General features: G+C 46.7%; 3 protein-coding genes and 1 pseudogene across 4 annotated transcripts; 3 read left to right on the top strand and 1 right to left on the bottom strand.

The window, feature by feature from the left end:
• Positions 1-3,189: 3,189 nt before the first annotated feature.
• LOC308436588 (glutathione S-transferase theta-4) lies at positions 3,190-9,901 on the top strand (the record flags this gene model as incomplete). The annotated part of the gene is made up of 5 exons (XM_080937561.1): positions 3,190-3,301; positions 4,658-4,745; positions 6,923-7,073; positions 7,905-8,081; positions 9,707-9,901. The coding sequence occupies 5 exons, from the start codon at positions 3,190-3,192 to the stop codon at positions 9,899-9,901; spliced, it is 723 nt and encodes a 240-aa protein (XP_080793687.1).
• Positions 9,902-24,367: 14,466 nt separating this feature from the next.
• Positions 24,368-49,635, top strand: LOC308436781 (uncharacterized protein). The gene is made up of 11 exons (XM_080937749.1): positions 24,368-24,659; positions 25,218-25,250; positions 25,802-25,889; positions 30,922-31,072; positions 38,223-38,306; positions 41,308-41,498; positions 43,239-43,537; positions 45,852-45,939; positions 47,052-47,202; positions 47,902-48,078; positions 48,700-49,635. The coding sequence occupies exons 1-11, from the start codon at positions 24,380-24,382 to the stop codon at positions 48,895-48,897; spliced, it is 1,740 nt and encodes a 579-aa protein (XP_080793875.1). The 5' UTR covers positions 24,368-24,379; the 3' UTR covers positions 48,898-49,635.
• LOC308436589 (large ribosomal subunit protein eL36-like) lies at positions 27,514-27,814 on the bottom strand (annotated as a pseudogene). The gene has a single exon. The product of its transcript is annotated as a large ribosomal subunit protein eL36-like (transcript).
• Positions 49,636-50,370: 735 nt separating the features above from the next.
• DDT (D-dopachrome tautomerase) lies at positions 50,371-52,665 on the top strand. The gene is made up of 3 exons (XM_080937922.1): positions 50,371-50,554; positions 50,869-51,044; positions 52,409-52,665. Exons 1-3 carry the CDS (start codon positions 50,447-50,449, stop codon positions 52,479-52,481), a joined length of 357 nt encoding a protein of 118 aa, XP_080794048.1. The 5' UTR covers positions 50,371-50,446; the 3' UTR covers positions 52,482-52,665.
• The last annotated feature ends 336 nt before the right edge of the window (positions 52,666-53,001 follow it).

Consider the following 53,001-nt stretch of genomic DNA (forward strand, 5'->3'; position numbering starts at 1 on the left):
ACCTCAGTTGACTGTTAGACCCATGGACAGATCATTCTGGATGCTGAAGTAGTCCAGGAGGTCTACAAGTTCATACCACAGCCACAGAGAAGCCATAAGGCCTGGCGGGACCCTCCACTGGTCTAGAAGCTAGTACAGCAGCTTCAGGAGAAGTTCATTTAAGAAGTAGCTTGCTTTCTGCCATGCATAGTTCTGTCTGTTACAAACACGCTCTGAACTCTCTCCTGATCCACATGTCCTGGGGAAGTGAGGCTTAGAAAGACAGGACATCTGTCTTAGTTAGGGTTTTACTAAGGGTTACTAATGTGAACAGACACCATGACCAAGGCAACTCTTAAAAGAACAAGTTTTTTTTGTTTTTTGTTTTTTTAAGATTTATTTATTGATGTCTTAAGCACACCAGGAGAGGGCATCGGATCCCATGATTGATGGTTGTGTGCCACCATATTGTTTCTGGGAATTGAACTCAGGACCTCTGGAAGAGCAGCCAGTGCTCTTAACTACTGAGCCATCTCTCCAACCCAAGGATAACATTTAATTGGGGCTGGCTTACAGGTTCAAAGTCAAAGGTTCAATCCATTATCATCAAGGCAGAAACATGGCAACATCCAGGCAGGCATGATGCAGGAGGAGCTGAGAGTTCTACATCTTCATCTGAAAGCTGCTTGCAGAATATTGGCTTCCAGGCAGCTAGGATGAGGGTCTTAAAGCCCACATTCACAGTGACATACCTATTCCAACACGGCCACACCTTTTAATAGCGCCACTTCCTAAGCCAAGCATAAACAAACCATCACAGCATCTTCCAAGATCGTTGTCCTTGTTAACTTGACAAGATCTAGAGTTAACTAGGGGACAGGTCTCAGGCCATGCCTGTGAGGGTTATCTTGCTTGAGTTCACTGAAATAGGAAAACCCACTTGAAAGTGGGTAGCATCATGCTTCGGGTTTGGGTCCTGGACTGGATGTATATGAGTTGGCAGTAGCATTTACAACTCTCTTGTTTTTGACCCAGAGGCAATATCACCAGCTGCTTCAAGACACTGCCCACCCCCTACATTTCCATGGGATATGAGACTAAATAAACCTTTTTATTTTCCCTACCTTGTTTGGCCAAGTATTTTATTGCAACAAAGAGGAAATTAACTAATATAAGCATATAGTCTAAAGCCATATGGTGGCTTCATTGTAGATCTCTATTTGTCTTCTTCCACAGCTGCCAAGGTGCACAGTGTGATCTATGTTTCTCTAATTGAGGCCAGGAAATTTCTGGGTTTATGCATGGTACAGTCTGGTGAGCCACACTCTGAGTACCCTTGATATTGCCCCTTTGTTTCCTGAACTCCTCCAGTATTTTAGCCATAACTGTAACTAAATACCATAGATAGTTAACTTATAAAGAAGAAAGAGGAACTGGAGAGATGGCTCAACACTTGGCAGTGTGTATTGCTTTTGCAGGGGAGCAGAGTTTAGTTCCTGTTGGCTACCTTACAACCACCTGTAACTCCATCTCTAGGGGGTCCTACACTAGGTATCTTCATCCCTAGGTATCTTCACTCATCTGTTGAGGTTTGGTCTGTTGCTATATATTGTAATGTTAAATTCTATACCCACAGTCTAGACCTATGAGTGACTTCTCATGTTTAAAGCTTTTGTGGTGCAAACCTTGTTCCTTGACTTAAAAACCATTGGTTAAATAAAATTGTCTACACCCAATTACTGAAGAATTTAGAGGTAGGTGGGTTTGAAGTGACCTGGTTAGAGGAGAGAAACCAAGGGGGAAGAATGAAGAAAAAGCAGAAGGATGCTACTATGCGGGGAGATGGACGATGAGCCCAAGAGCAGGGGAAACAGCATGTATCTGAGAATACACCAGGCTGGCATTTAGAAGATTAAATTAGAGGTTAGTGTCCTCCCCCTTGTAATTGTCAAATCCAAATAAAATGATTGTAGTCTGAGTCTCATTTATTTGTAAGATAGTTGGTGTTAAAATGGTTCTACTATACCTATGCATGCACTCTTCCATATATTCATAACTTCAAATAAAAATAAATGTTTAAATAAAAGAAAGTATAGGTGTTTTGCCTACACGTTTATCTATGTGTCCCATGAATGCCTGGTGACTACAGAGGCCAGAAGAGAGCATCATATATTCTAGGATTGGAGCTACAGATGGTTGCAAGACACCATGTAGTTGCTGGGGTTAGAACCAGGACCTCTGGAAGAGTAGGCAGTGCTTTTAACCATTGGGCTATCTCTCCAGCCCCTAAAATTATTAAAGAAAAAAAATATTATTTTAGCTTAAAAATTTAAAGGGCTAGAGTCATGCTTGGGTGAGTGGGTCCATTGCTTCCAAGCCTCTGGTGGCAGGGTTAGCAATGGTGGGAAGTATGTGTGGCAAAGAGAACTGTTGACCTCATGATCAGAAAGGAAAAAAAGAGAGAGACTACCATTCTGTAGTCCCTTTCAAAGAAATGTCTTCCATGAGCTAACACCTTCCACTCTGAGAAAATATCCTCAGTGTGCCAATGCCTTCGATCAAGCCTCACCTTTCTTTATTACCTTCAGTACTAAGGATGAAACCTGGGCTTTCTCTATGCTATAACATAAACATTCTACTACTGGGCTACAATGCCACCTTTCTAGGCTCCACCTTTTAAAGTCCTCACTCCCACCCCTGCTCCGGGGAACTATACCTTGAAGGCATGGCCTTCAGAGGACATTCAAAGTCCAAGATGTAGTGACTACCTCTTTCCAAACTTCCCCAATCATGAGTAGATTTACCCTTGGATACTCTGGTCTTTACTCCAGGTTATGCAAACTCAGAAAAATTTGTCTTTTTCTCATGCTGCACCCGCAAAGCTTCTCTTGTCCTGTTACGCAGAGAGGGGCTGGCCCATGGCTCAAGCATGGGCCCTTCTCAGACAGATGTCTGTGAGGCCAAGCCACCAGGCACACACATAATAGGAGCCTATACAAGCCCTGTTCCACCCCCAGCTTTCTTTAGAATCCTTGCTATTTTAAGAATTCCCTGTGACTTGCCTCATAAGAACATCAAGATAAGGAAGTTCCAGAATGCGGGGTCCTCAGCTCAGGCGGGAGAGAACCTAGAGCCAGGGGCTCAGGCTAGCCACAGGCTGGGTCTGTGGGACACCCGCTATAGTCGTGGCCCCCTCAAAAGCATTTCAACATGGGCCTGGAACTCTATATGGACTTGCTGTCAGCACCTTGCCGCGCTGTCTACATCTTTGCCAGGAAGAACGGTATCCCCTTTGACTTCCAGTTTGTGGATCTATTAAAAGGTCAGTTCCTAACACTGCCGAGAAGCCTGGTCCTGAGGCACTGCCAGGATACCCAGTGAAAGTGTTTCTGAGGGACAAAGATCAGAAAGGGAAGCAGAGGTGAAACAGATACCAAGGTGATCAGGCCTTGTCCCATCTACTCTATGTTTGCTAGTCACCAAGAATGAGTGTCTCCCTGTTAGAGTGAATAGGACCTTTGTGGGTACAGGCAGGAGGGAAGCTAGCAGAGACTAAGATTCTCAGGCCAGATCTCAGGCGGTCTCAAATCTTGCTATTTGTGGCACCCATCAACCAGGCTGGTGAAGGACACAATCCCTCTTCCATGCAACAGTCTGTGCCCACCCTCCCTCAGTCTGTTTCCGCCCTCCCTCAATCTTCCTACCCTCCCTCAGTCTGTGTCTGCCCTCCCTCAGTCTTCCCACCCTCCCTCAGTCTGTTTCCGCCCTCCCTCAGTCTTCCCACCCTCCCTCAGTCTGTGCCCACCCTCCCTCAGTCTGTGCCTACCCTCTTTTAGTCTGTTCTCACCCTCTCCCAGTGTTCAAACTTGCTCTGGGACTAGGATTGTGGCTTGATGATAAAGCACTTGCCTAGCACGCCACACACAAGATCCTGGGTTGGATGGCCAGCTCATGCATGTGAACATACACATGCACATGTAGAGATTTTTAAAAGAGAAGGAAACGGAGGAGAAAGGAGTATGAAAAGTTTATACTAAGGGTTGAGAGGATCAATGGATCAGAATCCAAGATATTGAGGAGTCTTTAAAATCTCAGCTCAGCTTTGTAGAGATACAGACTGTAGACTAAAAAGATCTGGGAACTGTAAAAATGGAAGAGATGTGGTGTCCCTCCCCCCAATAGAGTTTCCTCATGCAAACAGTTGGCCAGGAGCAGTTGATGTTTCTACCTGCTTTGGAGTCCTCTGTGGCTATCAAGGGATCTTGAATGTGTCTGCAGTGTTCCCCAAGTTACCAGATTCAGTTGACCAATCTCTAAGGAGAGGCATAGTGAGCCAGAGGAGATGAGATTAAAGGCAATACGTTGGTCCCCTAGGGCTGAGGTTGACACAACAGTTGTGGCTTCAGGCCTTGAGTAAAGACTGAACTTCTAGATTCTGGAAGCCAAGGGATTGTCCTGATCCCTGGGGAAGGGAAGTCATAAGGGCTGGGGTTTGTGAATCTGGGAGAAGGAGTCGTAATCCTGGACCCTGTGACACCTCTGCTTTCCCCTGAGACCTGGGGCAAGCCACGTAATACTTGAAGCCTAGGTTTCTCCCTTTTGTCTCAAGAAGCCCAAGTTCTCTCTCTCTCTCTTTTTCTGGGGTCTCCAAAGCCCCAGACCCTCCCTACCCCCATAGGTCACCACCATAGCAAGGAATACATCGAAATCAACCCCCTGAGGAAGGTTCCCAGCCTCAGAGATGGCAAGTTCATCTTATCTGAAAGGTATGGGTCCTGCCACCATTTTAACTCCTTCTGGGAGACTCACTGGGAGTATATTTATTTATTTGTATATTTCTTTATTTACTGAGATGAGGCGAGGTCTCTCTATCTAGTCCTGGTTGGCATGGAATTCTCTGTGTAGACAAAACTGACCTCAAACTCAAGAGATCCATCTGTCTCTATATCCTGAGTGCTAGGATTAAAGGTATGCAACATCAGGCCTAGCCTATTTTATTTATTTTTAAGCTATAGAAAAAATTATGTACACACACATAGCACATCCATATATGTACACATACACATACACACAACACACCATTTTATGTACACACACAGCACCTCTATTCACACACACACAGCACATCCATATATGTATACATACACACAGCACACCCATTTACACACACACACAGCAATCCATTCACACACACACACACACACACACACACACACACACACACACACACACACAGAGCACACTCATCTCCCATCTTCTGCAGCCAATCCACTTTATCCCGCTTCTACCTCTACACTTTGCTCTTCTTCCTTTCAAACACCCATCACTTTACCTATGAATGCTTATGAACACTCTATGAAGCAATGAAGACCCTAAAACACACATCACCCCGGGTACCATCATGGCAGCAAATAAACTTATCAGCCCTTTCCAGATTCCATCCCTAGTCACCCTAGTCAGCTCACATTCAAGTCTCTGACTGATTGCATCATATTTTCCCGGTCCATCCTCCCTCCCCCACATTTATTTTATGTGTGTGAGCATTTCTCCTGCATCCGTATCTATGTGCCCTGTGTGCATGCCTGGTACCTGGGATGTCAGTAGAGCTCATCAGATCTCCTGGAACTGGAGTTATGAATGGTTGTGAGCCACCATGTGGGTGCTGGGAACCATACCGGGGTCCTCTGTGAGAGCCACAAGTGCCCTTAACCACTGAGCAGCCACTCTGGTCCCTCTTAAATTGCTATGGTCCCTGTCTTTGTTGTGGGTCGCTTTGACTGAATATGGTGGTGTGGGTGACTGGAAAGAGCAGGAGGCTGACTTTAGCTCATGGTTCTAGAGGCTGCAAAGCCCAGGAGAATGGAACTGGTACGTGCTTAGCATCTACTGAGGGCCTTCCCTTTGGGTCCTAGCAACACAAGAGATTTCAACATGGTGAGCAGTCAAATGAGCCAGAGTGTGTTTGTTCTATAACAGCCTGTGACAAGCTGGTAACCTAATGATTATTTTAGCCACACATGAATCAATTTGCCCTTGTGATTCGATCACTCTTAGCTCTCCCACTACCTAAAACCTCCCAGTGGAAAATTAATGTCTATCTAAGGGGACATTCAAACCTCTAAACCCATTCTTTTTTTAAAATAATTTTTTAACTTATTCATTTTATATCCCACTCAGTACCCCCTTTCTGATCATCCCCTTCCCCAACCCTTCCTCCCTCAGCCCCCCCATCCAGCAAGCTTGGGCCATCCCCCTCTGAAGCCCCTCTCGTATCCCTCGCTCCCTATTGCCTCATCCCCCACACATCCCCGAGAGTCCAATGCCTCTTGCTAAGTTACTGCTCCAGGTACCAGCTCGGTGTCCCTGAGATTTATTCTACCTCTTCTAACTGGAGGAACAGATCCTCTCAGCCCTCATGATCCTAAAGATTAGGTTTAGGGGCTGGAGAGATGGCTCGGCAGCTAAGGGAACTGGTTGCTCCGCCTGGGGACCAAACTCCATCCTCCAGCCGGTATGGTCACAAAGTGATGTCCAGACATACACGTGGGGGAAAAATTCACACACAAAAACTAAAAGTTAAAAGAGAATTAAGTCTAAACTCATCCTGAAGCATCTCTGTCCGTCCTTCACCACGACCCACGAGCCAGATTGTCTCTCCAGCCACATGTCCCCACTCCTCCAGCTGTTGCTCGCTCCTGTTGGAACTGCCCATCCTTCAACCCCTGTGCCTGCTTTAGGTCTTCCTCCCTGTCTTGCTGATTATCGGGCTAATCTGACAGCTAGGGCCAGGCTTCTTAGAACCCTTTGGGTTCCTCCTTCCCCTGGTGGAATTTCCTATTGTCTGCCTATGGCTGAAGATCAGTTTGAATCAGGCCATGCTGCGTAGTGTCGGGGCTCTCAGAAGGTACAAACAGTGCCCCCCACTGACTTGCCCTTTTTCTAGTGTGGCTATCCTCTTCTACCTATGCCGAAAGTACAGCGCGCCTTCCCACTGGTACCCGCCAGACCTGCACATGCGTGCCCGTGTGGACGAGTTCATGGCTTGGCAGCACACCGCTATTCAGGTGCCTATGAGCAGGATACTGTGGATCAAGGTGAGCAGGGCCAAGCCTGAGGCTCAGGAACAGGGGGGAAATAGTTAGAAAACCTCAAGGCCAGTCCCGGTCCTGCGGAATAAGCCTCATCTCCCCTAATCCCATGCTCGCCTACCTTTCCGTGTTACTGAGAGTGCGGAATGAACTGTTAAGTAGGAGAAAAATACTATACCAAAGGAGAAGGGCAACTAGAAAGGGCCAGGACAGGACTCAGAAAACTTATCAGTCAATTCATAGGTGACAACAGCACACATATATCCCTAGTTTTCATTGTCTCCTTGTGCGCTTTTTTTTTTTAAAGCCCGTTTTTCATTGCTATAATAAGATGTGCCAGGCCGGGTAGCATATGAAGCAAAGAGGTTTATTTAGCTCATAGTAGTTTTGGAAACAGGAAGTCTAAACAGCATGGCATCGGCTCTAGAGAGAACCATCCTCTAGATGTCATTACAGTGGAAGCAAGCGCTAAGACGGGAAGCCAGAGCTGGGGCAGGGCACCAGTCTTGTTCTTTAATAATAGCTTGCTCTTCTGAGTATTACCCATGACCATCTTAATCCGTTCTGAAGGCAGCACCCCATGTTAGAATCCATGTTTTAAGGATTCTAGCCACCCTCAAATCACCGTGAAGACTTAAACCACAAGACTCGTTGTAATGCGGACCTCCATATCCTTTTGAACGCATGGCCCTTGGTAGCTGTCCTTGAGAATGGCCCAAATCACTTTACATCCTTGGAACTGCCCAAGCTCTATGTAGCAGGCAGGGGTACGGACGCCTCGCAGGGGGGTGGGGCAGAGTACTGCCTCTATATCTGTCCTCTTCCTTTCCTGACCAGCTGATAATCCCAATGATCACGGGTGAGGAGGTTCCCGCTGAGGCGGTAGACAAGGCACTGGATGAGGTGACGAAAAACCTACAGCAATTTGAGGATAAGTTTCTGCAGGACAAGCTGTTCATCACTGGGGACCATATCTCACTGGCTGACTTGGTGGCTCTGGTGGAGATGATGCAGGTATTTGGGTGGAGGAGGGGGCAAGCCTGGGAAGAGGGGGAATGTTTATGTGGAGAGAAGAGCGGCGTCTGAGGATAGACTGGGAGATCCTGGAAAGTTGTGGGAGCCAGGTCTGGGTGCCTGGGTCCACTGGGAAGTGACAGGGGAAAACAAAGGCTTTGGATCAGGGAAATATCATGATCATGGAGTTTAATAAGAATTCCATGGTGTGGGGAGGAGCCTGAGGGAGAGTCAGGGATGCAGAGGCAAATGCGGCACACTAGGTAAGATCCCAGATGCGCGCTCCTCCCTCTGGTCTCTCCAGGAAGGGTGCAGAGGCTTGTGGTGTGTAGTCCCCAGTTTTCTCTTTTCCGGAGCTCCAAAAACAGTATCATAAGACATCTCTCCCAACCCTGGGTCTGAGCCGAGGACGCCACTGTGCACTGGCTTCTTATAGGTTTTACAATGTGTGCTCAATTCTGAGCTGCCTGGTGTGTTCAGGAGAGACGACTTAGACACTTTTGAATGCTCTTTTCTTTTTAAAAAAGATTAAATACTCTCTCTCTATCTATCTATATATATATATATATAGATATAGATCTATATCTATATATACTGTAACTGTCTGACACACCAGAAGAGGGCATCAGATTTCATTAAGGATGGTTGTGAGCCACCCTGTGGTTGCTGAGAATTGAATTCAGGACCTCTGGAAGAGCAGTCAGTGCTCTTAACCACTTATCCATCTCCCCATGGATGCCCTTTTCTTAAGATAGGGTCTTCTGTATCCTAGGCTGGCCTCAAACTAGCTATTTAGCTGTAAATAACCTTCAGCTTTTGAAAGTCTTGATGTGCTGTATGAATGCTAGATAGGTACTCTACCTACTGAGCTTCATTCCCAGAACATTGGCCAGAGTCTTGAGGGGCTATCATAGTTTCTGGCCAGCATTCAAAGTAGCATCTTCAGTCCTTGACCAACGTGTAGCATAGAACAGCACAAGAAAAATCATTCTGGCCTGCACCAAGCACAGGGCCCTATGCTTTGACCTCTATGTTCTCCCCAATTTATTGACCTTATTCTTTGGTGGGGGCTTTGGAATGCTGTGGGTGCATTAAAAAAAAAAACCTATTATTTATTTATTTGCTTATTTGTATATTTATTTTATATGAGTACACTGTCGCTGTTTTCAGACACACCAGAAGAGGGCATCAGATGCCATTACAGATGGTTGTGAGCCACTATGTGGTTGCTGGGAGTTGAACTCGGGACCTCTGGAAGAGCAGTCTTCAGCACCAGGTGCATAGTTCTTATGAGGCAACTTAACTGATAAGCAAGCTTCATGAGGAGCCTCCTCCTTTCCCCATGGTGCCTGTTTACAGAAGAAGCAACCACAGTGTGTTGGGAAACTGAGCTCCATTCCTTTGGACATATGGGCCAGAAGGTCAGACACATACGGTAGTACGGTAGTACGGGCTATCTGGTCAGGAGTTCTTATCTTGGATCAGGATCTTCTATGTCTGCTTCACATAGACTACATAGCTTAGACAACTTGCCAAGGAGGGGGCAGCACGTGACTCTCTTTGCAGAGGCTGGTGGTGCTGCTGGTTCCTATGGTGACCACATCTTTTGTATTGTTTATCCACAGCCAATGGGGGGTAACCACAATGTCTTCAACAGCTCCAAGCTTGCAGAATGGCGAATGCGGGTGGAGTTAGCCATCGGTTCTGGCCTCTTCTGGGAGGCTCATGACAGACTGGTGAAGTTATCAAGTTGGGACTGTTCGACACTAGACCCTGCGATCAAGACAAGGATCTCCGAGTTTCTTCAGAAGTTGAAATGATGCCAGAGAGCGTTCATTCCACAGGGGCCAGCCGGATCCACCATTTGAGCCTCTTCCCCTAGGAAACACAATGTCCCTTTACCTAATGAAATAAAAAAGGACTGGAACAGCCACCATGGCCGTTATGGGGATAGTTGGTGTCAGCAAAGAGTGTGCTATGGAAGCAGGAGGTAGTCACAAGTCATCTTGGTTCCCAAAAGGAATATAAGGGGTCTCGGAGATGGCTCAGTGGACAAAGTACTTGCTGCCTGAGTTCAGACCTCTACTACCCACACACAAACCAGGACCAGTGGTGCAAGTACAATCCCCAGGGCTCACGAAACAGCTAGTGTAGCTGAAATGGGAGAAATCAGGATCATCAAAAAAAAAAAAAAAAAAAAAAAAAAAAAAAAATGCTAGCTCGAAAACAGGCTGAGAAAGTAAAACGACCAACATCAACTTCTGGGCTCTATATGTGCACACACACACACACACAGACACACACACACACACAACTTACACACTCTCATACATACACACACTCATACACACATATACACACTCTCACACATGCACATGCACATGTTCACACATGCACACACATACTCACACACTCATGCACACACCCATACAACAAAAGACTGTAAAAGTCCAAGAGTGTATATGATTACATTTTGCTAATAATGGTTGGCAAGTTCAATAGCTTCTTTCAGAAACAGAACAGAATAACTGGACAGAATGACAGAATGACTATAGAGAGGGTTATCCAGGAACAACAGTCTGATAAGCCAACTGAACCTACTATAGTGTGCAACCCCCACAAGAGTGGACTGAACGGTTTTCTCAGATTCACATGGACTATTCATCAGAGGACACCGTGTTTGGTTATAAATGGGAAGATTGAAATAATGAAATCTATATTCTCTAAATATGATATATTGAAACCTGACATCATTGGCAGGGCCAGTAAAATGACACAGCAGATAAAGGAGCCTGCGACCAAGCCCGGTGACCTGAATTTAATCCCTGAGATCCCTGGGGTTGAAGGAGAGAACCAATTTTCAAAAGTCGTCATCTGACCGTGCATAACTACGTGTACACATACATACACATATACACACAAACATACACACATGAAATAAACATGCACTAAAAAGCTTCAAAAGGGAATCAGCAACAGGAGGATGACTGGGTGTGGGGGTTCTAGGGAGATTGTTGTATAGACACAAGAACCCAGTTCAGGTCCCAGCATCCGAAGTAGAAGCTGAGTGTGTCCGTGCTGTGCAGTAGGCCAGAGGCAGGAGGATTGATGGCTCACAGGGCATCTGGTCTGTTTGAACTGACTAGCGTCAGGTTCAGAGAGAGGCCTGTCTCAAAAAAAAAAAAAAAAAAAAAAAAAAGCTGAAATGATTGAAAAAGACACCGATGTGGACTTTCACGTACAGGACATATACATGCACACATGAACACACACATGCATACACAAACATCACCTCACACACACACACACACACACACACAAGGGGAAGGGGAGAGAGAGAGGAAGTTTACAATTCTGTAGAATTTAAACATGTCTACACAGCAGACTGGCCAAAGAAAAATCACAGAAAAATTAGTATCTTGAAAAATAACATGAAAGAACACCCCAAAATTTATGAGACACAAAATAAGCATGATAAGCAGAAAATGTATACCCATAAATAAATAAATACATATATACACATACATATGTATGTATGAATATATATATGTGTATATAGCATGATCTAGGGGGCTGGAAGGATGGTTCAGAGGTTAAGAACATTGACTGCTCTTGCCAATGCCAATTCCCAACACCCACATGGCAGCTTCCAACTAATAACTTCAGTTCCCAGGGTATCTGATATTCTCACACAGATATACATACAGGCAAAAACCCCAATCAATAATATCAATAAATACAAGTATTTCTGTTTTTTATTTTTTGATTTTCTCAAGACAGGATTTCTCTGTATAGCCTTGGTTATCCTGGAACTAGCTTTGTAGACCAGGCTGGACTCAAACTCAGATCCCAAGTGCTGGGATTAAAGGCATGTGCCACCACCACCAGGTTCAATTATTTATAAGGAAGGCATGATCTGGGGCTTCGGAGATGGCTCTCATGAAATCAGTCAGTAATACTGCATGACTTCACTTGTATCTGAAATGATCAATATATTGATGGTTTGAGGAATGAAAAAAGTTAATTATTTTTAATTGCATGCCTCTTTATGTGAGAATGTGTGCGTGTCTTTTGTGGGTGATTTATGAAGTCCAGAAGAGATTCAGATCCCTAGGTAGCAACTGTGAGCCACTTGGTACGAGTGCTGGGAACTCAACTCCAGTCTCCCCAAAGAGCAATTCCTTTCCCTAACCACTGAGCCTTAGCTACAGCCTTGAGGGTCATTGTTTAGTGAGCGCAGAGTTTCCATTTTGTAGAATCAGGAAGTTGTAGAGAACTGCCACATAACATTGTTATACACCCAAACACCTTAATTTCATGCTAAGTGCTCTGGTCACAATAAAGCAAAATAAAGATCAACATATATAAAAGTTACAAATGAACCAGACATAGTGGCCAATGCTTTTACTCCCAGCACTTGGGAGGCAGAGGCAGGAGGATCTCGGTGAGTTTGAGGTCAGCCTAGTCTACAGAGCTCCAGAACAGAGCTACCTAGTGAGATCCTGTCTCAAAGACAACAAAGAAACGAAATGCTGTGAGTTACCCTTATTGGGAGAAGAGAAGCATGATGGTTGGTTTTCATTTCAATTAGCCACAAATGAGAATCGCCTGATAAGCCACAGCTGTCCTATTGTCTCAATAGGTATGGGAAGACCCTCCCTAATTGCACCTTCTGGAAGCAGCCCAGATAAAAAGGGCATGTTAGCATTCTCCCTCGATGCTGAGCTGATTTATCCCATTACTGATGGTGGTTGATGGTGATTCCTTTGATGGTGGTATTACAATCAGCATTTGCAGACTTCCTTTGCTGACTGGGGACCAACACCTCTCCAGGAACCCTTCATACTTCAGCTAACATATTGGGACAAGTGGACTGACCTGACCGAGCAGCTACTGGGTCAGCCTCTCTAGAGATAGAGAGCCACTGTGGGGCTGCTCTGGTTCCTAAGATATCCAGTCACGAGGCATGAAGCAACTATCAGGTTTTCAGCCTGTTGGATGTGAGCCAACTGTGGTTACTATTGCAACATGTCATCTTTTTATATATGCATATATTTGATCTGTTCTGTGCTTATAGAGAACCCAATTCTAGAGGAAAACATCCTTTGTTGCACCCTGGTCGGTTATGTATTGGGGCAGGCTGACCCAAGTCCATGGACTAGAATACATTGTAGCAGTCTAAGACTTTTGCACATCTTGGGCTTTGGGAGTGGCTGTTTTGTATCTGGTGATCTATTACCATTCAAGCTGACTGGCCACTTTAAGAGCAGCTGGGTTAGTGATTGACACAGAAATTAGCAGGAGGACTTTAGCTGTGACAAATGTCCTGGATACTCCAGGAGCAGACACACCAGAAGGAAACACGGAGGGTCTCTGGAGATTTCAGGGGCATGCTAAGCTCTCAGTCTTTGAGGTGAATTTGAACCAGCTGAGTCAGAGTTTTGTGACAATGCAGGCTCTGAATCAGTGGTATAGGGCTTGGGGTTTTGTTTTGTTCTTTTCTTTCCTTCCCTTTTCTCCTTTTGCACTTTTCTCCCCTCCCCCCCTAATGAATTTGCCCAACTTTTATTTCTGATGTGAAGGAGAGAAAATATCAACAAAGAGAACTTACAAAAATTATTTAATGCATGCCTACAAGACAGAATAGTAAAGCAGGGTTCTGACTTACCTTCTGTCATTGTGATGAAGAAGCATCTTGGGGAGGAAAGTCTTATTTTATCCTATAGGTAAATTTTTGATGGGAATAAAGGCAAATATTGGAGACAGGAACCTGGAGGTAGGAACCAAAGCAGAAAGCATGGAGGGGCACTGCTTATACTCAGTAGTGTCTTGTGTAGTCTAGGCTGACCTGCCTAGGGTGGTTCTGTCCACAGATGACTAGGCCCTCCTGTGTCAATTAGTTACTAACAAAGTGACCCATAGACATGGCCACCAGCCAGTCTGATTGAGGAAATCCTTCAGTTTGAGGGTTCCCTCCTCTCAGGTGACCCTATGCTTGTATCAGGTAAGTGGGTGAAGCTATGACAGTTCGAAAAACCATGGGATTTAAATGTATTTTAAAACAGAAAAACATGTTTAGATAGCACAGGGAAAGCAGATTGCAAAAATGTACCCTTGCCGCTTATACACACACACACACACACACACACACACACACGTGTTCAAATACACAAACACACACAACACACGCATACACACAGTACATACACATATATTCACACATACGAATACATACACAAATACATGCACACGAATATACACATACACACATGCACAAACATACATATTATACATACACACATACATGCATACATAAACACATACACACACCACATGCCTACACATATATGTAAATGTACACACACATACATGCCCACACACGAACACACATGCACATACATGTACACACATGTATACACACATATACACACTAATATGATAGACAACAAAAAATTACCTCTAAGTAATAGATTTAAAGCTGTTTTGTTTTTATTTTTTGTTCTGTGCAGTGGATGTTAAAAACTAGAGCTCTTGGGGGCTGGAGGGATGGCTCAGTGGTTAAGAGCACCTACTGCTCTCCCAGAGGTCCTGAGTTCAATTCTCAGCAACCTCATGGTGGCTCACAATCATCTGTAATGGTATCAGATGCCCTCTTCTGGTCTGTATGAAAATAGCTACAGTGTACTCACATAAAATAAATAAATAAATCTTAAAAAAAAAATACAGCTCTTGTCTTTACACAAATAAGAAAAAGTTTACTCTGGAGCCATTCTGAGTAAACATGGTCCAGAAATACAGATCTAGGTTACTCCAAATTCCATGTTCCGACATGAAAGCAGTTTCATAGTTTTACACAATAAAGCCATAAAAACCAAACAAGTTTAAAATATATTGGTGGGCACATCAGAGAGGAGGTCCCAACGAGATGGGGGAAACTTTTCCATGGGTTTGGTACACTGTCTGATGACTACCTTAGCTTTAAGATGGTGGAAGCTAGTGGTCTGCTAGATTAATGGATTTCAAAAAGTTTTTTATTTTTTATTTTTAAAAATCTATTAGATGCTAGTTCACACGCAGGGGTTGGCAAGAAATGGCTGTTCTGGAGGCTAAAACCAGCACAAGAGATTAGTCTAGGGACTGCAACATTCTGATCTCTCCATGGTGCTGAAATTCTAATCAGTCAATTGGTCTCTTTTCCTTCCAGAGGTGTTTTATATGCAACTGTGTGTGTGTGCGTGTGCATGTGTGTGTGTGCACGCATGCATTGGATTCCAGATCTTAACTTTCCAGGTTTCCACAGGTGTGGAACTTAATCTGGACTTCAGATGTCCCATACATAAAGAAATATGGTATCCAAGGATTCAGTCTTGCAAGGATGTTGGCTTGAATCTCTATCTCACTCACCTTTCTTTCTTTCTTTCTTTCTTAAGATTTATATATTTTATTCATATGAGTACATTGTAGTATCTTTGGACACACCAGAAGAGGGCATCAGATCCTGTTACAGATGGCTGTGTACCATGTGGTTGCTGGGAATTGAACTCAGGACCTCTGAAAGAGCAGTCAATGTTCTTAACCACTGAGACATTTCTTCAGCCCTCTTCCTTCCTTCCTCCTTTCCTTTCTTTCTAAGATGTATTTCTATGATCTGTCTGAGTGTGTCCCATGTGTATACAGGTGCCCACAGAAGCTTTCAGAGGTTTACTCCATTATCATCATGGCAGGGGTCACACAGTTTTTAGGCAGACATGGTGTTAGAGAGTTCTACATCCAGATCCACAGGCAACAGGGAGAGAGAGGCTTAGCCTGGCTTGATTGAGCTTTTGAAATCTCAAAGCAGTCCTTCAGGGACACACTTCCTCTGACAATGCCACACACTCCAAGTCCACACTTACCCTGACAAGGTCACACCCATTCTAACAAGGCCATACCTTCTAATCCTTCTCAGATAGTGCCACTAGTAACTAAGCATCAACTATATAAACCTATGGGGGGGTTGCCATTCTTATTCAAACTACCACAAGGACCTTTCCAGTGGTTACACCACTGAAGAAACATCTTTCCCATCAACCATTAACTGCTTATAAATCCTCAGGTGGGAGTGGGGACAGAAATGCCTTTTTCCCCCCTTAATAAACTTACTGTCTTTCTGTTTCTGTCTGAATTTTTATTCAAGGATACATAAACTGGGAAATCCCAACAGGTACCCATTGGGCCCCGTCTATAACAAAATCATTGAGAGGAAAGGGCTTTTAACACTGTTCATGGGTGGCAATGGTGGTTTGGATGAGAGTGGTCCCCATAGGCTCATATATTTGAATGTTTGGTCCCAGTTAATGGATTGTTTAGAAAGACTAGAACCTTACTGGGGGAAGAATGTTGGAATGATGCACTTGAGACCCTTACTGACACCCATACTAATTGATGGTCAATAATAAGGCAGGAAAGAAGAAAGAAGTGTTACTGGGAATCCCTGTTGGGGAGACATTATACAAACACTGGGAAGTCAGTTTCAACAATAAAGGAATGTAAACAAGTGCTCAGAGAGAAAGGACAGACTCAGATAGAAACTTCAGGACTGTTTATTAGAGTTTAAAAAGAAACCCCCAGAGATGGGCTTGCTCTAAGACTCACAGCTCACAGAAGAAATAAAAATGGAACAGAACAAATGCCCTGGTGCTTGAGATGAGGTGACCTGGAGGTCAGCCACTTAGCAGGGAGCCACAGGATGGGGAGGGGCGGGTCTAGAAAAAGACCCTGGAAGAGCCTAGAGTACAGGTTAGGGAGTTTAAAATCATTCTTAGACTTTAACTAACATTCAAAAGAAAAGAAGTGAAGGGAAGGAAAAGTGGGCAGACCCAGTCCCAGCCAAATCTCATGGTGGCTCAGTTGCAGTAGGGGATGGGAATTCTAGGGAGGAAAAGCAAATTTTCTTTGCTTTGAACCTGCCTTCTTAGGTGTGGGCCCTAGCCAGGGCCCTGACTTGCCCCATTGGAGTAACCGTTAAAGGAGATGCAAGAAATACGTCTCTTCCTAAGGGCAGATCCTATCTATATTGATAGATATATATGAATATCTATATTCATAACTGATGAGATATCACTAAAAGTATGAGGTGGCCTGAAATTGAGATTAGCTCTAACTCATTTTTACCATGAAAATCTAGAGATCTGGATCCAAAGTTGTTCACTAGAAGGGATTGATATTTGGATGGGAGTGAGGTATAGTGGTAGTTGTTGGGATGATGGTGGCGGTGGTGGTTGGGGTGGTTAGGGTGGTTGGGATGGTGGTGGTGGTAGTTGTTGGAATGGTGGTGGTAGTGGTGGTTGGGATGATGGTGGTGGTTGGGATGATGGTGGTGGTTGGGATGGTGGTGGTGGTTGGGATGGTGGTGGTGGTTGGGATGATGGTGGTGGTGGTGGTGGTGGTGGTGGTGGTTGGGATAATGGTGGTAGTGGTGGTTGGGATGATGGTGGTGGTTGGGATGGTGGTGGTGGTTGGGATGATGGTGGTAGTGGTGGTTGGGATAATGGTGGTAGTGGTGGTTGGGATGGTGGTGGTGGTGGTGGTTGGAATGTTGGTGGTGGTGGTGGTTGGGATGGTGGTGGTGGTGTTTAGCCTTTATCATGTATAATGTCTAGGCAGAGGTGTTCATTCAAGAGGAAGTAAGTACTCAGAGCCCCACTTTGTCATTTCTTGTTGGTGACTCAAGGACACTTCTGGGTTCCCTGTCCTGAACTCCCTGATCTGTTTCTACCACCTGTTTTCCTTATCCCCCCACTGAAGAAGTCACCCTAACTATCACTTAGGGAGTTTAGATGATAACTAAATTTGGCTTCTTCCCACTGAGCAGGGTTGTGGGATGAGGCAGGAAAGCACCTCTCCAGTGTACTCACTGTATATGAGGGCACAGTGAACCCACTGAACCGACCACTCCATGGGCTGAAACAAAGGTTTATTTAGGATAAATTGCCACTGTTATCTCTTCGGTGATGGTGGGGGGTGCTGGAGGGGGAATGCAGAGAGAAGCAAAATGTCAGAAAAGCAAGCAGATTTTTTTTTTAGCACAGTCAACAGGGTTGGGGGTTTTTGATCAGATACAAGCTGTTAGCATTGACCTAGAGCCAGATGCCCTTGCCTGATCTTTGTCTTGACCTCTAGAAGTCAATCAAATGAGGTTCTTGCTGTATTAATGGAGATTTCTAGTAAACAGAAGCCTGAACAAAGCCCAACAAAAGTCCTTCCCTGCCAATGTCATCATGGTTGCCATTTTGAGGAGGCCATTTTGGACTTAACACTCATCTAAGAGCATCCAAAATCTTATCAAGTTTCATTTCATTTGTATAACAGCTAGATGTGGGGAGGAGAGGGAGGGTAGGGAAGAGAGGAAGGAAAGGGAGGGAGGAGAGGGAGGAGAGGGAGGAGAGGGTGGGAGAAGAGAGAGGAGAGGGAGAAAGGAGAGGGATGAGAGGGAGGAGAGGAAGGGAGGAGAGGGAGAGAGGAGAGGAAGGAGAGGAAGAAGAGGGAGGGAGGAGAGGGAGGAGAGGGAGGGAGGAGAGGGAGAGAGGAGAGGGAGGGAGGAGAGGGAGGAGAGGGAGGGAGGAGAGGGAGGGAGGAGAGAGAGGGAGGAGAGGGAGGAGAGGGAGGGAGGAGAGGGAGGAGAGGGAGGGAGGAGAGGGAGGAGAGGGAGGAGAGGGAGGGAGGAGAGGGAGGAGAGGGAGGGAGGAGAGGGAGAGAAGAGAGGGAGAGAGGAGAGGGAGGGAGGAGAGGGAGGAGAGGGAGGGAGGAGAGGAAGAGAGGAGAGGGAGGAGGGGGAGTCTTTGACTGGCACCAGGAAGGTAAGAATCATTAGTATTGTATGTTGTGAGCAGAGAACCAGGAGAGCTGTATCAGAGGATATTTCCAAAATGTTTAAAGTCCTTTAGGATTCCCCCAAATAGGCTCACAAGAGCATCTATGCACTGGGTTCTTCCCATTTTTTCTGTGATCTCCAAGACTGACATCTAGAGTATGAACCAAGGATGTACTTTCTTCAGGCACATTGACAACTGTTGTGTAATAGGGCTCCAGACCTTAGTTGGCCCCAGACCTTAGCACAACTGACTCCATGATGGAGCTATCATTCAGGCTCTGTAGGACTCAGCAGCTAGACAGCACCACCTGCCAAAAGCTAAAAGTCCTAATCCATCAAATCCATACAGTTCTGGGAAAGTCTCAGAATGCACTCACCTTGTTCTTTAGCTTCTGTAGTTCGGCTACTAGCTGGCTGTTCTCAGTAACCGAAGTATGTCAACCCAGAACAGGGTTTTTGTGCTTACAGGCTCACCTTGAGGAAGGCTGGGTGTAGTTGCCAGCCTGGTAATAAAGACTTTCTATTGGCTTAAACCCATGCCTGAGGAGACTTTGGTGAGTATCCACGGTGGTTGGGATGTTTAGAGTCTCAGTGTGAGTCCCTCTCCAATGGCTTCTAGAAAGGGAGGGAGGAGAAGAAATTTAGCCATCCTTTGATTTCTTTTTAGGATGAAACAATAGTAACCCTGTGTCTCTTCGGAGCAGGTAGATGCTGTTGTGTTGAATTGAGCCGTGGTCATGATGTCCTCTCACATGGGCAACATTTTCTTTTTAATCAAGAAAAAAGCCTTTAGTGTAAAATAGTTGTCTTAACAACATCTCATAGAGTTAATATCAGAGGGGTGTGATCCTTTGAATGGTTGGAGAAATATGCCAACCATCACCATCCTTGGTCATACTGTCCTCCTGGACGTTAGCCTTTCTATTACTAATTGATCCATTTACTGGAAGACATGCCAAAAGAATTTGCTTGGAAACGTGGGGGAATTGGATTTCCTTGTGCTGACCTTCCTCTTTGTAATTGGACGGTGCTTAGGGTTCTCTCGGTGGGGTCTCCACGGCCTCCCTAAACAAAAGAGCAGGTGACTCTCCATGGATAAAGGATGTATTGAGGATGAACCACAGTCTTAAAGACCTAGTTGGCCTCAGAGAGTAGGGAACGAAGTATTTCTCCTTTAATCCCTCTAACCACATCAGGATTGCCCCCAAATAGAGTTTACTGAACACCCTGAAGGTCAGTTATATCAGTGAGGAATTTTTTTCCCAGTGAGGAATTTTTAGCTATTGTGTAATATTTATAACTATTACCAAGAACAATTAGTAACTTATGAGAACTCCATTGTACTGAGCTTTGACTTTTTGACCATAGGCTTTTTTATTTGTGCTTTGGTTTGTTGAGAGGGGATTTCTCTGTGTAATCCTGGCTGTTGCAGAACTCGCTCTGTAGAGCAGGCTGGCCTTGATCTCAGAGATCCTCCTGCCTCTGCCTCCTAAGTGCTGGGATCAAAGGTGTGCGCCAGCAGCCCCTGGCTCCAGGTGAGTCTTATCTGTTGAACTGTTTTGGGCCTGCCAAAAGACAGAAACCGTTTCCCTTTTTTCAAGTGTTAAAATCGAAAGTGTTCAGGCAGCAGAAAAGTCCAGTACTCACAATTAGCCTTTGTCTGTAAGTAGAGGAGGCGAGACAACCTGTAAACTTAATATTAATAACTACCTTCTCTCTTGAAAAGAGATAATGCATTGGCTGACATTTCCCTGTTTGAAGTCACTTTTCACCCTGTAGTCTAACTTCAGGCTGGGCAGAAGTTCACAAAACATCAAGCCTCACTTTAAGTTCTCGGTTTTAATACAGGCCGGCCATCTTGTCTTTATTCTCCGCCTGTGAGGGAAGACAGGAAAAAGATTGGTCTGTTGGATATTAGGGGTTCTTTTCCTGAGGTCAACCAGAGTTTCCCATCTTGTCTTCCCTCCTTAGTAGTGATAAAGAAAGGAGAAAGTGTCATATTGTGTGACCACTGTGAATCAGACCTGCATTTTGCCTGGTTAAGCTCACCCTGACTGTGCAGGACCTACTACATCCATGAAAATGCAGCCACATTTTAACAATTATGTGAGTTTTGGAGGGTCTCAGCAACTTCATTGGTCCAACTTATCCTACTTTCTAAAGGACACAGAGTAGAATGCCAACAAAATCTGGGTCATCTCACTCTGCCAGTGACTACAACGTGGGAGAGTTATGGTGGAAGCCACCCCATTTTTTTTCTTTACTCATCCCTTACCCAGTGGGGTATCTCCAGTCTAGGTATGGTAGAGCTTGTATAGTCTGTGGAGAACAGGAGGAGTCATGAGTCTGTGAAATCTCGATTGTTACAGACTGGTGCCCGAGCCGCCCATGTCATGGACCAAAGCCCATTAGACCCACAGGAAATCTCCCTCCCCCTCCTTGATTCCTTTCCATTCATAACCGCGATGATCAGTAACTGGAAGATGGAGCTATCATGGATACAAGAGAGGCCCAGAAAAAGCGGTGAATCATCAGGGGCCATGTCTTCCAGCTGTTAAGCCATATTTAGGTCAGGAAACAGAAAGAGCAAGGGGGTTTAGGAACATATAAATGAATAAAAAGTAAATTAGCCTCAATATCCCAAAAGCTGTTCAGCTCTTATAGGAACAGTGGTTTCTTTCATAAATCTTCCCAAGGAAAGAACCCTGCACAGAAAAGAAGAAACAAACATATCAGCCTGGGGTTTCATCCATGCCAGCCCTGGTTGGAGGCACCCCCTTCTCAGATTTATCTCAAGAGAGAAGCCAGCAGAGGGATGGTCACTGTCTCCAATTCCTCCTGGGTTTGACTTGGAAAGTATTGACCTTGAAAATTTGGAGAGGAGCCCATGAATGGGTTCATTTTCTCTGCCCATTAAATAATTAAGAGCTAGGAAATACATTTTACTAGAATCTGGGGGTGGGGGGCTGAAGGGTGTCTCCTTTCTCCTTGAGAGTCATTGGCTACGAGGGCAGAGAAAGCAGATTTGGTGAGCTGAGAATGACAGAAGAACTTCCGGTTAAGAACTTCCTGGAGTCAGCTGCCTTGAGACGACTCTACTGTTTCAGGGGTAGGGTATATAAGGGATCTTAAGGGTATGGGTGGAGAGGGCTAAGTGGTCAGAACACAGCACCTAATTATCATGTGGGTGGGCAGATAGAGCGGGACCTGCGGGCTGAGTCACATAGCCCTCCCTTGAAGACATCTCTGCAAAGGATCATCCTCCACACAAGGTCAGGTGTCTGTGTTCAGAGACTTTCCAACCAAGGCCAGATAGAGAAAAGAAAAGGAAGCCCCACTGAGAAACGGAGTGCCCCATTTCGCACCAAGCTTGGAGAGCTTCCCAGACAAGTGGACCTTAATAACAGGGTTCTCCAACAGGAATCGTGGCAGAGTCCCCGCAGAGTTACATATCTAGAAAAGTCAGGGCTCCCTCTTGGGGTTCTCAGTTTCGTTATTAAGCTCAGGGACAAAGAACAGACTCAGAATCATAAGCACATTTAAAAAAAATTATATATATTGGATTTCCTTGTGTTGACCTATGATATATATATATATATATATATATATATATATATATAATATGATATATATTATATATATGATAATATATATATATATATATATATATAATAACTATCTTCAGACAAGCCAAAAAGGGCATCAGATTCCATTATAGATGGTTGTGGGCCACTATGTGGTTGCTGAGAATTGAACTCAGCACCTCTGGAAAAGCAGTCAGTGCTCTTAGCTGCTGAATGGCTGAGCCATCTCTCCAGCCCCTAGCCCCCATTACTTTAGCTCTGAGGACCATATGATCAGAGGTTAAAAGAAACCCCTAGGGCAGGCATGCTCTAAGCCTCACAGATGCCTGAAAGGAAGGAGGAGAATGAAAAAGAAATACCATAGTGCTTGAGATGCGGGAGCATGGAGGCCAGCCACTTGGCAGCAGGGAGCCACAGGTTTGGGAGGGGAACTTTAGAAAAGGAGCCAGAAAGAGCCCAGAGTACTAGTGAGGGAGTTAGCAAGCATACAAAACAAATCATTATTATTAATTTCCACTCTCCTTGCAAAATATTATTTTTTATTATTTAAGAAATATTTTTTATTCATGTGCATGTGTAGTTGTGTGCATGCTGGTCTCTGCAAGAGACCAGAAGACATTGGACCCCTTGGAGCTGGAGTTTTAGGGGGTCACCAGCCACTCAAAATGGATGCTGGGAACTGAACTCTGGTTCTCTGCAACAGCAGTAAGCAATTTAAACAGTTGAGTAGTTCCTCCAGCCCAAGAGAACTCTCATGCTATGAAAATTCCTTATGGTATGGAAATTCCTTTTGGTATGGAAATTCCTTGTGCTATGACAAAGGTTCTGCTCCCTCTGACAAGTTCACTTGCACTTGCTTTAAGATAGGGGGTAACATTGATACCCTTTGCTCACATGACTTGTAGGCACTCAGGGGTCCTTTAATGACAAAGTGCAGACCATGGGCTTATGCCTCAGCAGGTGAGTTCAGAGTACTGGGCTTTCCAAAGACTAGCCTCCCAACTGCTTTAAAGATGGAGAAAACTCGGTATGATGGTTTGCCTATTTATTAAGTGAATTTAGGAGCTCTAAATTAATTCTCTGGGAATAGTATGAAGAGGCAGAGCTTTTGGGGAAGGGGTTAAATCAGGAGACCACTACCTTTCATGAAAAGGATCTATATGTTTCTTCCACAAAGTGTGTGCACAGCAAGGGATTTCCCACTCCACAAAGAGCTAACCTTCAGTAGAAATGGAATCTGCAGGAGCCTTGACCTTGGACTAACAATACATTCCTGTTCAAAAATTACATCCGAGGTACTTCTCTAGCACATTCCAAAGTGGGCTAAAATGTCCGCGGAACGGAGAGGCTAGTGCTCCCAGGACCAGGAAGGCCAAGCCTGTCAAATGGCAGAGCTGCCATTGGTGTGACACCAGGGCCACAGCATGCTGAGCGCAGCACCTTTGCTGCTTGCTGGTGCTGGTTCATAGCTTTGGTTTGTAGGCCCGGAAGGAATACCTTTGTTTTCCCATCTGGGTAGTGGGAACGATTGGGAATTCTAAAACACTAGATAGGGCGGGCACACCTTTGAAGACATTTTACGATCAACTAAACCAGTCACAAGAGGACTAGGAGCTAGGCCTCCTTACACCTCTGTCCACTTAGGGGGAGGCCAGCCATTTTCTCTGGCTTTTTTCTGTGCTAGACTCCAGTTGGCTGGGCTCTTGGCACACAGGTCAGCTCCCCTTTAGAAAGAAGGGTGAGGCTGGAGTAACCGCCCAATGGGGGCGTGGCCACGCTTGGCTTGGTAGGGATCCCAGGCATCCAGCCAGGGTGTCTTGAGAGTACGGCCAGTTACGGAAGTGGTTCCCACCGCTTATGCCATGGTCCTAGAACTGTACCTGGATCTGCTGTCGCAGCCCTGTCGCGCCATTTATATCTTCGCCAAGAAGAACAATATCCCATTCCAGATGCGTACGGTGGAGCTGCGCAAGGGTGGGCAGGGCCTCTGCTTTGGGAAGCTGAGGAACAGGGGAGGCAAGACGAACTTAAGGGATCTCTCTCTGTGCAGTCCCCTTCCTAGGCTGTTTGTTTGTTTGTTTAGAGACCACTCGAGAAAGCCACCAGGGAGAACCATGGTTCAGGACTCCCGCCAACTCTGCTGTCCCGTGGAATAGACTCCGGCCAGCTATCCTGCTGAAACCGAATAGCATGCAGACCTGGCAACAGAAACGGGCACGCAGTTTGGGCCTAGCTACAGGGACCCCCAGAAGAGGAGGGGGCGGGGCGGAGAAAGAGCTAGAAGAGCAACTGTGGAGATCCAGACAGTGGCCTCACCTCCCCCCATCATTTCCCCCAGTGCTGAGATTGGCAGTGTTACACAGAGTACCGGCCTTTCCCACAGGCTCCATCCTGGTCTGTTGGAATTCCTTTTTGACGTTCCTTTTCTTGACTTTTCTGTTTCACCTTTCTTCGCTGCTCTCTGCCTCTCTTTGTGTTTGGGAGAGTGGCTGCTGCGGGGGGGGGGGGGGGGGGGTAACGCCAGTCACCAGGAGCCTCCTCCCTGCTGGCTCCGCTGAGGGAGCCCTGCGCTCTGGCAAGACAGGGTTGTGGCAAAATAAGTGTCGCTTAAAGGGCTGTTGCCACCCTCATACTGTCCCCGCTGCTTGTCCGTCTCTGTCTGAAACCTCGCCTCTTTCTTCAGGGTCACCTCTGAATGATACAATGCGCTTACCTCCCACAAGTCCTGCCCTTGTAAGAGTATGGTGTGGGGGGTGGGGAGGGGAAGGTGGGAGTGGAGGAGATGGGGGACTGACAAAAAGATATTCAAGTTGGCTGTTAAAAATAAGCATGTCGCGGGAGACAGGTTTCCACGAGGAAACGAAGGGAGGGTGAGAATCCCCCATTTGATCCGGGGGCAACGGGAGACACTGAGGATTGTGAGGGAGAGCACAAGGAGACAGACAAACTTAGAAACGTACGTGGAGTGCATCAAGGGGAAGAAAAACAATCCAGACCAGTTTAAGCAGAAGCCAGGGTCTCAGGGGACTTTGGGGGCCCTTTTCAAGGCTACCATTAGGACAAGTCCTATTAGGACCTGTCAAGAGTGTGATATCTATTTTGTATCAAGAGCAAGGGGGCAGCCTCCTCTTTTCTCCCAGGAGCCTTGCCTGCACTCCCCATTTAGGGAGTCGCCCAGTCCCAAGAAGAACTATGAATTAATGTAGTGTTCAGCCTCCTGGGACCTTGGCTCAGGCTATCAGAAAGGCCCAGCGTTCTCCTCCCTCATGTTGGCCTATCTGCAGGTGAGCACCTCAGCGATACGTTTGCCCAGGTGAACCCCATGAAGAAGGTACCAGCCCTGAAGGATGGTGACTTCACCTTGTGTGAGAGGTAATGGGGTTGGGGGGGTTGGGAGGGTTGGAGGGGGTTGGGAGGGATTTTGTCAAGCTTTACTGGAAACCAGGCTGTTCTAACCCTCTGTGTGATAAACTAGGAAGCTGACACTAGGAAGGGGGGTCGGGGTGGGGAAGGATGGTTCAGTGGTTAAAAGCACTCATTGCTCTTGTAGAGGACTTGGATTTGGTCCCAGCAGCCATGCAAGGTGGTTCCCAAACACTTAAATAACTCCAATTCTAGAGATCCATTGCCCTCTTAGCATCTTGGGCACATGAAGTCATATAGACACACATATGTATGCACTAGCAACCTAAACTCCCTAAAGCAGTCGTCCTCACCCTTCCTAACGCTGGAACTCTTTTAACACAGTTCCTTATGTCGTGCTGACTCCAACCATAACATTATTTTTGTCATCACTTCCTAACTGTTGTGAATCGTAATATAAATATCTGATATCTCCAAAGGTCTTAAGGGACCCCTGCAAAAGGGTTGTTCTAACCCCAAAGAGGTCATGACCCACAAGTTAGAACCTCTGCCCTACAGGTAAAGGGCTGCCGTGTCCCATAGGCCACCGAACTGTGGCTGGAACCCAGGACCCTGCCTATCACTGTCCATGTCTGTTGGACTGGCATTTGGAAGATATCACATCTACTTAATTTCTGTACCAGGGTGTGGTTGTTGATTAAAATACCCCTGGGGCAGCAAGGGTGGGAGGTTTCCCTCACCATGGCCACAACCCTCTAGCGCAGCTGGTGTCAGAGAGGGTCCTGTGGCATCTGGGCCTCCCATTGTCTTCATTTCGAGGGTTACTGGACCTCCCTTGGGTGAGTCTTCCCTATGAAATGAAGATGTTTTATGTCCCAGATGTTTCCAAGATGGTGAAATGTCCCTCTTCAGGGAAGCCAAGTCTGCCCCTTTTGTCACATGAGTCACTTATTCCATAGCAAGGGGAACCTAGAGTATATGCTTTGGAGCTCATCTTTCTCACAATGGATGTAGCCATTAACCCTTCCTGTTGCCTCTGCTATTAAGCAGATGAAGTAAGTACCTTCCCAAAACCAGCTCAATAAACATGGACAGTGGGTGGACAGTGGGTTCCAGCCACAGCTCTGTGGGCTATGGGACACAGCACCCCTTTGCTTCACTTGTGGGTTATGACCCCTTTGGGGTTAGAACAGCCCTTTCGCAGCCTTAGGAAGGTTAGTTAAGTTTCGGGTCCTAGTTCATTTATGTGCACGTCTTCATGAGCTTATGCTATTCTGGGGCCCTTTAGTTTGCAGAGAGTTGTACCTTAACAAGTGCTAGCCAGGGGTATCTTGCAATCTTTGCTGTCATCTTCACCCTGCGGAAGTTTGTGGCTCTTAAGAACCTGCAACTCTCCTCAGCGGTGTCTTGGACACTTAGCTACAGAACAAAGAGTTCGTCCTACATGGAAAACTGAGCTATTCAGTTGGGCTGTGGGTGCAGGCCTATCTGTTGTAGACAAGGCCTTACTAGACAGCTTAGTCTGGTAAGTTTCTGCCTGCCTGCTTCTTCCTCTTGGGTGCTGTGAGGTTTTTTTTTTTTTTTTTTTTTTTTTTTTTTGTAGTTAAGCTCTTTCATTGAGGCCGAGGGTTCATTAATCCTTCTTGGCCACCGCCTTCCTCATGGCTGCCAGCACGTTGCTCAGCTCCTCCCGCTTTCTCTTGGCACGGATATGTGTGCCCACCCTTTTCTTGAAGAACTTGAGTGCGCGCTTGTCCTTGGACACTTTGAGCAACTCCATCGCGCGCCGCTCTTAGGGAGGGAAGCCGCACACCTCCCGGATCATGTCCCGCACGAACTTGGTGTGCTTGGTGAGGCGCCCCGCGGCACAGGCTGTGTCTCGGCTTGCTGACGTTCTTCGTCACCTTGTGGCCCTTGTTGAAGCCCACGGCCATAGGGTAGGTAGCGCAGAGCCACGGCTGCAGCTCTCCGAAGGCGGCCGGGACAGGAAGCGGGTGCTGTGATTTTATGTTGTTGTGAGACAAAACGTTTTCTGGGAAGACAGTATACAGATGTCTATTCACTTTAGATAGGGAACCTGCGACACACCAGAGTATGGATATCACCAGAGTCCAACTTAGTGAGCACACTGCAGTGCCTGCAGGCAGCTCAGCAGGTTGGTGGCTGTCCTTTGCCAATGACTCAGTTGTTCTAAACTTCTTCCTGGCAGCTCTTTCGTTTGTTTTTTTTTTTTTTTTTTTTTTGCTTCTTCCTAGCAGCAGGTCTGGTCTTAGAGTCTTCTTTACAGCGTGGCTAGTCTGAGGGACTTTCTGTAATCTTTGTTGTGACTCAGGGAAGGAGGGACCTCTGCTCAATTTCAGGGACTTCCTGGCGCTATTTTGTGTTACAGAAAAAAAATTTTTTTTTAATTATGCTTGTGCTTGTGTGGGGCTGTGTATTCTCTCTCTTTAAAAAAAAAGATTCGTTTTTTTATTTTATTTATATTCATGCACTGTAGCTGTCTTCAGACACATCAGAAGAGGGCATTAAAGATGGTTTTGAGCCACCATGTGGTTTCTGGGTATTAAACTCAGGACCTCTGGAAGAGAGCAGTTAGTGCTCTTAACCGATGAGCCATCTCTCCAGTCCCCATGTTGTAGAAAATTTTAATCCCAATCTGGGATTTCTAACCCACCTTTGATCATTCACATTTGATAAAATAATATAACTTTTATCATTTACAATAAGCCTTAAACAGCACTGGAGCTGGGTAGATATCTACCTCTATGCTATTAGAATCTACTTACCTATCAATAACCCTGAGATATTACTTTTTTAAAAAATCTGGGCTGTTCTTAACTCCAGTTGGCCAGCCCTCAGGGCCATGTTTTCCTGAATTCACCTAACCCAATGGCACCTAACATCCTTCTCTTCTTTCTCACTTTCTTCTCCCCTGAGTGGTTTTCTCTTGATGGCTCCCCCACCTCTTTGGGCTCAGGAACCCTAAAACCTGCCTATGTCTCTTTTGCCCTGTTACTGACTGTTGACATAATTATTCGCCAATCAGAAGTAACTTGGGGCAAGGTCACATAGCATCACTTGGAGCAACCAGGTCTTGGAGGTTGGCACTTAGAATTACAATACACAGCAAAAGACCAAACCTCAACCATTTTGAGTTGTTTGGTTTTGTATTTAACGAGTTTCCCCATAGGATGGAAAACTTCAAATTTGGAGGAGAATACATGTATATCCCACCCTTCCTGGTCACTGTAAGCCAATCCCAGAGTGTTCCAAATTCTTGACTGAAAGTTTTTATCTGACCACAACTGGTGTTTCCAGTGTCCTTTAGGGTCCATCTCTACTTCCCCAGTAGTGGACGTAATCCAAGGCAGGAAGAGAGTTCCACGGATCATTGTCTGTTTTGTGGTTCCAGGAATTTTTTTTAAAGATTTATTTATTTATTATATATAAGTACACTGTAGCTGTCTTCAGACACACCAGAAGAGGGCATCAGATCTCATTACAGATGGTTGTGAGCCACCATGTGGTTGTTGGGACTTGAACTCAGGACCTATGGAAGAGCACTCAGTGCTCTTAACCACTGAGCCATCTCTCCAGCCTGGTTCCAGGATCTTACAGCACTGGTGTCAGGACACCCCAAAACCAAGTTGTCAGCAGAAAGGAGACATATTTGTCCCAGAAGGAAAACAGGCAGGGGATAAGAATTAAGGACAGGAGACAGAGGATGAGGGAGAAGGGGGAGAACAGGGGAGAGCGGAAGAGGTATTTGTCCCAGAGAGACAAAGGATGACTGCTTTTGGATAGAGAGGAGACAGACATGGTTGTGGGCAAATGGCAGCTTATAAAGGGAAAACACCCCCCCCACCCCTTGTTGATGAGTTGACTTGTTTTGATTGGGCATGTTAATTAAGGTAACCAAAAGGTGGTTTTCGATTACTAGACTTTGATCCTTTGATACCTGGACCTTGGTATTCAGTCACAGGAGAAGGAGGTGGCCAAATAAGGGAATAGACCTTGACAGCTTTTGTTTAATGGTTTAGTAAGTCAGTGGTTTAGATGGAAGAAGGGCAAGGCCTGCCAGAGCCCTGTTCGCCACGCTTGGGCCTGCTACAGCCCCTCAACAGCGCCACAGGTGTCTGAGTGAGCTTTGTAAGATCCAAGGTAATCAGGCAGGAAAGATGGCTCAATGGTTTGGGAGCACTGACTGGTCTTCCAGAGGTCCTGAGTTCAATTCCCAGCAACCACATGGTGGCTCACAACCATCTGTAATGAGATCTGATGCCCTCTTCTGGTGTATCTGAAGATAGCTACAGTGTACTCATATATAATAAATAAATAAATCTTAAAAAAAAAAAAAAAAAAAGATCTAAGGTGATCCTTAGCCGCTTTGACATGAGGACCAGAGGGCCAGGTATAATGCTCATGCCTGCAACTCTAGTGATCCAGAGGCAGAAGCAAGAGGAGTATGGATTTGCAGCTAGCCTAGGCTATCTCAAAGAACAAGGGGAAGGTTGGGGATAGCCCTTTTGAACTATCAGGCCATCTGAGGCTGAGGTGGATATAAAAGAAGGGAAGCTTAGCTTAGATGCCCCCCCCCAGGAGGCTGTCTGGTCCTATACTCAGAAACTCAGCCCTTGACTGGACACTGAGTAGTGAAACCTCAGGAAAACAAGACTCAATTCTGACACTAAGAAAGAGAGAGAGAGCTCTGTGCCACTTTTCCAAGCCCACTTTCCATGTTTTGAAAAAGAGGCCCAGACTGGCTGGTCAGAAAGATCAGGAAAGGTAGGCACTAGAGAGGTGGCTCAGTGGTTTAGAGCACTGGCTGTTCTACCAGAGGTCCTGAGTTCAGTTCCCAGCAAATCATACGGCAACTCTCTGTTATGAGATCTGATGCCCTCTCAGGCATACATGCAGACAGAGCACTCATATACATAAAATACATAAGTGGATAAATCTTAAATAAAGAGGAAAAGGAGGTACTGGGCTCCTTTGAGTCAACCCAGTGGTTTTTAACCACCTGCTTTGCTCTCCTGAGTAGTGTGGCTATCCTGCTCTACTTGGCTCACAAGTATAAGGTTCCTGACCACTGGTACCCCCAAGACCTGCAGCCCCGTGCTCGTGTGGATGAGTACTTGGCATGGCAGCATACGACCCTTCGGAGAAGCTGCCTCCGTGTCCTGTGGCATAAGGTGAGACTGGAAATGTGGGGGAAAGGAAAGGGGGGGAAGTTGTCACCCCGAAGAGACTTAGGCCATAGCAAGTTATCTTCAGTTTGGTATTGTCCAGTGTCTTGTTTTTAACTTAATCCAGATTGTTGTTTAAAACATTATGTATTTGAGACACACCCTCTCAGCCAAAATTTACCATCTATTTGTGCACTTTGGTCCTCTTATATTTTAAGTTTGCAATACAGCTGTTATTGTTACTCAATTTAACTCTATATATACCCAATGACAGTAGATGGACAACTTCGGGAAATTAGTTCTCATCGTCCATCTTGGTGAGGCAGAATAGCTTTTGTTTCTGCAGCTGTACTCTGTCTGTACTTGAGGCTACCTGACTTTTGAGCTCCCGTTTCCGCCTCCTCCCATCTCCCCCTCCAATCTCTGCCTCCTTCCGTCTCCGCCCCCACGGTCTGTCTCCGCCTCCTTCCGTCTCCGCCCCCTCCTGTCTGTCTCCGCCTCCTCCCATCTCCCCTCCATTCTCCGTCTCCTCCCGTCTCCGCCTCCTCCCATCTCCCCTCCAATCTCCGCCTCCTCCCATCTCCGCCTCCCTCCTGTCTGTCTCCGCCTCCTCCCATCTCCCCTCCAGTCTCTGCCTCCTCCCGTCTCCGCCCCCTCCTGTCTATCTCCGCCTCCTCCCGTCTCCCCTCCAGTCTCCGCCTCCTCCCATCTCCGCCTTCCATCTCACTGTTGGAAAGCTGGGATTGATTATACCACAGTTGGCTCCTTCTGTGGGTTCTGGAGTGCTGAGGTGCCTAGCTAGGACTTTCACTTTCTGAGCTATCTTCCCGGTTCTCTTACCATTACTTAATGTCCTCTTCAGCTTGGCTGGTAGTGTAGCTGAGTGGCAAAGCACTTGTTCAAGTTTTGACAATGGTGTCTGTCTGTCTATCTGTCTGTGTGTCTATGTGTCCATGTCTGAGTGTGTGTGTGTATGAGCATGTGTGTTTATGTCTGTATGCATGTGTGTCTTTATGTGTATGCATGTGTGTATGTGTGTCTGAGTATTTGTCTGTGCATGAGTCTGTGTGCATGTGTCTGTGTCTGTCAGAATATGTGTGTATGTCTGAATATGTATGTGTCTGATTATATGTGTTTCTGAGTGTGTGTGTGTGTGTGTGTGTGTGGCCTTTGTCTGTTCATTTCAACACCCCAGTCCTCTGTGGGTCTGTTTCCATTGCTTGTTTGTCCTGCTCTCTTATGGGCCATGTTTTCCTCCTTCCACACGTGTTACCTAAGATATTGTTCCATGCCGTGTATTGCAAGCGACCACGTTAAGAAACAATACAAAGAAATCTCCTTTTTATTTATTTTTAATTCAAAGAACTTAATCCTATCTTCTTGGAGGTAGGATTAGCGCACCAACTCTCACCAGGTCTTTGAAATCTTTTTCTTTTGGTACTTCCCACTGCCTTAGCTTTCTGTGACTTTACTGGTTCTTTGTGTCTAGGTCAAGCTCATTTAATCCCCCCCCCCCCCGCGCCTTTTTTTGAGACATGTACTTTTCACTTTTAGACATTCCATGTATTTAACGCCCAGATCTGAACCCCTCCCTGAGGGCATTCTCAGCAGGTATCTCAGTGAGCCGGGGCAGGAAGGTTAGGCGGCTCTGCTAAGAGCAGGAAGTCAGTGTGCGATGGAGACAGGTTGGAGATGGCGATCATCATCATCACCATTGATGCGGCCCCTGCCTGCGCTGCCGCCCACTGGCGCCACCCGCTGCTATGTCATCATTTCCTCTTCCCTCCCCCTTCTCTTACCTCTCTTTCCTTATCCTCGTGCTCACCCTGAGCTATAGTATCCTTAGAGCTCGACATTTGGAGACAGATTTTTACTATGAACTCTATGTAGCTCAGGCTATCCAGGAAAGAATGACCCCTAAGCAACAGCAGAAAAGCAAGAGCCCAGGAAGCCTGTTGCTTCCCAGGTCCTGTTTGTACCTCAACCCTTCCTGGTGTCTTCATTATCTTGTCGCTGCCTCAAGCTTGTTGCCCTCTTTTTTCTCCCCTTAGAGGGGACAGGATGCCAGAGTCCGACATTAACAGGTCACTTTTGATTCACCGCTGGACTGACAGGAAGCCAGTGCTGATCGATCTTGTACGCGGCACAGCATAGACCATGCGTTTTTCAGGCTTTAGAGCGGTCTCTTTGCTTTAGCAGCACAAGCCTGAGAGGCAATGCTGTTTTCCTTCTTAACCTGGCAAGATAAAAGAAAAATTATTAACCTCTACATGGAAATCTGGAATTGTTTGTGATTTGGAAATATTATTAGGAACAGAGTGGAGACAAAAAAAGAAAGAAAGAAAAAAGAAAAGGAAGGAAGGGAAAAAAATGGAATGACCCTTGTGTGTAAGTTTTGGTAGATATGATAGTTGATCTCAGTTGTCAACTTGCTGGGATCTAGAATCAGCTGGGGGGGGGGCATGTGGGAACGTCTGGGAGGAACTTATCTTGATTAGATTAATTTCCTTGAAAAGACTTTCCACTGTAGGCAGTACCATTTCCTGGCTGGGATTTTCTGTGTGTGTGTGTGTATGTATGTGTGTGTGTGTATTAATACACTGTAACTGTCTTCAGACACACCAGACAGAAAAGGGCATCAGATCCCATTATAGATGGTTATGAGCCACCATGTGGTTGCTGGGAATTGAACTCAGGACCTCTGGAAGAGCAGTCGGTATTCTTAACCACTGAGCCCTCTCTCCAGCCCAGGGATTATATTTTTAAAAAGAGAAAAATGGAGCCCGGAGTGATAGCAGTTAAGAGCACTGGCTCCTCTTCCAGAGGTCCCAGCACCATCTTGGCTGTTGTGGTTCGGAAGGATCTGACTTCCTCTTGTACCCTCTGTGGACCCTATACATATATGGCACACAGACCTACGTATGGCATCCATCACAATAGTGGTAGCCTGGAACTGTGAGCCTTGCTCCCTTAAGTTGCTTTGCTAGAGTGTTCTATCACAGCCCTGGGAAAAGTCAGATAAATGTCATTTAGCTGCCTATGGCTTTGGTTATTGAGTAACCTGGACTAGCTGTTAAGTGACCCTGACCAGCCATTCTTCCATGACACAGCAGTTCTCAGCGGGAGGTAGCCAGCGGGTGAGGAAGAAGGTAAAGAAGGTAGGAAAGCTGGAGTCACGAGGTCCTGTGTGAGCCACGTTCATGTCAAGCAAGCTTATTGAGAAATACAGCATCTGGTATACCATTTCCACGGGAGAGACGGAACAGAGTCAGCAGAAACTGTCATACAATGGGACAAAGTCAGCTGAAGGCTAATCAAGCCATGGTGCTCGATGGGAACATAGAGTCTCAAGAGTGTGACAAACTGAGTTCATAGTGGCCTCGAGATTGGGAAGTCCAGTCTCTTTGTGGAGAAAAGCCAAGCTCCCAGGAACGGAATCCTTAAGTCTCTCAAGGTCTTATCTGCAGCTCCAAACGGACCTTGCCAAGTCTGCTCCTGGCTTTTGGCCTTTCCGTGGGGCCTCTGGGAAAGCCTTGGATGGATCAGTCCAGATCTTTGCTGTAGTGACACATAAAGGAAAGCCATTGTGTTTGGCTTTAAGTGAAATGTATAGTAAAAAGTTTCAGTGAAGCCTTTGTTCTATTTGGGTTAATCTGGAGAGGCTGAGAAGTTGTTTTGAGACACTCTGAACTTTGAGGAAGTGCTCTCTCTCTCTCTCTGTCTCTCTCTCTCTGTGTGTCTGTCTCTCTGTCTCTCTCTCTCTCTGTGCCTCTCTGTCTCTCTGTCTCTCTCTCTCTCTGGAAAGTCTCCTCTTGGTGCTCCGTAAGAGCTTGCACAAATCTTAGTCCTAAGACACTCCTGGCAAAGCTGGAGTTCTTACTTTTAATTATGGCTAGCCTGGTCAAAGGGAACTGAGATTTGTTTGTGGGGGGTTGTCTGCTCTCTTGGGCAGCAGAACAAGGTAACTTTGATAGTTGGAACCTTTCCTAGCCTCAGTTAACCAAGTATAATGTTTGGATAAAGTAACTGGAGTGAGACAGCTGGGTGTCAGTCTTTTCCAGGAAGGCTAAACTTCTCTACTCTTTTGGAAAACAAAGGCTTAATGTCTTGGCAAGCTTCTCTCTCTACTCCAGCACCTGGGAACAACATCAACATTACTCAACATCTGAGATTTTGGATTGTTTGACCTTAGACCGCATGGAGGCTAGACAAAACCGCTTTGTTAGCAATACTTCTGAGAATACTGTCCTATAGACCCAGTGATCAAGACTTTGTCACAGCCCAGTTGGATGCATATTCAAAAGACGATTTAAGCTGAGTTCAATCGTGGTGCCTGTTTGTAATCCCAGCACTTGGGAGGTGGATATAGCCTAAGCTACACAGCATGACCCTCTCTTAAAAAGAGCGGAGAGCAGAGAGCATCTTAGGACAATTGTTCAAGAAAATCGGGCACCAGAAGCCAAAACTGAAGCTATTTTCTGGTAGTAAAAAAAGACTCTGGTTTGGATCTGGGAGTGGTGGTGTACACCTGACCAGGCTTCTGGAAGGTAGAGGCAGAGGTAAACACAGAAGGATATAGAGTTCAAGGCTCAAGGGCAGCTCTATACATAGCCTCTGGTTTGAGTCAAATAAAATATGCCCCACAAGACCCCGTGGGATTTCAGCTGCTAGCTACCGTGTGTGACCTGAGCCATTAGGCTATCAGGGAAAAATCAATTTTATAGAATAATCCTAGTGAGACAATGTCAGTAAGGCCATTAAATTTTCTTACCTAGCCTGTTCCAACTGTCCAGAGTTTAATCCTGGGACTTATGTGACCAACCTCGTGGTTTTCCAACTATGCACCGAGTAATGGGCTTTCATGTGACGTTTTCATACTTGCTTGGTTTTATACATCCACTCCCCTCCCCCACCACTTTCCTTTCTCTTCCTGATCAGCTCTTGCTGCTCCTTTGCCCCCTCTCTTTAGACTTACATCTTAATTTATTTATTGGGTGCTTTTGTTGGTGCGTGCGTGCTTGTGTGCATGTGTGTGTGTGTGTGTGTGTGTGTGCTTGTGTGTGTATGTGTGTGCATGTGTGCTTGGGAGGGTGATGTGTGTTATGGTGCAGGTATAATACAGGTCAGAGGACAATGGCTTTGGGGAGTTGGCTTTCTCCTTCTACCATTAAGGTAGAAGCTTGACAGCAAGTGCCTTCACCTGAGGCATCTCACCAGGTTTTACCCCACCCCCTTTTCATGACATTCTGTTTTTCTCCATACTCTTTTACTCTTGTTCTCAGAAGATCTCATCTCCTATCATGGGCCTCTTTCTTGCTTTATGAACACCTTTAGTCCCAGCACTAGTGAGGCAGAGGCAGGCGGATCTCTGAACTCGAGGCCAGCCTGGTCTACATAGCAAGTTCCAGGATTGCCCGGCCTACACAGAGAAACCCTGTCTCACACACCCTGTGTGTGGGTGTTTTTGAATTTCGCTTATTTTGCCTAGTTTTCTGGTTTGAGTTTTCTTTTAGTGTCCCTTTTCTGACTAATGTTATAACTGCATTTGCCTTATAGCACCTACGTTTCCCAGGAGTGGTGTCTCTGGGTCCTCTGAGGGTCCCGTGTTTAGTTTTCTGAGGCACTTTCATACTAGCTTCCATACCGGCTGTAGGCGGCTTCCTTCCCACTAGCAGCATATGAGCGTCCTTTCCCTACATCCTCCTCAGCATTTATGGCCATTCGGCTTTTGTTTGGTTTAACTTATTTAATGCATTTGTGCGTATATGTTACATGTGGGGGTTCCTGTTTGTGGAGCTGGGGTGGGCATCAGGTGTCTTACCCCAGTGACTCTGTGCCTACTTCCTGACACGTGATCTCTCACTGAACCTGGAGCTCATCCGTGTGTGTGTGTGTGTGTGTTTCATTTAATTCATTTTTTCTTTTAAAAGATTTACTTGGGCTGGAGAGATAGCTCAGTGGTTAGGAACACTGACTGTTTTTTTCAGAGGTCCTGAGTTCAATTCCCAGCACCCACATGGCAGCTCACAACCATCTGTAACTCCAGTTTCAGGGCGATCTGAGACCCTTACACAGACATGCATGCAGGCAAAATACCAATGCACATAAAATATGAATAATTTTTAAAAAAGATTTGCTTATTTTATTAATGCTAGTACACTGTCACTGACTTCAGACACACCCATTAGATTAGATTAGAAGAGGGCATTAGATCCCATTACAGATGGTTATGAGCCACCATGTGATTGCTGGGAATTGAACTCAGGACCTCTAGAAGAGCAGTCAGTGATCTTAACCACTAAACCATCACTTCAGCCTCCCATTTTTTTTTTTTTTTTTTGAAAAACAGTTTTTCTGTGTATATCTGGCTGTCCTGGAACTTGCTCTGTAGACCAGGCTGGCCTTGAACATAGAGATCCATCCACCTCTGCCTCCTGAGTCCTGGGATCAAGGTGAGCTCCACCATGCCTGGCTTGGTTTGTTTTTATAAGGATAAAAGACATGGATCTAGTTTCATCTTTTTCTGAATAGGTATCTACTTTTCTCAGCACTGTTTATTGAGGTGTCTTTTTCTCCTGTTTATCTTTTTACCTCTTTAAGAGTTAAGAGGCTGGAGCTATGTAGATTTATGTCTGGGACCTCTATTACACTGGAGGAATGGCTGCTCTCCTGTGAGTGCCATGCTGGTTTTGTTACTGTAGCTCTATAAGTTAGTTTGACACCAAGCTCTTCTGCTGGGACTGCTTCCAGATGAACATTTGTTTACCTTCTCCCTGGGTTGCTCAAAGAGGCTCTCAGAATGACCTATTGTGGTCAGAGTACTGGATGTTTGCTTTATTCTCAACACCGAGTAACAAGTGGCCATGGTCCCTAACCTAACTTCTTTCCTCAAAAATATGACATCTATTTCCAGGTCTCCATTTAAGTCATTAATAAAGAGTCATTCTTTTTGAGGCCCTGGGCCAACCAGAGATTGCAAAAGGAGAACTATTAATTTGTAGACAAAAATGTCACTTGGGAATTTCCCCATGGGTCTGGGCAGGCTCGAAGGAAAAGACACAGAAATAAAAGGCAGCCCCAAAGTTAGGAGACATGACTTCCTACCCTGAAAGGCTCAGCCAGCCCCAATTCCTTATTTTGCCTCCCTCCCTCCCAGGTGATGTTCCCCGTTTTCTTGGGTGAGCAAATTCCTCCTGAGATGCTGGCAGCCACATTGGCAGAACTGGATGTTAACCTCCAGGTGCTTGAAGACAAGTTCCTCCAGGACAAAGACTTCCTTGTCGGTCCCCACGTCTCGCTGGCCGACTTGGTAGCCATCACAGAGCTGATGCACATGAGTACTCGAAGAATAGTGAATGTTGTAATTGTTTCGTCTCAATCACGGGCTTTCTACCTCGCCTTGATCATTCAGTTTCCAGATAAAAGACACATAACTTTTATATTTATAATGCACTAGCCTTTAATGCTCTAGAGAAGGGCAGATAGCTACCCTCTAAGCTACTATAATCTACTTCCCTATCAGTAATCCTGAGTTTTAACTGGCCATGTTCCACCTGGGCTGCTCTTACTCCAATTAGCCAGCCCTCATGGCCATGTTTTCATGACTTAACCTGTCCCATGGCATCTTCTCTCTCCATCTTCTCTCCTCTAGTGGTCTCCTTTCTCAGGCTCCAAGGCTGGGAACTGAAACTCCGCCTATCTCTCTTCTGCCCAGCTATTGGCTGTTGGCATCGTTATTCAGCCAATAGGTTTAAATTAAGGAGCAAGGTCACACAGCATCATTTGGTGTATATGTGGATTCTTCCATCTCTGAGGCAACCAGGTCTTGGAGGCCACTATTAGCATTATAATACATAGTAAATGACCAACCTCAACAAATGGGTCCATAAGATACAGAGAGTTCTGGCTAGTTAGAGAAGTCCCATGAGTTGTAGATCTGTGCATATATGTGGAGACTCCTTCCAGATTTGTTTTATTATTTTTTTTAAATGTATTTATGGGGCTGGAGAGATAGATGGCTCAGCGGTTAAGAGCACTGACTGCTCTTCCAGAGGTCCTGAGTTCAATTCCCAGCAACCACATGGTGGCTCACAACCATATAATGGGATCTGATATCCTCTTCTGGTGTGTCTGAAGACAGCTACAATGTACTCATATACACTAAATAAATTATCAATAAAATAAAATATCTACATAAAAACAGGCTAATGAAACTGACTCAACTTTCTAAAAAAATGTATTTATTTATTTCATGTATGTGAATACACTGTCACTGTCTTCAGACACATCAGAAGAGGGCATCAGATGCCATTACAGATGGTTGTGAGCCACCATGTGGTTGCTGGGATTTGAACAGTCATGTCTCCAGCCCTCCTTTTAGATTTATAATGTCTGCCCTTGCTTTCCTTGTTTTCTAGTTTGCTTTTCTATCAATGTGATAAGACACTAACCCAAATACAACTTAGGGTTCATTTGGCTTACAGGTTACATCCCATCATGGAGGGAAGCCAAGGCAAGATACTCAAGGCAGGAGCTTGAAGCAGAAATCACGGAGGAACATGGCTTACTGGTTTTCCCAACAACCTTTCTTATACAGTTCAGGCCCACTACCAGGGATGGCACCGTACACTATGTACTGAGTCCTCCTACATCAATTTAGCAAGCATGAAAACACCCCATAGGCATGCCCTTGTTCGGTTCTGATGGAGACAATTCCTCAGAGGAAATTTTCTCTTCCTAGGTGTATCTAGGCTTTCATGAATTAGGGGAAAAAACCAACCAGCACAGCGTACTCCTTGCCAGCCTGCCGCACAAACACATCAGTGCTAAACCATGATCTTTCATTTCTTTGATCCCTAAGATCTCACGTTAGTATCACAAAACATAGTACAGTTTTAAATGTCTTCAAGTCTTTTTTTTAAAAAGCCCAAATGATTTAAAAACACAAGTTTTCTTTAAAAAAGAAATTCAGAGTCTCTTAACTTTGGGATTCTGTCAAACTCCCCCAAATAAACCACATCATTTCTCGTTCCCCAACGAGAAGAACCAGGGCACAGTTACAATCAGACTGAAGCAAAGCTAAAATCCTACAGCATAAGATGGTCCACGTCTGACATGTGTGACTCATTGGAGCCCTGCTAAAGGGCTCGGGCTGTGGCGGTTCTCCTGTATCTATGCACCATATAGCTTGTCTTGTTAGTTCAGGCAGGATTCATGCCATATTTGCCACTGTCCTTGACAGGTACCTCACAGTCCCGGCATCGACAACAGTGTGTTACCACTAATACTGCACCTTCACCAGTGGCCTTTTCTGGTTCCCTAGAGTTGCAAGCCTCAGTTGATCTCAATGACCCCTTCATGCCTTCAAAACTAGTACCCTGTGGGACACTCCTACACATTATTTGCCAATGGCAGCTTTGTGGACAGCCTTGGCCGGCCCCACTACTTGGCCATAGCTCCCATGTACTGACCCCCTACATCCCAGAAGACACTCCCTTAATAATGCTGGTCTTATAAACCGCAGCTGGGTTTTCAGTCCTAGCTAACCAGCTGCTGTCATTCCACGGAAGCTTAGGATGTTTCATTTCTATGGGTTAGTGAAGGGGTCCCATCCACGTCTTTCAACACTTGCCGTCTCTCAAGCTGGCATAGAGCGGCCCGTTGGTCTCTTGACTGCTCGGTGATTTTATAGACCCAAAATCCCAAATGCTTTTCCAGCCCTCCCTCCCAAAACAACTTGGTCAGGTCAATCATGGCAACCCCACCCTTCGGGCACCAATTTGTGACTCGAGTTTGCTTTCCAGTTGCTGTGATAAATATCACGATAGAAAAAAAAGAAAACAACCTGGGGAAAGAAATAATTTACTTTGGTTTATAGGTATTGTCCATCATCAAGGGAAACCAGGGTAGGAGTTCAAGGCAGGAGCTGAAACAGAGACCTCGATGGGAAAACTCCTGCTTACTGGCTTGCTCCTGGGTTCACATTCAGATGTCTTTCTTATATAGCCCAAGTCCATTTCTCCATTGTTAGCACCAACACAGTAGACTAGGCTCTCTCACAACCATCAACAACAACAAGAAGCCATATAGACATTCCCACAAGCCAGTCTGATGGAGGTGGTCATAAACCAGTCTGATGGAGGTGGTCCCTCGGTTGAGTTCTCTCTTTCTGTATGTGTCAAGTTAAGAAGCAAAATTAGCTACAAAGGCACTCACCCCATTCTGTTCCCTTCTTTATATAGCCTGTAGGTGGTGGCTGCCTCGTCTTTGAAGGGCATCCCAGGCTGGCTGCATGGTACCAGAGAGTGGAGGCAGCTGTGGGGAAGGACCTCTTCCGGGAAGCCCATGAGGTCATCCTGAAGGTGAGGGACTGTCCACCCGCTGACCTCACTGTAAAGCAGAAGCTGATGCCCAGAGTGCTGGCCATGATCCAGTGATGTCAGAAGCTTTATCCCTGCACCAGCCAAGTCATTTGCATCATATCCCTGATGCACCGAAGCCCTCCCAGCACAATGGTTCTCAGGCTGGGCTCCATCTTTGCCCTTTTCCCATGATAGCCACACAGGGCCACACCTATCATCACTACTTTCCCCCTTGAGTTTTGGCAATAAACTGAGGCTCAATTTGAGTTTTAGTTTCTCTGTGTTGTTTCTGTAACCCTCTACCTCTGGCCTCCTTCAAATGTCTTCCCCAAAACAGCCTCATTTCCCAGGATTTGGGAATTGTTTTTTCCTTCTCATGGTTGCTGCCAAGGATAAAATCGTAGCTAGGCATGTGATCCAGCGCTCAGAAGGATGAAACAAAGGAGGAGAAGGAGAAGGAGAAGGGCCAGCCTAGGCTACACATGCTAGCCTGGGTACAGAGTGAGATTGTATCTCAATAAAACAAAACAGCAAAAAACCCAAAACAAAACAAAAACAAACAAACAAACAAAAAACACTAAAACCCTAAAACAAAAAACAAACAAACCGGGCAAGCTAAATCACAAACGCCTTCTGGTTCCAGGGTAATAGAATTAGCGGATGCCTCAGGTGCAGGCATGGGAATCCATTACTTGGCTAGACCAGCCTCTTGGACATGATCCTTTCACAGGATCATCAAACCTTCCTGACCAACAGAATTGGTCAAGAGGAGGAAATGCCTCCAGCAGCAATCCTGGTCAGAGGTCATGCTCAAAACTCTTGGGTACAAACTGTAATTAGGAATGAAGGGCTCGGATTGCGTTCTGGGATAGGATTCTAGAGGTTTGTGGGGTGGGGGAGTGGACTGGAAGGCAGCCAGGAAGGAGGCTGAGAGACTGGATATTGCTGTAGTTGGGGGTGGCCATGGGGAGAGGTAGACAGAGGTGACTTGTGGAGAAGGGGAGAAGTGAGGAAACGAAGGGGCCTCTCCCTTCCAGTCTAGAGAGGTCAGCTTCCACTATGGCATACAAACACTAAACTAGGGGGGCAGGTCTTCCTTAAAGAGAAAGTCTGGGACCAGGAAGACAAAGCCATTCTCAAGTTCCCACGGACCTATTGTGCCAAGGCACGTGTTTTGTTTTGTTTTTTGTTTTTTTTTTTTTTTTTTGTTCGTTTTCTTTGTTTTGTTTTTAAATTCATCGTTTGAGGAATTGGGGAGATCCTCTTGGGGAATGATGTCATCCAGACCTTAAGTGCCCCTGACAGCCACTGAAGGTGGTTTTGCATTGGGTGGAGAAGTTTTATCCAATCCCAGCAATCCTCCCTCCCGCCAGAGGGATTAGCTGAGGTGAAATAAATAAGAGCAGGGCCAGATCATTTCCCTCACAGGGTGTGGACCTGGTATTTGCATCCTTGGCCGGTTATCATATTCAACCTGAGTCCTGGGTCCCAGGAACTGGATAGGGTTGGTAGTAGCACTTCCTTCTTCCTTTTCTGGGCCAAAGGTCTCCGAAGCCCCTCCTCCCTTAGCCCTTTCCTTGAGTGGAGGGAAAGAGAACGGAGGGCAGACAGCACGGCTATCTTGCCCCTAAATTCACCAATGCAGGCGCCCCTCGGCCACTTTCTTTTTCCTGTACTAAGTTCCGCTCCTCATTTAGCCGAAGTACGGAGGTACAGGGGATATTTTGGCCCCAAACCAAGACCCGGGCTCATAGTTCAGGTTCATCTGTTCGACGGGGTTAACTTGCAGTCCTCCGCTGATTGGCCCAAAGTTCTCGTAGGCATCCAATAGGAAGAAAGATTGGAAGAGCTCTGATCGAGGATAAGAAGCACCGAAGGGCTAGGATCCAGCCGTTCTTGCTCACCGCCGTTGCGGCTGCTCCTGCCTCCGTCCCGGGAGGCAGTTCACCCTCTGGCAGTCTCCTAGAATCGCCAGCGGCTGCGCCCACAGCCTCCGCCATGGGTCTGGAGCTCTACCTGGACCTGATGTCCCAGCCCTGCCGCGCTGTTTACATCTTCGCCAAGAAGAACGGCATCCCCTTCCAGCTGCGTACCATAGAGCTGCTTAAAGGTGGGCTCAGTGGGCAGGCTGGGAAGAGTCTGCAGCCTTCTTCTGTACCGTGCACCTCCGACCTTCTGCAGCCGGTGGGTGACCGGTCAGACCAGGTGTGCAAAAGCCGCTCTCGTGAGAAAGCAGTTGTATCCGTTATCAGCTGTGAATTTTGAAAGAACCTTTGCCTAGGGAATAACATCCGTCCAAATAGCAGATGCAAAGGCGCCTTGGAAGCTCCGGTTAGAAGAGGGGAGCCGGGCTTGAGAATCTCATCTTTGGCGATTTAAGAATTGGGGAGCCTTCCTAAAGGAAAAAGGAGAGGAAAAAGAAAAGTTGAACTAACTCCGTTCCTAAGTGAGGGATCCTCATCTTGCCTTTCTGTGTTGTTTCACTTGGGTCTCTTGTGTCTCTCCTACCCACCAGAGAGTCCCCTCCAGTGTCCAGGCTTGCTTGCCATTCGTGTGTGTGTGTGTGTGTGTGTGTGTATTTTACTGGGGACCGAACCAGGGTATCTAGCATACATGCCACCACTGAGCCATACTCCCAAAGCGCTTTCTACTTGTCATTTTGAGACAGAGTTCCAGCAAGATTAACAGCATCCCCTTACAGTTTCACACCATGGAGGTGCTAAAAGGTGGGCTTTGTTGGCAGGCTGGGAAGTGTGCAGCCTGCTCTGTGGTGCACATCTGACCTCTGCAGCCAGTGGGCGGTCGGGGCAGGGGTACAACTGAGTCCAGATCTTGTACTCTCTCTTAGCCCAGTGAAACATGGAGCTGGTGGTCCTTCTGACTGAGTTTCCCAAGTAGCTGGAATTACGGGGTTGCCAGGCCCGTTTCACCACCTCCCCTGTCCCTCCCCAGATCACACACATATTACCCCTTCTAGATGTTTGCTCTATGGAAGTTGCCTGTCAACTAGAGGGTTCTGAAGAAGGACAGCAGGAGAGGTCATACTGACTTGAGCTGGAATTGCTCTGATTAGCCTTGGGGGGCGGGGTGGTGCAAAACCCCAACTACTGAAGCAGATTTCAATAGAGGCAGAAGTACAACTCTTCAGTACATCCAGCTTGGGCCATAGGACACGGGCTGCACAGAGACAGTTTGTGGAAGGAGAATGGGCAAAGGTAATGAATGGAGTCCATTCCGTGGAAGGAAAGATAAGCCCACAGATGGATCCAGAACCTGACTTCACCCAGTGTCCTCTGACTCCACTCACACTGACCAGGCAACGAAATTTGTACCCGTCAAATCTGGCTCAGGCCTGGGGTTTGGGAGAGAGACTGTGACTTCTGTCTGGAAATCCCAAGTAAGGAGGGCCCTCTGAGGGCTGCTGGGAGACCTTGTGGCTGAATGGGACACTTGTTCTGACAAGAGCTATGTTGAACTGAGAATCGAGGAAAAGTTGTTCTGGAGTTCTGGGGTGTGTGCACAGGTCACCCAGTCTGGTCAGAAGAAGCCATCTGTAATCTGACTTTTGGCTACTTTTCGGGTTCCCCTTTTCTTTTGTCTTTCTCCACTCCTACCTTTTCAATCCCCTAATGCTAGGTAGGAGGGAAAAAAAGGACTGTGGGGGAAGAGAGGAATGTTGATCTGGACTACTTCCTGCTGCTTAGGGGTGTCGAGTTCCTTGGGGCAAGTTTGATCTTCGCTGTCGGGATATTGAATTTCTTCTTTTCACACACACACACACACACACACACACACACACACGACTACTTGACAAAGCACAGCCAACATAACCCAACCAGCCAACTGGTCCTCTCTGCTGGGGCTCGAGCAGAGCATCTTATATACCCTCTGAAAAAATCTCCAGAGTTCCAAAATGTCACACAATTGCAACAACTCTCTGCAGCTGGCAAAACCACGCCTCTGCTAGAGCACGAGGCAAATCACAGTCACCTGCTGGGAAGCAGCCCCATATCCCCACACCTGGGATTAAAACAAAAACTTAGTCCCATAATATTTCTGTGCTTAAAAAAAAAAAAACAAAAACAAAAAACCCAAAATTCTGACTAAGCCCACCCAGCTCTTGCCGGGTATAGAAAAATTAATTAGGGCCCAGAAATGGGACAGGGGACCTGTGTTAGGATGACTATGGGCCACAGCTGTGCAGAATCAAGTGCAGAATCTTTTACAGACCTAAGTAGACACTCTGACCCAGGCTTCACAGGAGAGAAGGCAGATGGATTTGTGAGAGGATCCACTGGCCACCATGGTGGCTTCCTCTTCACCTAGGCTTCTGGTGGAGTACTGGTGCTTGAATGTAGAGAAGGAGACAGGCAGACCTTAGCCAGCCTCTGAGTCCTCAGTCCTGTGCTCTGGTCTCTCTGCAGGTCAGCAGTACACTGATGCCTTTGCCCAGGTGAACCCTTTGAGGAAGGTGCCAGCTTTGAAGGATGGGGACTTCGTCTTGGCAGAGAGGTAATGGGTTCTTTGCTTTCAACTGAGCTGTTTGGGGCAGGCCACTGTCTGGGCCTGAAGCTGCCAACTTGGACTATGACTTCTGTGTCCACCCCAGAATAAAAACCCCAAACAGGTACCCGGGTTTCAGATGGAACTTTTGAACACATGGCGTGCCTCATCCCCCTTGTATCTTACGGATGAGGAAACGGAGGCTGGAAAATGGGGGGGGGAGGTCCAGTCTGCTTTCTGGGCCCCTTTCCTGAGAGCCCAGCCCTCAGGAGGAAAGATAGTGCTAAAGAGAGAGTGGCTGCGCCAGGTCTTGGAGTACCACAGATCCTGGAGGGAGGAGCTAATTCTCTAGGAGCCAAAGGATCACCCATTAAACTTAGCTGCCGTCTGCTGAGCTCCCATCAGTACCAGGTTGATGTCTGACCTTGTAGCTTTTGTGCAGATGATAATCTGGGCCCCCATGGGACTTGCATGACAGACAGAGAGTAGATCGGTGACAAGACGTTATGGTTAGCAATTTTTCTTAAAGATTTACTTTATATGAGTACACTGTAGCTGTCTTCAGACACACCAGAAGAGGGCATCAGATCTTATTACAGATGGCTGTGAGCCACCATGTGGTTGCTGGGATTTGAACTCAGGACCTCTGGAAGAGCAGTCAGTGCTCTAACCACTGAGCAATCTCTCCAGCCCAAGGGTTAGAGATTTCAAGTGAGACATGATGGAGAAGCTGGCTGCAGAGGTGGTGAGGAAGCAGGGACTTCCTGCACTGACACTCCAGATTTGTGGGACGTGTGTTCTAGATGGACAGGCAAAGGTGGAGGCGGTGACATTAGACCATTTGCAGATACAGGCTGAGGAGCGGAGACCAGTGGAGCAGGCAAGCGCAGCAGTGAGGGGAGGTGGTAGGGAATAGAGAAAGGCTCTGACCTGTGCTACAGGAAGGAAGGACCCCAGGGGAATGTGAGCAGAGAATAGCTCCCATTTCCCTTGTGTTTGAAAGAGTCCCCAGGCAGGGTAAGAAATGATTGCAGAAATTCAGCTATACCACACCCTAGTCCTAGACCAAGCTGGCTTAAGAATGACCAGGGAATGTTCTCCATCCCTCTGCATTCCTCCAGTGTGGCCATCTTGCTGTATTTGAGTAGAAAGTACAAGGCCCCTGACCACTGGTACCCTCAGGACCTGCAGACTCGAGCTCGTGTAGACGAGTACCTCGCTTGGCAGCACACGGCCCTGCGGAGTTGTTGCACCAGGGCCATGTGGCAGAAGGTGAGCCATGGGGATGAAGGACAGGGTCAGTCAGTTCCCAGGGTGCATCACAGATGGTGTTCCTTGTTAAAAAGGAAAGTATTTGGCCAGTGTCAAGCCTCAGGGTGTGAAGGCACTCATCACCAAGCCTGACAACCTGAGTTGTGATCCAGTAAAGTAGGAGGAAAGAACCAATTCCTGCAGGTTGTCTGCTGACCTCCGTAAGCATGCTGTGGTGAAATAGGGCATGCACATGCACACATGAAAGCATGTGTGCACTTATTCACACAAATAAATAAATATTTAATTAAAAGTCTTGTTTCAATGATTCACCTTGGGGAATCTTAGAGTTCCAGCCTGGACTGTCAGTCAGCATTTCATGCTGGTGTCCCTCCTGAGTACTGGCTTTAAAAGCTCAGCAAATTCCTTCTACAGGGTACCAACTACCATGTCTCTCCTGAGATGTCCCACTTGTAATCAAAGGGGATACAGAGCGGGAATAGGACGGCAGGTGCTACACGGGGAAGGGATTTGGGTTGAGGTTTTGATCTTAAGAGCAATGGAGAGCCATGAATGATTTTAAATGGGTGAAGGAAAGATCTTAAGAACTGAGATGGGTGGATAGACGAACAGGCCAATGGGTGGACAATGGGAGGATGGGAGTGGGACAAAAGATGAGTATTGGACAGAGCCTAATCTTTCTTCTTGCTGGTTCATCAGATGATGTTCCCTGTGTTCCTGGGACAGCCCGTACCTCCTGAGATGCTGGCATCCACCTTGGCTGAACTGGATGGGTGCCTGCAGATGTTGGAGGACAAGTTCCTGAAGGACCAAGCCTTCCTTACAGGATCCCATATCTCCGTGGCTGACTTAGTGGCCATTACAGAGCTGATGCATGTGAGTGTTATGGAGTTGGGTGGCCTGCTGAATGATGGAGAGTACTGGGAGGGAGCTGATAGCTTGCTCTTGCTGCCTTTTCTGGCTGTGGGGCTGGCCCTGGATAAGTCTCCTCCCTTGGCACCTTAGTCTTCCTCATCTATAAAGTGAATTTCATCAGGGTTGCTTACAGGGTGAAGGGTGAGGATTTGTTCTCAGGAGCATGGACACCTTACCAAGTGGCCAATGAAGAAATTGTACCCTTCTCCTAACCATTATCCCCAGAGAAGGGTGAGACCCTTAGTGTCCATCCTCCCATGACAGGATGCTAATGGGCCCAATGATACCTGGAAGCCAGTGTTCCCATGTCTCCCTTTCTGTTTTTTTCAGGCTTGTATATTCTTTCTATGTCTGCTCCAGTATTCCCTAAGCCTTGGGACGGGAGGGGGGAGGGTGACATAAAATGCCTGATTTATGACTGAGCTTTGATCAGTCACTTATATCATTACAAAGTAAATCCTTCCTATGGGGGTATCGAGAGACACTTCACACATGGTGAAGGAGGGACAACTTGGGTGGGAATAGTGACAGGCCCTGCTGCCTTGTAGATTGTGGAACTCACCCGACTCTTTCTCCCGACAGCCTGTCAGTGCTGGCTGCAAAATCTTCGAGAGCAGACCCAAACTGTCTGCGTGGCGTCAGCGGGTGGAAGCTGCAGTGGGGGAGAGCCTCTTCCAGGAGGCCCACGAAGTTGTCCTGAAGGCCAAGGATATGCCTCCCTTGATGGACCCCACCTTGAAGGAGAAGCTGAAGCTCTCTGTGCAGGGCCTGTTGCGCTGAGGGGATAGTGGAAACTGGGAGATGGACTGTCCAGGGAAACTCGGACATGAGGCTGTCTGTCTCGGTGGCTGTCACTAGGACCTAGAGTCCCTGGTCCTCAATTTCCTCTCAGCATTACTGGTGTTCCCTCTGTGTCCCCACCTGGCTTGTGCTGTAAAATCAGCTCTTATCTGAGAGCTACAGGAAAATACTTGGGAGAAACTTACCTGGCCATATTCCTTTTCTTTGAAACTTTAAACCATTAACCCTTCCCCCACCCTCCAAGCCATGTATGTGTGTGTGTGTGTGTGTGTGTGTGTGTGTGTGTATATGTATGTATATGTGTATGTATATGTATATACATGCACACACGCGCACACACACACATATATGATATCTGGCATATGTGATCCTCTGTGTTCCTCAACCCCAGTGCCTCCCTTCCTTGGTTTTGGCATGCAGGATCTATGATCTCTTCGTTGAATACATGTCAGAGATGGGGATTGACTGACTAGTGAAAGGCCTTTGTCCTCTGGGTCTTTGTTCCCTGCCATAGGTGGGGTACAAGACTGGTTCATGACTCTTACTTGCAGGAGTGGAAATTTCTTGGTATGTCCTGACTTTCCAATTTCTTGCTCCAAGCCTTCTAACCCTGCCTGCTGCCTGTCTCCGGCCCCAAACTGTCAAGCTACTTAAATCTTGTGGCATTCATAGGACATCTTTTATGTGCCTCATCTAATAAATACATCGTTAACAGAAGAGTGATGGTTGAGTCTCTCAGTACATTTGCGTCTGGCTCCTTTGGTAGGCACACTTCCTTATGTGTAATTGAATAGATTGCTTTGTTGGGGTTTTGTGTTTTTTTTTTTTTTTTTTTCCTATGTCGGTCTGTCTGTCTCTCTCTCTATTCTCCAGTTTCTCTGTGTAGCTCTAGCTGTCCTGGAACTCAGAAGAGGTCTGCCTACTTCTGCCTCCAGAGCGCTGGTTTTAAAGGCTTGTGCCACAACCGCCCTGTCAGGTCACATTGCCTTGTTTTAAGTAGCTCTGCCACTCTCTGGTGGACAATGATTTATCCCTGACAGAAGAGGTTTCAAAATCAGTTAACCTTACATAGAGATGGCCTGGCCCAGGCACACCTCACATATTACTGGGTGTCAGGATTGTTCAAAAGAAGTGCGGTTCCCGTGTTGAATTTAAAATGATCACAATCATTCAAGAAACGTTAAGCCTGCCGGGCGATGTGAAGTTTCCTACAGAAATGTATGCCTGTGGGTGACCAGCTGGGACGCTCAGAGGGAAACAGAGCCCCCTGCCGTCTGGGAGGTCCAATGGCACCGAAAGTGAGACTTCGGTAATTTGGAGCCGGCACACTTGACAGCGGAAGAGGAGTAGCCCGAATGACCAATCTAGAAGGGCCGACTCTGCCTGGCCAATGAGGAACGTAGCTGTGCTCTTCCTCCACGCCTTTCCTCCACTCCCCTCCCCGCACTCCTTTTCTGGAAGCTCGACTGGCCCTTGCCCGGTTCTCTGTGCAGTTACCATTTGGCAATCCTTCTCTTTTCCTGCTACCATGCCGTTCGTTGAGTTGGAGACGAACCTGCCGGCTAGCCGCATACCCGCGGGGCTGGAGAGCCGGCTGTGTGCGGCCACAGCCACCATCCTGGACAAACCCGAAGACGTGAGCGAGGGTCACCAAGAACTTGTGGGCTAGGGGTCGGACCTCCCAAAGACCCCCCCCCCTTTTTTTTATCCCCAGGGACCCTACCCGCCTGCTAACCTCTGACCTTCCGTGTCCAATCCTCCCTTCCCAGGTCCCTTTCCTGGTCACCTTTCCCAGGCGTGACCCTGACGTTACCGACTTGCAAGTTTCCTATGCAGTGCCCTAAACCCTGATCCCTCGGACCCCCCAAGTTAACACTTTTGGCGCACCAGCTCTTGGACTTCACTCTGCCCTGCCCAACCTTCGGGATTTAACTTTTATGTTCCTTGCAGCGCGTGAGCGTTACGATACGACCTGGCGTGACCTTGTTGATGAACAAATCCACAGAGCCCTGCGCCCACCTTCTGGTCTCTTCCATCGGTGTTGTGGGCACCGCGGAGCAGAACCGCAACCACAGCTCCAGCTTCTTCAAGTTCCTCACCGAGGAGCTCTCCCTGGACCAGGACCGGTATGTAGGGCTAGTGAGGGAACATATTTGTGCATCCTGACTCCGGGCCCTCGGTACGAGGTTGGGGCAGGGGAATTCATTATTTGCTGGTTCCAGCAAGCCCTCCGTGTCCAAGGAGGTCCAGCACATCTGCTCGTTAGGCACTGCAGTGCTGGGTCTGTGATGAGAATGATTCTAAGATTTGGATTCCTTCTGATGCTCTGCAGGCTGAGATGGCAAACCCGAGAAAAGGCGGCTTGGGAAACCCCAGCGCTTCCTTGTGTGTGCTGAGATTATGGCACCCTCTGAACCGCTCTGATGGCGGCCTCCACACTGTCTCTGAACCAGGGTGTCTGGTTTCCAGGGAGAACTTTTCCGGGCTGGTCAGAGGGAATCTGGTTATGGCCTGAGGCAGATAACCTTTGGACTAGATATGGCTCCAGGAGAGTCACAGGTTAATGAAAAGACCTGAGATCCCCGATGAACCGGGAAAGAAACTGTTTCCAATTTGTAGCCTTCTCTTCCATCAAGGTGGTGGGTTGGGCTAAATGACTTCCTTCCCTCACAAGAAGGTGACCCCCTCCCCAAAATCCTTACACTCTGAGGCAGAGTTAGAGAGAGTCTCATATTCCCTAGTGAAGAACTGTGGATATAAGTTTGAAAGAGCCTTCCAGAATGGAGTCCTTGTAGGCTCAGGAAAGTTGGTAATGGCTGCTTGTGTTGGATGTTCAAATTCTGTCCTTAAGTGGAGGAGACAATATTTCTTAATGGTAATGCTCATGCACACAGCATGGGTCAGGATCTCTGCACCTAGTATTCCGTTTGCTCCTTACAGGTTCTTTCCAGCGCTCTTGTGGGCAGATTTGGTAGCTGTATGAGGTAGATAACTGTATTAGACCAACTTTACAGGTAGAACGCTGAGGGTGTCAGCTCTGCGCACAACTGCCCTGGTGCCAGATTATTGCCACGTGCTTCCTCTGAGCTCTGTGATTGAGGAATCGTTCACCCCGCAGATTTAGATCAGATTTGAACCTGTGCCTTGCTTAGAGCCAGGCTTTGGTTTGAAACTAAATGGCTGGTATACTGGGCATGCCCGTAGGATCCTGCAGTTAGAAGGGGGACTGTTAGCCCATAAACAGCCTGACATGCACCTGAGCACACTTATTAAAGCCACTGCATTAAGTCTGTCCTGGGCCCAGTACAGCCATTACCTTTCAACTGCCTTGTCTCAGTGCAAGGATCATTAGCTGGGGCGGGCAGACAGGCAAAGTATCCTATGGGCTGATATGGGCCGGCCCGAGTGTTTATCCTGGTATGTCTGGCAGGGACCTTGACATATGAGGAGTGTGCCAAGGAGCTGACCTCTCTTTTTCTGCTTCTTCAAGGATCATTATCCGCTTCTTCCCCTTGGAGCCCTGGCAAATCGGAAAGAAAGGAACTGTCATGACGTTTCTGTGAAGGGAACAAAGAGCCCAGGGCTTTTACTCAAGCCTGTCTAGAGCCCTCCTGTCAGAACTGTGGCCTGGTAGAGACCATGCCAAATCCCAGTTTTGCATAAATCCCTGTGACTTTACTGGTCTGTTTTTCTCTCCCATGATCTCATGGATGAGTAAGGGAGAGCAAATAAATGTAGAGAACACGATTCGAACGTGACGTCTTTGCTTCAGTAATCAATCCCCTCTCTGGCATCCTTGAGACTCTAGGGATGGGATTTGTCCTTGAGGGCAAGGGGGTGGGATGTTTCCTGTTCATGGGGCTGTGGCTTGATGTTTATTGAAGTCTGAGGTGGAGGGTTCTACACCCATGCACAGACCACCGGGGACATGAGAGCAATCGGTCTAGCCCGGTGTAAAGAGAATCCTCACTTTGGCCTGGGTTATCAGTGTTGACTGCTGAGCTTGGCCTGGAGAATAAGGCAGGCTGCATTTCACAGGCCATCCCTGGGTTTCACTGTGCCCTGTGATTCATGTCACCTCAC

This window comes from Micromys minutus, assembly GCF_963924665.1.
Source record: "Micromys minutus genome assembly, chromosome: 25".
NCBI classification, from domain to species: domain Eukaryota; kingdom Metazoa; phylum Chordata; class Mammalia; order Rodentia; family Muridae; genus Micromys; species Micromys minutus.

Bases quoted from the DNA above. Each gene is read 5' to 3' on its own strand.
- LOC308436781 (XM_080937749.1), top strand. From the start codon at position 24,380: ATGGTCCTAGAACTGTACCTGGATCTGCTGTCGCAGCCCTGTCGCGCC. The intron at 31,073-38,222 runs GTGAGACTGGAA...CCTCCCTCCCAG, and splicing joins TCCGTGTCCTGTGGCATAAG to GTGATGTTCCCCGTTTTCTT. The intron at 41,499-43,238 runs GTGATGTCAGAA...ATTGGCCCAAAG, and splicing joins AGAGTGCTGGCCATGATCCA to TTCTCGTAGGCATCCAATAG.
- DDT (XM_080937922.1), top strand. From the start codon at position 50,447: ATGCCGTTCGTTGAGTTGGAGACGAACCTGCCGGCTAGCCGCATACCC. The intron at 50,555-50,868 runs GTGAGCGAGGGT...TGTTCCTTGCAG, and splicing joins TCCTGGACAAACCCGAAGAC to CGCGTGAGCGTTACGATACG. The intron at 51,045-52,408 runs GTATGTAGGGCT...TGCTTCTTCAAG, and splicing joins CTCTCCCTGGACCAGGACCG to GATCATTATCCGCTTCTTCC.